This window comes from Natator depressus, chromosome 7 (genome assembly GCF_965152275.1).
Source record: "Natator depressus isolate rNatDep1 chromosome 7, rNatDep2.hap1, whole genome shotgun sequence".
NCBI classification, from domain to species: Eukaryota; Metazoa; Chordata; order Testudines; family Cheloniidae; genus Natator; species Natator depressus.
In genome coordinates, this window is record NC_134240.1 from 56,423,459 (window position 1) to 56,484,436 (window position 60,978).

At 45.8% G+C, this 60,978-nt stretch overlaps 3 protein-coding genes across 6 annotated transcripts; all 3 read right to left on the reverse strand.

The window, feature by feature from the left end:
- Positions 1 to 5,324: 5,324 nt before the first annotated feature.
- On the reverse strand, positions 5,325 to 13,883 carry LOC141991324 (cytochrome P450 2H2-like). Its single transcript, XM_074959628.1, has 7 exons — positions 13,866 to 13,883; positions 12,226 to 12,388; positions 10,737 to 10,886; positions 9,255 to 9,415; positions 8,505 to 8,624; positions 7,609 to 7,750; positions 5,325 to 5,503 (listed from the first exon to the last, which is right to left on the reverse strand). Exons 1-7 carry the CDS (start codon positions 13,881 to 13,883, stop codon positions 5,325 to 5,327), a joined length of 933 nt encoding a protein of 310 aa, XP_074815729.1.
- A 14,030-nt stretch (positions 13,884 to 27,913) lies between these two features.
- Positions 27,914 to 38,781, reverse strand: LOC141990835 (cytochrome P450 2H1-like). 4 transcript variants are annotated; one of them, XM_074958547.1, is made up of 9 exons: positions 38,602 to 38,781; positions 37,071 to 37,233; positions 36,452 to 36,601; positions 33,975 to 34,135; positions 32,939 to 33,115; positions 31,078 to 31,219; positions 29,911 to 30,098; positions 28,924 to 29,065; positions 27,914 to 28,095 (listed from the first exon to the last, which is right to left on the reverse strand). In XM_074958547.1, the coding sequence occupies exons 1-9, from the start codon at positions 38,779 to 38,781 to the stop codon at positions 27,914 to 27,916; spliced, it is 1,485 nt and encodes a 494-aa protein (XP_074814648.1). The 4 variants fall into 4 exon arrangements, with proteins under 4 accessions (XP_074814648.1, XP_074814647.1, XP_074814646.1 ...); XM_074958546.1 differs by having other exon boundaries at positions 33,966 to 34,135; XM_074958545.1 differs by having other exon boundaries at positions 33,963 to 34,135.
- Positions 38,782 to 50,485: 11,704 nt separating this feature from the next.
- On the reverse strand, positions 50,486 to 60,607 carry LOC141990837 (cytochrome P450 2H2-like). The gene is made up of 8 exons (XM_074958549.1): positions 60,495 to 60,607; positions 59,876 to 60,025; positions 57,387 to 57,547; positions 56,359 to 56,535; positions 54,965 to 55,106; positions 52,674 to 52,861; positions 51,888 to 52,029; positions 50,486 to 51,066 (listed from the first exon to the last, which is right to left on the reverse strand). Exons 2-8 carry the CDS (start codon positions 59,949 to 59,951, stop codon positions 50,885 to 50,887), a joined length of 1,068 nt encoding a protein of 355 aa, XP_074814650.1. The 5' UTR covers positions 59,952 to 60,025; positions 60,495 to 60,607; the 3' UTR covers positions 50,486 to 50,884.
- Positions 60,608 to 60,978: the final 371 nt, after the last annotated feature.

Here is a 60,978-nt window from a genome sequence, read left to right on the forward strand (position 1 = left end):
ATGAAAGCAGATGGAATGGTCCAGAGACAGAAGAACACGATTAGAGTATGCATTAAAGCATTTTTATAAATAATGGATATCATATTCTGATATTGCTATGATGATGATATTTGTAGTAGAGAGAGAGAGAGCCTGGAGCACTGGGCCTGGTGCAAGACCTAAGGCTTTAACCAAAGGCTGTGAACCAGAGCAGGCCTGGCCTTGGCAAAATAACACCATACTTGATATTTACGTAAATACTTTTCAAAAGGCTAGTACAGATACACCTCAATCTAGCAGAAGATCAGATGGTCTGACAGAACAATGAAGATGGATGTTTTGTCCAAAATATCAGGAACAAACAGATGTCATGAAATACGTAAGGTGGTACATAAGTTGTGTATCCCAGTTGTTTGTCTCAGTCTATAAATGTTGGGGTACCTCACCTTGACCCTGTATGCGGCCTGGGGGACAGCAGAAAGTCCCACTGCTGACTGAGCCACTCCTTGCCTCTGGACACTCATGTGTTTGTGAACCTGTAACCAGGGTGCTAGGACTGTGCTTTCAGGGCAATAAACCTGGCCCAGGGCCTTTCTCACCAAACAGTGCCCGAGGTCTTTCTTTATGAGTAACGTTGAGGTCGGCTAAATTAACATGCTGCACTATCTGCTAATACTAGTAACATTGATGCCTCCTGAACAGAAGCATGGAGCAGCCTGAACAGCGATACCAAGGCAATGACATTCCGGCCTTCAGGACTTAACAACAACAGGATATAGTTAAACAGATACTGGGGCCATGCAGCACCTACAACAATTCACATGGAAACAGTATATTTTATGGCTGAAAAGCCATATAAAGGAGTCCACTCACTGAAGTGCACCTCCTTGTGGCTGTCTAAGAATTAGTCAGTACTTACTTTGTGCCAGGGCCAGTCTACACTTGGCAGTTCATAGCCCCGATACCCTTGGCCTTGGTGTGTCAGTTATGAAAGTAAAAAAATTGCTTGAGCCTCAGCACCCAATTGCTTGAGCCCTGGCACCTCTTTCATTACATATTAAGCACTGGAATTAGTTCTCACCCTATCTGGCACTGCCTTTTCTCAGTTGCTTATGCTCTGGACCTCTCCCCCTTTTCTCTGACTCAGGATGCTCCCTCTTCATGACTCAGCCCTCCAGATAGGTCGCTACATTGTCCTCCTCTTCCAGTGTGACAAAGTCCCCCCAGACAAGCTGTCCCTATGCCATCTCAGGCAGTCCTCTGTTCCAACTCCAGGTCCTGCACCACTTTGCCAGTGGCTGGTAGGGGAAACTGGGCCTGCCTGCTACGCCAAGTTCCAGCCCCCGGACCCTACGACTAGCAAGCTTGGTCTGCTCAGCATCACCTCCAGTTATTGTTTTCTTGAGCTCCTTCTTACCCCGTTGCTTATTTCTGAGTTTACTACCAGAGCTTCCTCCATGTCCTGAGGCTACTTCACCTCTCTAGGCCTCTTGCCAGACTCCCCAGTCCAGGGCAAGATTACTGTCCCCCTGGATTTCCTCCTTGATCCTGGCCAAGGCCCTTTCCCTCTAGGGAGTGACTGCAGCCCTCCTCGCTGCAGCCCCTTCGTGCTCTCACTGCCTTCACCTGCTATTAGGCCTTATGACTTCCTGGTTCCCCTCCAGGTGCAGCATTTAATGTTAATATGCCCTTCCTAGTCCACAGATCCCCACTCAGAATTTTTATGGGGTGCCCACCCCATGACACCACAGTTAGAGCTGGTTGCAAATTTTCTAACAGAAGGTTATTCTATCAGAAAATGCCAATTAATCAACAGTGAAACATTTCAGAAACGTGTCAATTGTGGCATCTCTGCCAAGTTCCCTGCCAACTCACCCGCCCACCTGGCTCCTAAACAACCTGTCTGGCAAGCTGCCAGAGCTCCTGAGCTCCCAGACCCCTTAGTAGCCTAGGCTCCCAGTATCCCTGGCTCCTCAGCAGCCCCCCTGGCAAGGCGCTTGGCAGCCAGGGTTTCCAGCTCCTTGTCAGTCCACTTGGAGGATTGCTGCAGCAGCAGGGCTCCTATGGTCATGGCTCCATGGAAAGCAGGCTCCCAAATTCCCTTGCTCTCCAGCTTCTCCTGAGACAGGGACATGCGTCCTGGAGATGAATGCATGGCTGAGCAGATGATGTTGACAGGAGAGCTTTGACTTCCTCCACTATAGGATTCTGGCTGGGAAGAAGGTCTGCTGAAAAGATATGGGCTCCAGCTAACCAAGAAGGGGAAAGGCATCTCTGCCCACTAACTCACTAACCTAGTGAGGAGGGCTTTAAATTATGTTCAAAGGGGGCAGGTGACAAAGCGTACAGGTAGGTATAAAAAAGGCGACGTTAACGGAGAGCTAGATGCTGGGGGAAGGGGATTACAATAGGGTGACAGGAGCAACAAGTGGGGAAATAGTGGGGGGAATCTGCTCAATACTTAGGTGTCTACACATAAATGTCTGGAGAACTGGGAATGAAAGGAAGAACTGGAAGTGTTAATACAAAAACTAAGTAGTGACTTAACTGGCATCACTGAGACTTGGTGGGACAAATCTCATGACAGGAACACCGGTGTAGAGGGGTGTGGTTTGTCCAGGAAGGACAGGCAGGGAACAAAGGAGGAGAGGTTGCATTACACACCCAGAATATATACACTTGTTCTGAGGTCCTGCAGGAGGTGAGAGGCAGCAGAAAATGCCAATTCATGGAAGGTGAAGTGCTTCACAGGAACATGTTGATTTCCACATATCTGCCTGGTGAGCTGCCAGGAAACAGGCTTCCTGGAATTCAAGTGCAAGGGTCCCTGGGTCTGTAACCCAGATCTGCTGACTGCTGGGCGGCTTCTGTGTCCACACCGCCATGCACAGCAGCCTGTGAGTCCTACGGGCTCAATCAACACTAGGTGTCCCGCTCACAGATTCTCTTACTGGTGATGCCTACCACAATCCCTGACTGGCCCAGCCATGTTATTTAAGGCCTACTCAACATGCATAAGCCTATAAGAACTTGGCCCTGAGTAAGCTGCATCATTTACCCCTTTTTGTATTGGGTGCTCCCCCCTCCAACCACCACCCAATATCTCATCCATGCATATTCACAAAAAGTGAAGCACTTCATAGGAACATGTGGATTTCAGCATATCTGCCTGGTGATCTTCTGGGGATATGGGGCTTCCTGGGCTCCAAGACTCATCTGTAGCCTGGGCCCCCTGTATCGCTGGGTGCTCAGCAGCCCACCTGGCAGAGAGCACCACTGATGCAGCTCTGCCGCTGTAGCTCTTCTGGTGAAGACACTCTAAGCTGATGGGAGAGAGCTCTTGCATTGGCTTAATAACTCCACCTCTGTGGGAGGCAGAAGCTATGTAGCGCTGCCTACACAAGGGGTTAAGGTCGGTATAACTACGTTGCACCGGAATGTGGATTTTTCACACCCCTGAGCGACATAGATATACCAAAGTAAATGTGTAGTGTAGACCTGCATTTTATTAAAGGAAGAAAGATCCATAAAGTCCTGCCTCCTAACTGTTTCTCCCACTGTCTGGGGGACCTTGTGTCACCAGTGTGACATGTCACACTGCACAAACCTGGGAACTAGGAGGAGGTGGGGGATCACTGATGACCCAAAGCAGAGAGAAGGGTTGGGTTTCAAGGCAGAATTTGCTGGAGCAGAGAGAGCACTTGATGAATGAAGACAGTCCCTTCAGGTACAGGGGCAGCAGAGTGGCTGGCATGATGCCAAGAGATGGGAAGAGGAGAAGAAACGAGGAGGAAGACAGAGAACAAAGAAGCACATGGGGATGTTCTAACCTATCTTCTCAGGGTGATGTATATACCATGCTCCTTGGTGTAAAGGCAATTTAACAGTTTGATGATACATGATGCGATAGGGTCGGGCCAGATGGCTACAGGAGAGTAATAGAAGGCAGATATATTAGCCCCAGGTTAAGTAGGTTCCTTTTCCCTGGGTAAGGTAACAGGGAAGGTTCCAGAACAATCAGGAACTTTCTGGAAACAATTAAGGCAGACAGGCTGATGAGAATACCTGCAGCCAATCAAGAAGCTGCTAGAATCAATTAAGGCAGGCTAATCAGGGCACCTGGGTTTAAAAGGAGCTCACTTCAGTTTGTGGTGCGTGTGCAAGGAGCTGGGAGCAAGAGGTGCAAGAAGCTGAGAGTGAGAAGGCATACTACTGGAAGACTGAGAAGTATAAGCATCATAAGACATCAGGAGGAAAGGCCTGTGGTGAGAATAAAGAAGGTGTTGGGAGGAGGCCATGGGGAAGTAGCCCAGGGAGTGGTAGCTGTCACACAGCTGTTACAGGAGCCACTGTAGACAGCTGCAATCCACAGGGCCCTGGGCTGGAACTTGGAGTAGAGGGCGGGCCCGCGTTCCCCCCATCCCCCCAACTCCCTACTTGATACCGGAGGAGTTGAACTGGACTGTGGGTTCCACCAGAGGGGAAGGTCTCTGGCCTGTTCCCCGATCCACTAGGTGGATCAGCAGAGACTGCGGGGATTGTTCTTCTTCCTTTCCCCATGCTGGCCAGTGATGAGGCTAACTGAGTGAATGGCAGATTTGAGCTACGAAAGTGGCCAGACTGAGGGCTGCCATGAACCTCTGAGGTGAGAAAATCTGCCAATAAGGACAGGACCCACCAAGGCAGAGGAGGAACTTTGTCACAATGATCATACATCTTCTCTTGCTTTCTGTACCTCCCAGCTTGGTCCTTAGCCTGGAATATGTATCATAATGCTACATAAATATGTCAATATATAGAAGTCTTGAGGTGAGTTAGAAAATTGATGAGAAGCAACTTTATTAACACTGTGCTTAGTTTAACTTGCATGAACGAGTAGGGGAGGGGGAACTCTAGTTCAGTCTGAAGCTACAGACACTCTGCCTATCAATGCAAGATGCCAAGCCAAAAGCATTACATCATCACAATTTATTCTCATTGGCTGGTCAGAGCTCAAGGGCTGGACACAGTTACTAACTCCTTGTCAATAAAGAAGCCTTACGGCTGCCTAAAGAAGTTTCCATAGTTGTCAGCTACATCACAAATGAAGTGAAAACATATCCAACTTCTCTTCACACCTGAGCCTGTCTGAGAACACTACACGATTATTGTACATGGCTTTTTGAGTCAATTGTAGGGTTAATTTTTGATATTATACTTAATTTTGTTAAATCCAAGTTACATAAAAAACTAGTAACTTATCTGTTTCAAGACAATAAGTTAATTTCTCTCACTGTGTATGTGAGTCCAAAATAAAAAAAAAAATCAAATTCATGAACAGGTTTGGGGTATTGAGGTAACCTTTATCAAGGAAGAACACAGAGCTGGTATGATTTTGGTGCAATTGGCGCAAAACTCATCACTGGCATTATATCAATGTCTTTGGGGTCAACGAGAGGTTTCAAGGTAAAGTTCTGCAAAATCATTGTCAGTACCAAAAATAGCTCCATCTGAGCCAGACCCACGCCCATGCAAATTCCTTTCCCTACAATGAAAAAGTAATTTTGAGTTGATCCTGGAGATCTCTCTCTGTAGCACATTTTAAATACTTATTATGGAAGCAAAATCTCAGGATTAAAATTAGATGCACAGAGTAATTCAGGGCAAGTACATGGAGGATAATGGCTATCTCTGAGTTCAGGAAGGTATGAAAGCAATCTCAGAACTGTTAGCAATTATCTTCAAGAGCTCACGAAGGATGGGTGAGGTCCCAGAAGACTGCAGATGGAAAAACATGGTACCCAGCTTTAACAAGGGGAACAAAGAGGACCAGGGGAATTGTAGACCAGTCAGCCTGGAAAGATACTGGAACAAATTAGGAAACAATCAATTTGTAAGCACCTTGAAGATAATAGGGTTATGAGGAAGAGCCAGCATGGATTTGTCAAGAGCAAATCAAGCCAAACCATCCCGATTTCCTTCTTTAACAAGGTTACTGGCCTAGAGAAGAGAGGCCATTAGCAAACAAGGGAAATGTGGTCTAGATCAGTGGTTCTCAAAGCCGGACCTTCGCTTGTTCAGGGAAAGCCCCTGGCGGGCCGGACCGGTTTGTTTACCTGCCACGTCCGCAGGTTCAGCTGATCGCGGCTCCCACTGGCCACAGATCACCGCTCCAGGCCAATGGGGGCTCTGGGAAGGGTGGCCAGCAAGTCCCTTGGCCCGTGCCGCTTCCCACAGCCCACATTGGCCTGGAGCGGCAAACCGCGGCCAGTGGGAGCCGCGATCAGCCGAACCTGCGGATACGGCAGGTAAACAAACTGGTCCGGCCTGCCAGGGGCTTTCCTTGAACAAGCGGAGGACTGGATTTGAGAACCACTGGTCTAGATGAAATTACTATAAGGTGGGTGCACAACTGGTTGAAAAAACTTACTCAAAGAGTAGCAATCAATAGTTTTTTTTCAGACTGGGAAGATGTATCTAATGGGGTCCTACAAGGTCTTTCCTGAGACCAGTACTAGTCAATATTTTCATTAATGACTTGGATAATGGAGTGGAGAGTGTGCTTATAATATTTGCACAACTATAATGCAAAACTATAAAATGGCTAAGCAGTAGTTCTACTGAAAAGGATTGGGGGGTTATAGTGGATATAACCGTTAAATATACATCAACCATGTGATGCAGTTGCAAAAAAAGCTAACAGTGTGGAGTGTATTAATTGGAGTGTTGTATGTAAGACACAGGAGGTAATCATCTTGCTCTGCTCAGCACTGGTAAGGTCTCAGCTGGAGTACCCTGTCCAGTTCTGGGCATTACACTTTAGGAAAGTTGTAGAAAACATCTTTAGGAAAGATAAATTTGAGAGAGTCCTGAGGAGAGCAACAAAAATGATCAAAGATGTAGAAAACCTGACCTATGGACATGTCTAGTCTTGAGAAAAGATGACTGAGGGGGGACCTAATAACAGTCTTCAAATATGTGAAGGGCTGTTATAAAGAGGACAGGAATCAATTGTTCTCCTTGTCCCCTGAAGGTAGGACAAGTAGTGATGGGCTTAATCTACAGCAAGGGAGATGTAGGTTATATATTAGGAAAAGATTTTAAAAGTAATTAAGATCTGGAACAGGCTTCCAAGGGAGGTTGTGGAATCTCCATCACTGGAGGATTTTTAGAACAGGCTGGATAAACATCTGCCAGGGATGGTCTAGATTTACGTGGTCCCACATCGTGCAGGGGGCTGGACTTGATGAACTCTCAAGGTCCCTTCCAGCCCTACATTTCTAGGATCTCTCTCCTGATGACTACGCAGTTGGCTTTGTCCTACTGTATGTTTTGTACTCCCTTCAATTTTAGTGTTGTCTGCATGTTTGATCATGGATTAATTTATACCTGACAGACACCACACAAAGCAAGACAAGAAGTTGCCAGGCAGAGCGAAGAGAAGGGAATGTGTAGTTAGTCAAAAAACTCACTTCAGACGAGCAGAAAGTGACACTCTTTAAAGACTGATAGATGCTTTGCTAGTGTGAGAGACTCTTCTTCATGGGCCACCTGAAAACACTATACACTAAACAGTCTGAGAGCCATGAGGAAGTTCAAGGCAAAGCTAGAAGACAGTCTGGGATCTGAAATAAAAACGGCTTCTTTTACCTACAGAAAAAGGCATGAAGAAGTCACTCTTCTTAAAGGCACCATTTTCGTCCAAGAAATGTCCCAGGTTAAATTGCTCTGGGTTTACAAATTTTTTGCTGTCATATAGAACTGACTTCAGTGCAGGGAATATCGTGGTGCCCTGAATTCACAAATGCAGGAAAAAAGAGTTAAAGTGGATACTATCCAGAAGAGAGAAGCCTCCAAAATTCACTTGAGTTGGACAGTGAGACCCATCTTTGTTTTTCTTCATTTCCTTGAATCCCCTGAACGTCATGTTTTCAACCAGAAGCAGAAATATTAAAATGTCTTGAGCACAGCTAATCCCACTGAACTACAATCCACCCTTTGTACCTCCGTGCCAGTGATACACTGAGTGCCTTTGGGCAAGGCACTTTGGGCAAGGCACTTTTCTTCTCAGAGCCCTTGTTAGAGTAGCAAGTTTATTTTACCTCTGTATTTGGTACTGGTGAGACCGCTGCTGGAATACTGTGTCCAGTTCTGGTGCCACAACTCAAATGAATAGAAGATTAGAAAACATATTTTATAGTGTGTGATGGGTTCGGTCACAGAGACCCCCCCCTTGATGCTGTCACCTGACATGCTGGAATTACCTCTGAGCCCGTTTTCCACTGCCAGCTTGGGACTCCAGAACCCTGCCTTGTTGAGTCAGACATGCTAGCCTGCTACAACAAAGGCCCAGGTCTGGTCCACACCCCCAAAGCTGCAGACTTTAACCAAAAATGGCTCAGCAAGTCACCTGTCTCCAGCACCGAGACAGGCAGCTCCCAATGGGATCCAAACCCCAAATAAATCCGTTTTACTCTGCATAAAGCTTATACCGGGTAAATTCATAAATTGTCCACCCACTGTAACACTGATAGATAGATATGCACAGCTGTTTTGTGCATCTTCAGTCTTTCCAGAAAATATCTTCTAAATGCCCCAATATTTTTAAATATCCCCCAGGGAGGCCCAGGCATGTAATCCATGAGAGTTGGGAAAAAATTGTACAACTATAAAGGTTGAAAGAAAAACACAGGTTGATTTATCTGGACACAACAGATAATCATAGTGTGCACTCAAATGACTCAACTACAGCAGTACAATACAATACTTCTGAGGCACCTTCTATCAAAATGGATTCAACAGAACGTTGCAAACTCCACTAAGTCAGACTATCGAACATATACAAATTCATCACAAAAATCCCAGTGACATTCAATTATATCAACTAAGATACACGCCATTTTTTCCAACATAACACACATCCTTTTCTTGAAAAAACAAACAACTCCCCAAACTTAGCTCTAACCACAGATTTTCTTAGGCAGTTATAAACCATTATAGATTTTAAAAGGACACTACACCTTAGACTTCCTGAGGTAGCAGTTAAAGGGCCAAATTACCTGCTGGTGTAACTCTATTTCTTTTGACTGAACTATGCCAGCAGAGAGTTTGGCCCTTCATTGTGCATTTCGTGAGGTTTTCAGGGTTTGGTAGCAGCAGCAGCTTAACAAGGAGAAGGAGACCATTATGGGAATCTGAAATAACACTTGTTTAGTGAAAATTAATAGTTAAAGAAAGAAATCTCTGTCCCCTCTCCCAGTACAAAGGAGAAGAATAGAATAAACACTTGAACATACCGCTGTCCAGGGAGAGCACTGGAGCTTGCCATTTTCCTCTATAAGATTTATTAAAGTCACAAACTTCTTATCTTCATAGTCAAACCGGTCCCCAAAGATGATGGAGCAGATGACGTTGGAGACAGCGTGGGTGAGGAAGAGGGTGGGGTCAAAGGGCCGCCCTGGAGCAAAACAAAACTCAAAAAGAGTCAGTTAATTCTGTGTTTTCACCCTCAGCATCAGAGTCACTGACAGCACAGGGATGTTGTGGATTTTCTACCCCAGGACAAGGTGGGGCTCATTGTAATATTCCCTGAGGAGGGTGGGTTAGGGCTGCCCCAATCCCCCCTCTTACCTCTAACATGCTAAATTAAACACGTGCCACTTTTTTTTCTTGGCAATCAGTTTTCACTGTCTGCTCTGCTGCTCTCTGCCTGGCACACTCTGGTCTGACCAGGGGCCATCAGTGCCTCTCTTAGTGACACCTGCCTGTCTGACTTGGGGCCCATTTAACAGAAAGAATCCCAACCCTTTCACAAGAGGATCCTGCTCAGAGGGCTCTGCCTGAGTCATCACTTGTGTTTTTTACCATCATTACTATTTAGCACCATTGTAAAGTCAGTCTTACTATATCGTGCTGAAACTTAGAGACATACTGAAACCTCATTATCTATACTCCAAGTTCTCATAAACAGCTGCCTTTAGACAAATTCTCAATATCAGATGGGTTAAAAAAATCACAAATGAAGAACTCTGGAGGAAGATGAAACAAAAACTGATGGGACAGGGATGAAACTGGAGATGACAACAACATATATGGACAAAAGACCTGAATATCATCATAAGACAGGCATTGGACTGGAACCCCCATGGCAAGAGGCAATAGGTAGACCATGAGTAAGTTGAAAATGCACAATTGTTAGTGAGCAAATTGACATTGGAAGATGCTAAGACTGCAGTAGGAGAGTGGCAAAGATGGAAGGCGCTGGGGAAGGCCCTATGTTCCGCAAGGAATGGAGAGGAATACGATAAGAGAGAATGAGCGTCAGTTATGAAGCACTGTAAATGTACACAGTGATTTCAAACATTCCGATGGAGCCCATCGCTATCAAAGGTAGGTGCCAAATATGTATCAGACATCTAGCCGAGAGAAAATGAGAAGCAGCAAACTGTAGGCCTGGGTGTCTTCTTAACCCAGCACACTGGAACTAACCCGCTCTAATATGGCTCACTGTGTTAGGGTCTACAAACTCTAGATAAACATTTTCAATTTGCTCATTGGTCACAGATCAGAGGGGAGAAAATGTGAGAAACAAACAGCCAGAAATGGTCATCTCTGGAACTTTTCACACATCCTTTCCCATTACATTAACACAGGCTGTTATATATGCAGTTAATGGCTTGAGTTATTAGACGTTTGAACCAAATAATTAATATAATGAAAAACAGAAAGACAAGAGTCTTTGACTCCTCAATTTCCAACGGACATGAAACAATCCCCACCGTGTGTGTTTCTGAGCCTTTCCACTAGAAAACGGGTTTCTTCCTGGATACGCTCCTCAATGCTTTTCTTCCCCATCCCAAAATTTCTCAGGTTAGTGAGGGCAAATCGGCAGAGCTTCTTCCATCGCTCCCCATTGCTGAAAACAATACCTGGAAATGGGAAGAGAACAGGAATGAAAGGAGGGAGGGCCAGACTCAGTTTGCCTCTTTGAAAAACACCCGAACATCGGTGAGTCAAAGGTTCCATTTCAACTGAACTGATATTGTGTCTGTGTTCTACTAGGGAGACGACATTACAGCTACATTGCAAATACTGACTGCAGTATTGCTATTGCCGTGTGGGACCCCGGGTATCGGAGAGACAAGGTAGGTGAGGTCATATCTTCTATTGGAGCAACCTGGGTTGGTGGAAAGACAAGCTTTTGAGCTGCACCAAGCTCTTCCTCAGGTCTGCAGCAGGTAATTAGAGTGTCCAAGCTAAAAACAAGGTGGGACAGACTGCAAAAGAGTTTCACATTTAACAGAGACACTGGTTTTTTGGCCCATTGCAACTATTTATAAGACACCCTGCTGACTAACCCTCCATCATCCCACCACTGCAGAGGTGTTAATTGTCCATTTCATGTTTATAGGACACTTCATTTTCAGTGGTTTCCCAGAATGTGCCCAAGTTACAAGCCTTTGAAAAAAATCACATTTCACACATGCTCAATAGAGACTTCTTCAAGTTTAGCAGCTAAAATCGCCAAAGGTTCTATCCTCCCAAGGCGTGAACCAGCACCTCACAGATCCTGGTGCCTGTCCATATGTGAGATGAAAACCCACTACTGCTATCAGTTACTCCATTAACTCATTGCCTATGCACCTACACAGACATATCTTAATTCTAGCATTCCCTAACTTCTGAGTGCTTGACTTTACAACCTTAATAATGTTGCTTTCAAGTAACTACACTGAAGGTTGTTTTCACAGTCACTGTGATTCTAATATAACTATAGTTCACTTAATGCATAAATCAGATAAAAGACTTCCTGAAAAGGACATCTTGGTTCCATATTTATTACTCCCTCACTACTAAAGAACCTTAAAAACCGAGGGTCCCAAATAAAACAATAATAAAAATAATCCTTCTCCAGCCAAGGGATCTGCCTAGTTAGTGAGGACAGGTGAGGAAGGGGATAGGAATTTGTGGCTTGTTCTGACTCTCTTTGCCTCTCCAGCCCTGCTCTTCTGGCTGTATTCTGTGCCTTGTAGGGTAGGTTGGCCTGACCGTTTTCTCTCATAAACCTTTAGTGAGATGCTAGGAACCATTCATGTCAGTGAACCAGTGATGAAATGGGGATTGAGCTCTTTCCTGGAACCAACAGTATTTATCCAATTTTTACTACCATATTAATGAAACTCCAGCTGTTTCCCTTTTCTCTTCTCAGTTGCATTCTCCCTATACAGAAAACTTCAGCTCTATATGCTGACGTTACTTCAAATGTACCTGTTTCTTTGGCATGTTTGTCAAATAATGGCATACTTCCTCTTCCACTGAACTCTTCCCCGAGACTGATCAGAGCTTCCTTCAGAATCTCATGTCCATACAGCACCACAACCTGTTCTGAACCTAAGTATATTGTGAAAATCGAGCCGTACTTTTCACTGAGCTGTAAACATTTAGCACAAAGACCAATAAGTTTTAACTTAGATCCACTTATATAAGGATAAGAATGTGAGTTTGGTTAACCTTTAAAAAAATGTTGTGACCCTCCCCTCCGCCTTATATTGAATCTGTACAACTCTTGATTTCAGACTGAAACATTAAGACCCTGAGATGCATGACATGATGTGACCGGGAAGTCAGTGGAAATATTCCCATTTATTTCAGTGGGATTTGGATCAGGTTCTGTGAGAAATTATTGAAACAGGATGTGAAGGGACAGTGCAGCTTAAAAGAAAACCAGTGATTTCAAAGTTTGGAAATGCAGAGCTAACATCGAGTCATAGGTTGTAAGGCAGAAGATTCTAGATCTTCTCATCTGACGTCCTGTCTAGAACAGGCCATTCACCCAGTTAACCATGTATTGAGACCAATAACTTGTTTGACAACCAAATCTTCCAGAAAGGCACCAAATCTTGATGTGAAGACCTCAAGAGATGGACAATTCACCACTTGGTAGTCTGGTCCAGTGGTTAATCACCCTCACTGTTAAAAACATACCTCATTCTGATTTGGGTTTGTCTGGCTTCAACTCCCAGCCATTGGTTCTTGTTCTGCTCTTCTCCTCTACATTAAACAGCCTTTTAATAGCCGCTATTTTCTCCCCTTGAAGGTACAGCAGAACCCTGTTTATCTGATCTAACAGGGACCGGGGCCCGATCAGATAATCAAAAATTCGGATAATCCGGAGAATGGGACAGTGCACGGCTGCAGTTCCATCTAGTAGCCACAGGATAGAGCACCCACCTGTGTGTGCTGGTTGTTCAGTTAATATGGAGAGCCGGATAATGGAGGGTTGGATAAACAGGGTTCTACTGTACTTATTGCTTGTAATCTAGTCTACTCTCAGCCTTCATTTTGAGACGTTAAACAGAATAAGCTGTTTAAAGCTCTCACTGTAAGGCATTTTGTTCAGCCATTGAATCATTTTTGTGACTCTTCTCCAATTGTTCAAAAGGTGGTGACCAGATCTGTAAACAGTATTCCAGTGCCAATCTCACCAATGCCTTACATAGAGGCAAAATCATACCCCTACTCCTATTCACTGCTTCCCTGTTTATACACTAAACAGGACCACACAAGACCTTTACGTCAGTGTCATATTGGGAGCTTGTTTGTGGTTTGTTCATTGTGACTCCTAAATGCTTTTCACAAGAACTGCTTTCCAGGATATTGTCTCCCACTCTGAAGCTAACATCACCCAAACAATCTTAACTGTCCCTCCATTTCTTTCAGGGCTGACCTTTTGTTATCTCAAGACCAGACTAATATAATGTGCCAAGAGAAGCAAGGGCTAACGCTCATCTTAATTATCAGAGGGGTAGCTGTGTTAATCTGGATTCGTAAAAGCGGCAAAGAGTTCTGTGGTACCTTATAGACTAACAGACGTATTGGAGCATGAGCTTTCGTGGGTGAATACCCACTTTGTCGGATACATGCATGCGACGAAGTGGGTATTCACCCATGAAAGCTCATGCTCCAATACGTCTGTTAGTCTATAAGGTGCCACAAGACTCCTTGCCGCTCATCTTAATGGCATTTCTGTATGTGTGTCTGTCTGTAACATGCTAGTTCTTGAACACTGCATCCCGTAGATTCCAATGGTTCAGGGAATGTTCTAGGCCTCAGTGACCAGAAGTCTATTGATTTTGGTGAAAACTGGAAAAAACAAAAGGGCTAAACTGTGGACACACAAACCGTTGGGCATTTGGTTGGCAAAGCCAACAGCTTCAGCCACCTCTATGACTGTCCACAGAGGAAAGTACCAGTGGACGGCAGCTATTAAAACCTTCCAGCATAACACCCCTCATCTCAGTTCTGCCGATCTTTCCAATGCAGATTTCAGATGCTGGCACCCTGAAAGACAGAGAAATGAACAAAGAGAAAAAGAAAGAAAAAACAAAAATGGTGGAGGGAAGGGGAATGGGAAGGCTTTGGTGGAAGGGGGCAGTAGGGGTCCACACAGAGACCCTGGCATGGGAGCCAGGATGGGGGACAATGGTTTGGGTAAATGGGGGCACAGAGAGCCCCAGCCATGGTTGGAGGGAAGAATTGGGGACCCTGGATGGGGGGGGGGAGAGTGCTACAGAGAAAATTGTGGAGGGAGGAGACTGAAGGGGGCACATAAAGTCCCTGGCTTGGGGAGAAACTGAAAGACCATGGTGGGGGGATTGGGCAATGGGGGATACAAAGAGCCACTTGCACAAGGGAGAGGCGGGAGTATTTAGGGAGTCCCTGAAATAGAGGGGGAAGGAAAAATGGCACACAGGGAGTTGGGAGTATCGAAGAATTCAAGGAGCCCTTGATGAGTGCCATACACTCAGCCTATAGAAGGCGACCCTGTAGTGTAGTAGGGTTATACCTTGAAATTATCCAGAGTCTGAAGCTGGTGTCAAATGCAGTAGCCTGATAAGTGAGAGGACCTTGATGCTGAGACCATATTGCACCAGTGCTCCAGGACCAGACCAGTTGTAGAATCTTACTGATGAGCAGACTGGTGTCAGGATAAACCCTTTATTATGGGCAGAACTAGGTACAGAAATGAGGTAGTGGGATTTCCCACTGTTCTGAGTAGCTGCATCCTGCCCTGCCCTGGGCTGCTCTGTTTCTGGCCCAGCAGGAGATGTCACAGGGAAGCAGAAACGACAGCTAGAGGGTAAAAGAAGTATGGCACCTGTACACTTCCTGGAGGAATTACTCTACAGCACAGCAGCTACCTGTGCGTGAGCTTCCAGGTGGAATTCAAGGGGCTGGTTTTGGCCTTTAAAGGCCTACATGGTCTGAGCCCTGGTGACCAAGAGTCCTGCCTCCCTCCTTGACCATTCACCTGCGGCTTAGATCAATGGAGGCGCTCAGCCTGAAGTGCCCTTGCTATGAACAGGATGGCAGTGCTGACAAGGGCTTTCTCTGTGCAGTTTTTACTGTCCCAAATAAAGGGGCTTCCATCACTTCCCTCGGGAGATGATTCCGCCATCTGTAGAACTCGCTTTTCAGAATTGTTGTAGGAGATTCAGCCAAAATGTCTATGTTTTACTGTGCTGTATGTCTTCTCAAGGCTCCTAGTTACACCCTGACCACTCAGGAGCCACTCTCCCTCCTTGCTGTGCAAACCCTTCAGTTACTTGTCATGGCTTTCACAGCTGAGCTGTACTTATTTTAATCTATCCTCTTCTGTCAAACCTTCCAGGCCTCTTCACTGTTTAGTCTTCTCCCCTCCGAATTTCTGTTGGTTTGGTGATATCTTTCTGGCACCTAAATGCCTCTGCTGGTGGGCAATGACCTAATTGTGGTCTCACAGAGCCTTCTAGAATTCCTCCTAGTGCTTTGCTAACTCATAAGATCTCTGTGCACACAGCCCAAAATTACACTGGCTTTATCACCTCCACAACCAATTTGTTTCACATGGAAGGTGCTCTGACACTACAGCGATACATGGCAGTGCAAAATCCTGAAATAAAGATTGCCATATAGCCAGTTACCAAACCTGTTATTGATGACTAGAGCCCAAAGTACCATCGTTAATTTCTGCAGGTGGAGAGCTGCCTGTTCACACCAGGCTCACAAAGAGTGGGGGCTATAACCTGACTCTCCCTGAGCTGCTCTGGTCTGCAGGGATGGGTGTTTCCTTCTTGAGCTTCATCAGTGCTCATTCTCCCTTTGAAAACAGGATGACAGGAACAGACCCTGTATCTCTACATCTCTGAAACTGCTGTGCTGGGAACTGCAAGGACACCTCAGCTACAGCACAGATTACATCCTTCCTGGATGGGTTTCAGAGTAACAGCCATGTTAGTCTGTATTCGCAAAAAGAAAAGGAGTACTTGTGGCACCTTAGAGACTAACCAATTTATTTGAGCATAAGCTTTCGTGAGCTAAAGGAGCACTCAAGGAAGACAAGGCTGTCGTGGAGAAGCTAAAGGAATTCTTTGTATCAGTCGTCACTGCAGAGGACCTGAGAGAGATTCCCGCACCCCAGCCTTTCTTTGTAGGTGACAAATCTGAGGAACTATCCCCAATTGAGGTGGCAATAAAGGAACTTTAGGAACAAATTGATAGATTACACAGTAAGAAGTCACCCATACCAGATGGTATTCACCCAAGAGTTTTGAAGGAACCCAAATATGAAATTGCAGAACTGCTAACTGTGGTATGTAACTGATCGCTTAAATCAGTCTCTGTAGCACAGAGGTGGCCCACGGGCCACATCCACCCCATGGGATCGTCTTGCCTGGCCCTTGAGCTCCCAGCCAGGGAGGCTAGCCCCCGGCCCCTCCCCTCTGTCCCCCCTCCCCCGCAGCCTCAGCTTGCTGTGCCGCCAGGGCTCTGGGCAGCATGGCTGCGAGCTCCTGCCGGGCAGTGCGGGTGGCATGGCTGGCTCCAGCCAGGCAGCGTGGCTGCCAGACATGCTGCTCTGAGCAGCATGGTAAGGGGGGTGGGGAGGTTGGATAAGAGGCAGGAGGTCCTGTGGGGCAGTCAGAAGACAGGGAGCAGGGGGCGGTTGTATGGGGCAGAGGGGCAGTCAGGGGATGGGGAACAGTGGAGGTTGGATAGGCATGGGAGTCCTGGGGGGCCTGTCAAGGGGCGGGGGTGTGGATAGGGGTTGGGGCAGTCAGGGGACAGGAAGCAGGGGGGGTTGGATGTGGGTGGGGTCCCAGGAGGGGGCGGTCAGGGGACAAGGAGCAGGGGGGATTGGATGGGTCGGGGGTTCTGAGGGGGGCAGGCAGGGGGTGGAAAGTGGGAGGGGGCAGATAGGGGGCAGGGGCCAGGCTGTTTGGGGTGGCACAGCCTTCCCTACCCAGCCCTCCATACAGTTTTGGAACCCCAGTGTGGCCCTCAGGCTAAAAAGTTTGCCCACCCCTGCTGTAGCAGATGATTGGCAGACAGCTAATGTCACACCAATTCTTTTAAAAGGCTCTAGATGTGAATCTGGAAATTACAGGCCAGTAAGCCTAACTTCAGCACCAGGCAAATTGGCTGAAACTATAGCAAAGAACAGAACTGTCAAGCGCATAGATGAACATGATATATTAGGGCTTTTGTAAAGGGAAATCAATGCCTTACCAATCTATTAGAATGTGGACAAGGGTGATCCAGTGGATATAGTACAATTGGACTTTCAGAAACACTTTAACGGGGTCCCTCACCTAAGGTTCTTAAGCAAAGTAGGCAGTCCTGGGATAAGAGGGAAAGTCCTCTCCTAGATCAGTAACTGGTTATACGATAGGGTAGGAATAAATGGTCAGTTTTCATGGTGCAGAGAAGTAAATGGCAGGCTCCCTCAAGAATCTGTACTGCAACCAGTGCTATTCAACATATTCATAAATGATCTGGAAAAGGGGGTAAACAGCGAGGTGGCAAAATTTCCAGACAATACAAAGATACTGAAGATAGTTAAGTCCACAGCAGACTTTGAAAAGTTCCAAAAGGATCTCACAAAACGGGGTAACTGGGCAACAAAATGCCAGATGAAATTCAATGTTGATAACTGCAAAGTAATGCAAACCGGAAAACTTAATCCCAATTATACATACCATTAGCTGTTACCACTCAAGAAAGAAATCTTGGAGTCACTGTGGATAGGTCTCTGAAAACATATGCTCAATGTTCTGTGGTAGTCAAAAAAGGTAACAATGTTAGGAACCATTAGGAAAAGGGCTAGATAATAAGACAGAAAATATCATAATAGCACTATATACATCCATGGTATGCCCACACCTTGAATACTGTCTGCAGTTCTGGTCACCGTGTCTGAAAAAATACATTAGATTTGGAAAAAGTACAGAGAAAGGGCAACAAAAAATGATTAGGTATGAGGAAAGACTAGGACTGTTCAGCTTAGAAAAGAGATGACTGAGGACAGATATGACAGAGATCTATGAAATCATGAATAGGTGTGGAGAAAGTGAATAAAGAAGATTTATTTACCCCTTCCCATAACACAAGTGTGACGGGTTGGGTCACAGAGACCCCCTTGGGACTGTCACCTGATGTGCTGAAACTACGTCCGAGCCCGTTTTCTTTGTCAGCTTGGGACTCCAGAACCCTGCCTTGTTGAGGCAGACACGCTAGCCTGCTGCAACACAGACCCAGAGTCTGAACCATACCCCCAAAGCTGCAAACTTAACTGAAAACAGCTCAGCAAGTATTCCTGTCTTCAGCACCCAGACACTCAGTTCCCAGTGGGATCTAAACCCCAAATAAATCTGTTTTATTCTGTATAAAGCGTATACAGGGTAAACTCAGAAATTGTCCCCCCTCTATAACATTGATAGAGAGATATGCACAGCTGTTTGCTCCCCCAGATATTAATCACTTACTCTGGGTTTGTTAATAAACAAAAGTGATTTTATTAAGTATAAAAAGTAGGATTTGAGTGGTTTCAAGTAATAACAGACAGAACAAAGTAAATTACCAAGCAAAATAAAACAAAACACGTAAGTCTAAGCCTAATACATTAAGAAACTGAATACAGTTAAATCTCACCCTCAGAGATGTTCCAATTAGCTTCTTTCACAGAATAGACTCCTTCTTAGTCTGGGCCCAATCCTTTCCCTGGTACAGTCCTTGTTAGTTCCAGCTCAGGTGGTAACTATGGATTTCTCATGACTGGCAGCCCCCTTTGTTTTGTTCCACCCCCTTGTATATCTTTGGCACAAGGTGGAAATCTTTTGTCTCTCTGGGTTCCCACCCCTCCTCCTAAATGGAAAAGCACCAGATTTAAGATGGATTCCAGTACCAGGTGACATGTTCACATGTCCTGTGAGACCCCAAACCTCCATTCTTCCTGGGCTGACTCACAGGAACACAGAAAGACTTGCAAGTAAATAGAGCCATGTTACAATCAATTGTCCTAGTCAATGGGAGCCATCAAGATTCCAAGCCACCATTAATGGCCCACACTTTGCACAAATATCATAGAACATCAGAGTAATACTTCATATTTCTAGCTTCAGATACAAGAATGATACATTCATACAAATAGGATGAACACACTCAGTAAATTATAAGCTTTGTAATGATACCTTACAAGAGACCTTTTGCATAAAGCATATTCTAGTTACATTATATTCACACTCATAAGCATATTGCCATAAACATATGGAGTGCAACATCACAACAAGGCCAAAAGTGTAACTGGGTTCAAAAAAGAATTAGATATGTTCATGGAGGATAGGTCCATCAATGGCTATTAGCCAAGATGATCAGGGATGCAACCCCATCCTCTTGATGTCCTTAAACCCATGACTGCTAGAACTTGGGAGTGGATGGATCACTAGATAAATTGCCCTGTTCTGTTCATTCCCTCTGAAGCACTTGGCACTGACCACTGTTGGCAGGGCACTGGGCTAGATGGACCTTTGGTGTGACCCGGCATGGCCATTCTTATGTTCCTTTGTTTGCCCTGGTTTCAGAAACCTGCACCAGCCTGCTGGGGGCGGGGGCTGTTGGGAGAAGCTCCCCTGTTGCAGCAGTTGCACAAGCCTGATGAGGCAGAGAAACCTGCTGAGATACTTAACCCCTACCAAGGACTCACTCAAGGGACGGGTGAACTAGGGAGGAGCACTGCATTTAGGGTGTTTTTTAAATCACCTCTACTCTCTGTCTACTCCTCACATGAATAAGCAAAAACAGTCATGTGAGACTTCTTAGTAAAGTCTCCATGCGTGACACGCTTCACTGCTACCCCGTGCCTCTGAAGACAGTTAAACTGTCACCCAGAAGGCTCGTATCTTCAGTGCAATTCTGGGAGAGGGTATATTTATGCTGCGCAGTATCGCACTGGACCTAGGGGCCTAGGCAGGTGGGCTGAGGGGCTCCACTTCCGTGAAGGGGAAGTAAAATGAGAAGTTGGAGCACAAGAAATGTGCCAGAGAGGCCAAGGGTGGTGTGGCTGAGAGGACTACTCCGCAGTGCCCCCTTCAGGCCATGCACAGTACTGCAGCCATTCCCCTCCTTAGTCTATCCACCTGTTTGGGGCAGGGTAGCTCGTGCTGTAAGCTTGGCGTCTGTCACTAACCAGTCAAGTAGCAAAAACAGCAACTCAGGCCTCAGATGTCTGCAGCTTTCCAAAAAAAGGGGTGGGGAAAGCCTTCAAAATATATAAACACTTAGTTGCAGTGCTTAGGGCAAGGCCTTAACCTGGCTCCGGGTTCTGGGTTAGTCCTGTAGAGTTCCTCTGTCCTAGTCTCACCCAGCTCTGCCTCTGAGCAAAAGCAGGTAAGCTTTCTTAACTGGCCTGCTGGTTTCCAATTTGTCAGTATTTCCTCCTTGCCCTTCTAGGCCTCTGGAGGACTGTCTTGCTGGTTGCCCAGTCTGAGTGGATTTTCCTGCAAGAGTCTGTTCTAGCTCCAGCTCTTTTTTAACCTCAGAGAGCAGGTTTCCTGCATCCCAATTTTTTTTGACTTAGCAGTAAGCCTTGCCTTTTTCAGTGATTGCAGTGCAGAACCCATGTGACTGCCCAGTTGTACTAAAAATAACCACATCATGCAAATAGGCTACTGCAAACTCACTGTGGTGGTGTAGGACCTGGTCCCTAAGCCTCTAGAATATGGCCAGGGACCAGTGCAGTCCAAAGGGCATCGTCATAAATTGAAAAAGTCCAAGATGTGCACAGGGCTGTCCTCAGGCATCTGCAAAATACGCAGCTGCGTAGGGCACCTGAAAATTTGGGGCACCACTGGGTCTTAGTGTCCACCCTCCCGGCCTTTCTATCCCTGTTCTGACCCTTCCTGCAGGCTCCCACAGCTAGCTGCTGCAGCCTGGTGACTCTTACTCTGGAGGGGATCTAGTAAGTTAGAAATGAAAAAGCCTCTAGCCTGCCAGACCTATTAGCACAACACTGAAATTGTTAAAGACCCATTCAAGGGGTAATGAAGCCATTTAACAGGCATTTGCCAACCCATAGGTATATACTATCAGTTTCTGAATTTACTGACAAAAACAGTTGTGCATTACTGTTTTTAACTGAATACTGTCATTGCCCGCATTCTCCAGGCTTCTGCTCCTTCTTTACTCACAACATGTTAGTCTACAGGACCTTAGTTTAAAATTTGCTTTAAAAATATGTCATTAGTAAACTGGTGAAGATTATAAAATCACGTCTCTAAAAAAATCCTTCCATAAATTTTTAGATGCACAATCATCTTTAGCCTTAAATGCTTGGATCTTCAGACATATGGTTTTTTAAATAAATCCTTCAAAATATCAGCTTTATCTAAAATACACATTTTAATTGTAATTACTATAGTAAAAAAAACTTGCTTCAAAAATCTTCCTGTCCTTTCTGTCCATCCCTTTCTCCCTTCACACACACTCCACCCCACCCCGTTGAAGAGAGCCCCTTTCCTTCCAGATAGCTGAACAAAGAGTTTCCCTTTCTTTACTTCTGACTAGCTGATGAACTACTTTTAAGAGAACCCTCCAGCAAAATCAATACCTTAGTAAGATATAAAATCCTTTGTTATGCCTAAAATCTTTGGAAACATATTTTTTAAAGTTGGTGAAATTTCATAAACATGTCTATTGTTATGGAGATCACACAAAGTAAATTAGTGTTCCCTGTTTCTAAAAGCAATGAACATTGTTATGAACACACTAAACCTCTGTGACTGATTAATTTAAAATAATGTCTTTGTTTCAGTGAGTTAAATATGTAGTAATCTGGAATGATTACTTTATGAAGGCTTAAGAGTACATTTAAAATATAAAATCAGTTTAGAAATACTGATTAAGAAAATGTAAAACAGAAGAGCTGCATCATGTATTCCATAATATTTAATGATGTGTTCAGCAAGACAGCTGACTCGCCCTTACTACAAAGTTTTTGCAAATAAATGTCTGACAAACTTCAGGGCATATCAAAAAAAACTATGACTGACGTTTTTTATTCCCAAGTTCAGTGTTTTTAATTAGGTACCTTCTGCATGTCCATTCTGCATGAAGGAGAGGGTATGGGGATCTCACTATCCTTTGCTCCCTCGTCTTCTCCCCCCCCACCCCGCCCCGCCCCAACTGCGAGTCTGGGCTGCTGTCGGGCATAGGGGCACCAGTTTAATAATCCTGAGTAGGGTCCCATAAATCCTAAGGACGGCCCTGGATGTGCAGCAAATGCTGTCTTTTCTTTGGAATCAGAAGCCAGGAGTATCTGCCAGTAACCTTTCATTAAGTCAAGCGTGGTTATGTATTTAGCCTTTTCAAGGTGTGCAAGGAATTTGTTGACACATGGCATGAGGTAGCCATCAAATTGTGATACTGAGTTAAACTTCGTGAAGTCCATGCGAACCTGAGTGATCCCACTGGATTTGGGAACCTGAACTCCTGGGCTACACCACGGGGTTGTGGACTCCCCTATGATGCAAAGGACTAACAAGACGTGCATCTCCCGCTTCATGGGTTTCGTGGAGCTGCTCAGGAATGCAAGAAGTCACATGTTTCAGTTTTACCTTGAGCTGGTTTGGATTGGATATATGTAAGCTAAAGACTTTATAATAATTTAATTTTAAAAGACCATTTTGAGAATTCTAAATTTTAACTGTAAAGAACAGGATGGACTTTTTGAAAATAGAATTTCATTTCTGGTAGAATTCTAATAAAATTGAAGGAATAGCACAGAAAACAGGCTGAATAAAAACAAAAGTTAAAACTCTAAACTTAAACATGTTCTGAGCATCTCCCACCACAATGACAAAGGAAATATAATTGTAGAGAAAGAATTACAACTCTAATGCACATATGCCTTCAAACTACATAGTCATAAGTTGAAGAGACTTCTGAGGGAAACCCAGGAAGGTACTGAGCCAATGAAAGGGTGACAGCAATCAACTTTGAATCCAAACGAACTTGAAAGAGGTGCGTTTTCCTGTAATTGAATGGAAATAGGAAGAAGAGTCTAACTCCAAAGTAAGGATCTCCCAAACCCCCCACACACATCCTTTCTGCTCCCTGGTTTACACAGCAAGCACTTCACAACTCATTTGAAAGTCTTACCTCTAATTCCATGCCAGGGATTCGGGTCTCTATGAAAGGAGTGTCCATGCGGCCTGCTCAATCGTCTCAGCATGGACCTTGCCTAACTGCTGACCAGAATTTGGGTCCGCATCAGCCTGCTTAACTGTCTTGGTGTGGACCTTGCCCACAAGCTGGCTGGAAGCTGAGTTTCTGAAGCCTGCTGCCTGCGTCTGCCATTTCTGAGGGAAGTGGGGAGCAGAGGTGCTGTCCTTCAGACTTTCCTCAGAAAGCCAAAATAGGTGGGTTTCGGTTTTTTAGTTGAGCAGTTCTGAGGAGAAAAACTTCCAAGCCAAGGAGATAACTGAAGGAAATTTAGTTAAAAATCTGTTAAAAATCCTGTGAAAGCTCTGGAGTCTACTGCATGTGCCTCTTGGAGGCAGAGAATTCTGTGGAACTCTTCCTAGGCAACGGCCCTAAGCTGCTGCTCACAGCAAAGATCTGGTGTGCCTCCTGTTCACGAGGAAACGGGGAACACTATGGTGAAGACTATGACCTGGGGAATCTCAAGTAGGAGTAGAGAGTGTATGTTACCTGTGTATTTGGCACTGGTGTAACTGGTGCTGGAATACTGTGTCCAGTTCCGGTGCTCTAAACAATCTGCTCTAGGAATTACTTCAGGGAGAGTTGTCTGACTTGTGTTATACAGGAGGTCAGACCAGAATCACGAAGGCCCCTTCTGGCCATGGAATCTATGAATCTGTAATATTGGGGGGTGAGAAAAGGTGAATCATTCAGGAATAACAGACTGAATGGGAATAAAGGCACTGCAGCTACAGGACACCAGGCACACCAAGGAGTACAAGGATGATCAGAAAAGAGGCAGAACAAAGATGGCAGGACAGACATGAAAGCAAATGGAATGGTCCAGAGACAGAAGAACATGATTAGAGTATGAGTGAAAGCATTTTCCTAAATAATGGATATCATATTCGGATGTTATGATGATGATGACAGATGTAGTGGAGAGAAAGAGAGCCTGGAGCACTGGGCCTGGTGTAAAACCTAAGGACTGAACCAAAGGCTGTGAACCAGAGCTGGCCTGGTCTTGCCACAAATACACCACACTAGATATTTTGGTAAACCCAGGACAAACAGCTACAAAGGGGGGGGGGGGGGGGAGGGTAATTAGTCCTAGGGAGTTAAAAGGCCTTCCCTATCCACTGTGGAGAGATAACCACAGGGCAATAAGGTTCAGTTGGAAAAGGAGTTGCTAGGGAACCAATTAGGTTCAGCTGACTCCAACTACTTGAGACCTTTTTAAACCCTCCCCTAGGTAGAGGGAGATGGGGTCTGAGGGAGTGAGAGGAGCAGGGAAGCTGCTAGTAGGCTGTTTGCAGCAAGACACCAAACCTTCCCAGTAGGGAGGCTGCACTCCCTCCCCAGAAGGGAAAAGAAAACAAGCACAAGGGACTGACTGAGGAGAGGAGTAGCAGGACCCTGTGCCACCTATAAGGATTTGCCTTGCCCCAAACCTGAGTCTCCAAGGCTAAGAAAGGACTTAGCCTGCTGAGGTGAACAAGGTATTTTGCCACAATATTTACATAAATACTTTTCAGAAGGCTAGTACAGATACACCCCAATCTAGTAGATCAGATGGTCAGACAGAACAATGAAGAGGGATGTTTTGTCCAAAATATCAGGAACAAACAGATGCCATAAAATACGCAAGGTGGTATGTAAGTTGTGTATCCCAGCTTTTTCGTCTCAGTCTATAAATGTTGGGTACCTCACCTTGATCCTGTGTGCAGCATAGGGGACAGCAGAAAGTCCCACTGCTGACTGAGCCACTCCTTGCCTCTGGACATGCATGTGTTTGTGAACCTGTAAACACAGAGCCAGGGCTCTAGGACTGTGCTTTCAGGGCAATAAACCTGGCCAATGGCCTTTGTCACCAAACAGTGCCTGAGGTCTTTCTTCATGAGTAAATTGAGGTCGGCTAAATTAACATACTGCACTACTTGCTAATACTAGTAATGTTGACACTTCATGAACAGAAGTGTGGAGCAGCCTGAACAGCATTACCAAGGCAATGACATTCCAGCCTTCAGCACTTAACAACAACATGGTACAGTTAAACAGAGATGGGGGTTGTGCAGCATCCACAACAATTCACATGGAAACAGTATACTTTTAGGTCTATAAAGATAGATAGATAGATATAAAGGGGTCTACACACTGAAGTGTGACTCCTTTTGGCTCTGTGTGGGAATTAGCCAGTCCTTACTTTGTGCCAGGGCTTGCCAGGGCTGAGCCCCAATAGGTCTAGGCTTGGCAGTTCATAGCCCTGGCACCTTTGGGCTTGCTGAGTCGGTTATGGAAGTAAAAAAATTGCTTGAACCCTGGCACCTCTTTCATTACAAATTAAGCCCTGGAATTAGCTCTCACCCTGTCTGGCACTGCCTTCTGTCAGTTGCCCACTCTCTGGATTCCACCCCCCACGCCTCCCATCTCTCTGACTCAGAGTGCTCCCTCTTCGTGACTTGGCCCTCCAAATAAGTCTCTATATCGTCCTCCTCTTCCAGCGTGACAAAATCCCCCCAGACAAGCTGTCCCTACGCCATCTCAGGCAGTCTTCTGTTCCAACTCCAGGTTCTGTGCCTGACAACCTGCCTGGCAACCTGCCAGGGCTCCTGGGCTCCCAGACCCCTTAGTAGCCTGGGCTCCCAGTACCCCCGGCTCCTCAGCAGCCCACCTGGCAAGGAGCTTGGCAGCCAGGGTTTCCAGCTCCTTTCAGTCCACTTGGAGGGCTCCTAGGGTCACGGCTCCATGGAAACCAGGCTCCCAAAGTCCCTGACTCTCCAGCTTCTCCTGAGCAGCCCGCAAGCCAGGGGAGCATATTTCACATCAGAAATACTAAAATGTTTCCATTGCAGGAATATTTTGGTGTTTGCAAAACGAAAGATTGTGTAATTTAATTTCTATGGATTTTCCCCAAACCTTGAAATTTTTCATAAAAGTGAAATTCACTTTCCTGTCCATCTTTAGTTACAGTTAATTTAATGTTATAGTTCATGGTATATAATAAACAAAGTTGCAAATGCTAGAGCAGGGGACCCAGCTCACCTCTCGTGAAGTCTGCTTGATTACAGAGTTAAAGATATTAGAATGTTTATAACATTCAAATGAGAATGGTCTGTAAAAAGATTAAATTAAGATTATACAACAATGGTATAATACTGTATGTTATAATATGGATATTCTACTGGGCTTGGGTTGAATTCACTTTTTTTTTTTAACTTGCTAATTATATACAATTGCACACCTTTCCTTCTGAGAACTGGCAAACCCCTGGAGAGTAAGAAGACCCCAAGATCTCACCAATAGTAGAAATCAGACAAAGTATGGGGAATGGACAGAACCGTAGATTTTAAGGAAAGAAGGATCCATGCCTGCCTCCCAACAACTGCTGCAACTATTTGGGGGATTTCACATCACCAGTGTGAAATGTCACACAAGGAGCTACACAAACCTGGCAGCTACTAGGAGTTGGAGGATGACTGATGAGGCAAAGGAGAGGAAAGAGGGGTTGGTTTTTGAGGAGGGATTTGCTGGAGCAGAGAAGGCCCTTGGTGAATGAAGACGGGGAGAGGGTCCCTGGAGTACAGAGGCAGCAGAGTACATGATTTGATACTGAGAGCTGGAAGGAGAAAGGAAGGGAGAGGAGAAGGAAACACACAGATCATGAGGTTCTAACTTTGTATCCTAAGGGTGATGTATATGTGACGCCCATAGGTGTAAGGGTCCCTAAGCATAGGGTGTCTGATCAACCGGCTAAAGATAGACAGTTGCACAACTTCTCTTGCCCTAGGCACCATCAACCCAGCTAAGTCCCTGACCTGCAATGTGTTGGATAGCTGCAATAAATATGTTAATTAAATAAATATATAGGAGCATGGAGGTGAGCTGGAGAAATAAGAAGAATCTTTATTAAGTGAAAGTTTAATTCCACTGAGCTAAATTGAAATTACATGAATGAGCAGGGGAGGGGGAACTCTAGTTCAGTCCAGTGCCACAGAAACTCCCCGCATCAAAGCAGGCTGTCCAATCATAAGCATTACATCACCACAATTTACTCTGATTGGCTGATCAGACCTCAAGAGCTGGAAACATACTAGCCCCTTGTAAATAAAGCAGCATTTATGGCTGTCAAAAGTAGTTTCAATTGTTGTCAACTCCACCACAAATGAACTGAAAACATACCCAGCTTATGTGAGGAACAGATTCGCACCTGAGCCAGGCTAAGAACACTGTTGGGTTATTGTACATGCCTTTGGAGTCAATAATTTAATTTTTTTTTTGGTATTGCATTTAATTTTGTTAAATCATAGTTACTTAAAAAGCCAGGTTATTTATCTGTCTGTTTCAAGACAATGAGTTCATTTCTGTCACTGTACTAATGAGTCCGGGATCATAGACAATCAAATTCACTACTGGTGTAGGACATGGAGGTGACTTTTCATGATCTTTATCGAGGCAAAACACAGAGCTGGTATGGTCTTGGTGCATTTAACACTAAACTTGGTAGTGAAGCTATATCAATGTCCTTGGGGTCAACGAGAGATTTCAAGGTAAAATTCTGCAAAATCATTGTCAGTATCAAAAATATCTCCATCCGAGCCAGACCCTCTCCCACACAAATCCGTTTCCCTGCAATGAAAAAGGAATATTGAGGAGATGCAGGAGATCTTTCTTTGCAACATATGTTAAATACTGTTACAATGGAAGTAAACCTCCAGATTAAAATTAGATGCACAGAGTGATTCCGGGTAATGACATGGAGGATAATGACCGTCTTTCAGAGTTCAGGAAGGTATGAAAGCATTTGCGGTCTTAAGAAGCCACTCACAGATCATTTCAAAGGCTGAGTTCCACAGAGTAAGTAGCTCTTTAAATACAAATATGTGGAGACAGGTGGGCAGATAATGGGGTTTGAGGAAGAGTTAATGCAGGTCCCAAGTCAGTTAATATGTTTAAGGGGGGAATGACACAGTGGTTCTTGAGTGGAAGGTGGAATTAACAGGTAGCGAGGTGCAGGCATACTGAGTAGTAGGATGGAGAACAGCAAACAGGGTTTTTTTTAACAGAGTGACGGGATCTTCATTGATTGGAGTAAAGTTGAGAAGTTAAGCAGCCCCTACTGATCTCTCTCCCAGTGACTATGCAGACGGCTTCTGCCCTGTTGCACGTTACTCCCTTCAATTTTTTGCATGCACATTCAATCATAATACGTCCACCGCGAGCTGACACAGACAGACAAAGGAAGATGTGAAGTTGCCAGGCAGAGTGGAGAGTAGTGCATGTTCAATTAGTTAAAAAACAGAATGGAGACCAACACATACTTCGCTGTTGTGAGAGGCTCTGCTTCATGGCTGGCCCAAAAATGCTCTGCAGACTACGTCTGAGAACTCTTTATATACTCAAGACAAAGCTAAGAGAGAATGGTCTGGGATCTGAAATAAACATGGCTTTTTTTACCTGCAGAAAAAGGCATGAAGAAGTCACTCTTCCTAAAGGCACCATTTTCATCCAAGAAATGTCCCGGGTTAAATTGCTCTGGCTTTGGAAATTCCCTGCTGTCACCTAGGACTGATTGCAGAGCAGGGAATATAGTAGTGCCCTGATTTAGTAAACACAGATAAAGAAAGTTTAAGTGGATACTGTTCAAAGTGAAAAGCCCACAGAATTCACTGAGCTGGGTAGTGGGACACATTTTTCTTTCCTTCATTTCCTTGCATTCCCGGGAAATTCATGCCTTCAACCAGAACTAGAAATACTCAGATTCCATGACAAAAGGTAACCCCACCAAACTGCAGCCCACCTGGAACAACTAGATCCTGGAATTTCATGAGAAAAGCTGCTCCCATTAGGTTACCACCCTGGTTTCTACATCAAACAGGTTTGGGAAAGTCTGGCTAAGATCCAGAAGTGTTAGGTGCATCTCTCAGCTGCTATTTGAAAGCATTTGAGTTTCCCTGGTCTTTATAGTTTAGCCATCACGCCAATAATTTCCCCATAACTAACTAACACCAAGATAACAATGCTAAAAAGCCCTATACAACTCAAAGTGAAACTCAGTTAGCAACCTAAGACATGGTCACTGCGAGTTGTGGTGCATATTAACACCTCAGAATGTCTAAAGCTTGGTGGAGATGGAATCAGCTCAGAAATTGAACTCCCCAAAGAGACTCCCAAAAAGAGGGAAACTATTGCACACTTGTTTGATATCTATTCCATATCTAAAAGCTTGAATGAGGCTCTAAGCCTGTCTTCTGGAAGGAGAGCTGAGTCTGCAGAATGCAGGGTTCTGTTCTTCTTCATGCAATAACAACTGGAACGTTGCTGGTAACTGTGAAAAACACCTGTCATGCTCAAACCAGGGCAAACATTTCTATTGTGAATAATTCAAAACTGAAAAAAGGAAAACGTAGAACTGGATTTTTCAGAGAAATGTTGAGAACTAACCTTGGGGATAACATATTGTCTGAAATGAGTGTCTCTGGTCACTGCATGTGGGACACCCATCGGGACAAGGTTAATGAATCTCTGCATCTCATGTATCACAGCATCTGTGTAGGGCATCTGGCTTCGGTCCGCCATGCAGGGGCTTCGGCTTCGGCCAATCACACGGTCAATCTCTTCATGAACTTTCGCTGTCATCAAATGAACAAGGTTAACAATAAAGCTAAAGAACAGGATTCCCATAATTTTGCCCCCATTCTGTCACACAGTCAGAAATATACACGTCTCAGCAGATACATGTTGGGAATATAACAAGTTATAACAATATAACAGTTAGTTTTGGGTTACTGAAACTATTGTACGTGGTATCTAGGACAAAATGTCTATAATGTAATTATTAGGGCAGTGATATGGCTCATGCCTGGTTATGTTATAAAGGAGAGCACAGTATGATGTTATCACCAGAGCACATAACTAACTGCTACACAAGAGATTGAGGCCTAAAATTTTCCCACACCAAAGTCAATCATCCACATGAGCATGGAGGAAGCTGCTGAGGTGGGAATTAGCGCTGTATATTAACTGGGTTTTGATAAATCTCTTGCACTGACAGAGTTTTGATTTAAGCCCTTACTGAATCCTGACACCTACAAGATGATTAAATCCTAAAACGAAATGGCTTTGCCTTTATTTGAGGGGAGGGTGCCAGTCTGACAGCCCTAGAATGCAAAGGTACCTGTTACCCACAGATCAGGCACCCTCTGGCCAATGGCAGCGCAGGCTTCCCCCACACAAACACATACACTTTCCCCTGGCTTGTGAGCCTTAATGTGAACCGCGAGGTGAGAAAGGAATCCAGTCACAAGGGCCTACTCAGTCTGAAGGCCCTCTGCTGAGACTGCCCATAAGGAGGCCGAGTAATGGCAGTTGTGATGGTACTTTTCGAATGCAGACACCTGTCCACACAAACTGAACTAAAACACCCATCCCCAAACACCTCTCTCACAAATCAGCCTGCACACAGTGGTGACATGGCTCACTTCCAGCCCAAGCCAGATTTGATCTAGTGACTTAAGGGACAGGGGTCTGTACCCCATTACAGATTCCTTGAGCCATGCAATCCCGTCATCTCTCCAAAACTTAAAATTTGTGTATGTGTCTGTGGGGTACCTTCTATATCTGGGTATTTCAGAAGAATCAGGAGTCCATGTCGCAGGGTGGTGCTGGATGTCCCTGTTCCAGCAAGGAATAAATCCAATGTGCTTCTCAACAAGTTTTCAGTGGTAAATTCTGACTGGCCGTTCTGTTGCTCCTGTAGAGAGACTCATTATAGTTGTTGGATCATTGACTGCGAAGGGCAACAAAAATGATTAGGGGTCTAGAGCACATGACTTATGAGGACAGGCTGAGGGAGCTGGGATTGTTTAGTCTGCGGAAGAGAAGAATGAGGGGGGATTTGATAGCTGCTTTCAACTACCTGAAAGGGGGTTCCAAAGAGGATGGCTCTAGACTGTTCTCAATGGTAGCAGATGACAGAACGAGGAGTAATGGTCTCAAGCTGCAGTGGGGGAGGTTAAGGTTGGATATTAGGAAAAACTTTTTCACTAGGAGGGTGGTGAAACACTGGAATGCGTTACCTAGGGAGGTGGTAGAATCTCCTTCCTTAGAGGTTTTTAAGGTCAGGCTTGACAAAGCCCTGGCTGGGATGATTTAACTGGGAATTGGTCCTGCTTCGAGCAGGGGGTTGGACTAGATGACCTTCTGGGGTCCCTTCCAACCCTGACATTCTATGATTCTATGACTGTAAGCGTGGGATCTATTCATACAGGCCCAAACCCTCTCATCTTCTACCTGCTCTGTGACCCACTCGGCATCTTTATAAAAATCCTTACAGAAAATGGGCCACAGCCCTGGAGATTGCAGTAGCACTTCGCGGGTGATTTAGGCCATTGCTGTGGAAATAGGTGGTCTTTTGTAAAAGAGGAGAACTGGAGCATTACAGTAACTAGGTTAGTTTTCATCTGTATTTCTAACGGTTAAAATTGAACTTGTTGTTGTTGATTCCATTGCTTTCCTATTTTGTTTGCCTGAGCAGCATGAATTGCCTTGATAACCTTGAATTAGAAAGGAAACCAAATGTTTCTAACCAGTTTTTAATCTTGGAGCCAGATGGATTGAGTCTGATGCTCCAAAGGAAGCAAAAACCCATGAAAACACAAATGCTTGGCTACCTGTTGAACGAGGAGTGCACTGATAGAACTTGTAATAGGCTGTCATTGCAAAATATTACATGAGATTAGCAGGAGGGGTTTCCAAAGAAGCAGATGGTAGGTTAGGTCTGTAGGTGTGGGCATAGGCAGCCTTTTGAAACTGGTTTCTCCTGCTAATCCCACTGAGGCTAACACAGAGCAGTAAAAGTGCCTCTGTCCACCCACTTAATAAAACCTCTTTCAATGGCTAAATTACAAACAGAACCAATCTATCTGTTTCCAAGTGCTTTTGATACCGACTTTGGGTGCTCTGTCCTTTTAAGATGTCTATACTGCAATAAAAGACCCACGGCTGGCCTGGGTCAGCTGACTCGGGCCCGTGGGGATCGGGTTGAGGGGCTATAATATTGCAGCATAGACATACGGGCTTGGGCTGTAGCCCCGGGTCTGAGGCCCAGGAAGAAGGAAGAGTCTCAGAACCTGGGCTGCAGCCCAAACACCAACATCTACACTGCAATATTATAACCCTGCAGACCGAGCCCTTCAAGCCCAAGTCTGCTGACCTGGGCCAGCCGTGGCTGTGCTGTGGGTCTTTCATTGCAATGTGCACATACCCTTAGATTTGTCTTCCTCATTGGTGTAGTCCCACTGGCATCACCGGCACTACTCACACAAATGAGGTGAGCAGGGCTTGCCTTTTAGAATGTAAATCCCAGGGGCAGACACCAGGTCTGTCTTTGGGTCTTGTACAGAGTGATAAATACCCACGATATGTATAACCCACTCCACAGCAAAGGGGAAGGGCGGCTGCCCTCACATACCTGTTCCATTTTGATGAGGAAAGCATCGATGAAGTCTCGAGGGCAGCTGAGATCCAGAGATTCTTTGTGCATCTTCACTCTCTCCAGAACAAAGCTTTTAAATTCCTCCGAATTTCTAATTAACTTGTGGTGAGGCCCAGGTATATAATCCATGAGAGTTGGGAAAAAATTGTACAGCTAGAAGGATGGAAGGAAAAGCACATCTTGGTTTATCTGGACACACCAAATAATCAATTGACCCAATTGACTCAGTTACAGCAGCACAACACAATACTTTTGTGGCACATTCCTGTGCAAATGCATTCAAAAGAACGTCTCATGCTTCACTAACTCATTCTACTCAATACACACATATTCCTCACAGAAACTGCAGTGACACTCAGTTCTATTCGCTACAATAATCTCCATTATTTCCAACACAAAAGCATCACCAATACAAACGTGCTGTTCTTGAAAATCACACTCAAGTTCGCAAACCTAGCTCAGATTTTCATAGGCAGAAATAAAACGTAAAAGATATCTTAGTCTTCCTCAGGTTGGAATCAAGGGGCCAAATTCTCTGCTGCTGGAACTCCATTGATTTTGACTGAGTTCGACTGTTGTGCATTTGGTGAGATTTTCAGCAATGGGATGTGTGGGTGGCTGTGTACTAGAAACGAAAAGAAGTTTGCTTTGCAGGTGAGGAATGTGACCGCATTCAGGTATCCCATTGTGAATATACTAAGGCATGTGAATTGCAATGATTTGGATGCTAATGTTTTAATTGGCAGTTTCCTTGATTTTTACCAATAGTGTTGAAAGGGAATGTCCTTGAGCAAACGTAATTCTGAGCAAATGAAGTGGTTTGTGTGGGAATTTAAATAATCCTTAGAAACAAGTTTGAGGCTGGGATTGGTAATAGCTGCAGCCTTATGAGGAGAACAGGAACATTATGGGAACGAAATAATTATTTAAGGAAAAGTAACAGTGAAAGAAAGAAAGATCTATCCCTTCCCCCATTACAAAGGAGAAGAGTGGAAAAAACCACTGAACACACCTGTCCCAGGAAAGAGCGGAAGAGTTCATTGTTTTCCTCTGTGAGATTAATGAATGCCAGAAACTTCTGATCTTCATAGTCAAACCGGTTCCCAAAGACAACGGAGCAGATGATGTTGGAGACAGCATGGGTGAGAGGGATGGTGGGGTCAAAGGGTCGCTCTGCAACAAAACGAAACGAGAGTCCAATTTTTAATTCAGTATTTTCACCTACAGCATCACATCCATTGATGTTATTGGGAAGTTCTGGATGTCCTGGCCCCAGGCCGAGAGTGCAGTCCCGAATATTCATTGGGGAGGGTGAGTTCTGGTGTCACAGTTCCAGGGTGAGCTGGGCTTTAGACCCCTCTCAGTCCCTCTCCAGACCCCACCTCAGGTGACAGCCTGAGTTCCTGCCCCGCTCTGAATGGGAGGAACCCCGCAGTCCAACCACCCTTGGACTGAATAGCTGAGCAGCAGACTCACTACTTCCCAACTATATTAGCATGACAGGCTGCTCTGTGCTGGGCACCTGTGAGCCCTTTCCCTCCAGGGACCTGTGACCAGCGGGTGATCAAAGCGACTCAAAAAACCAACAAAGTGTTATTTATCCACTCAAAAGTATGCAGCACACAGAGCAAAAACAAGAAACAATAAAGGCTTCTACACACATTCCTTTTATCGAAACAATCTCTCCTTGCAAGCTTCGGTAAGTTCCATTCAGCCCAGTTACCTCCATCTCACTCAACTCCCTTCCTGCTTCGGTGAGACTCTCTAAGATATTAGTATCCCAGTTGGATACTAGTTTCTGTCCGGGAAGACAATACTTTGCCAATTAACTGATGCTAAGCTGGGGCTGTTCTCAAACTAACAGCTTCTCCATTATTACCAGTGGCATTCTCTCTGATCGTACTTATCTTTGCCATTATTTCATTTCCTCTTGCTGTCCCCCTTTCAGCCTCCTTTTACTTAATTCTGTACAGTCAGGCAGGATAATATCACACAGGTAAACTGAGGAGCACAAGGTATTTATGAAAAATAACACAGATATTTCCCTCATTCTCCACCTAGGGCTTCCCCAATGCTATCTCTGTAAATTTATATTAAATGATTGTCCCCATTTTGCTGGGAATCAGTTTTCACACTGTCTCCTTTGCTGCTCTCTGCCTGACACACTCTGGTCTGACCAGGGACCATCAGTCTCTCTCCGAGTGAGGCCTGCCTGTCTGCCGTGAGCTCTTTACACAGGCCTGACAGACAGTATCCCATTCAGAACAGGATCCTGCATTCAGAGGATTCTGCCTGAGCCATTGCTTGTAGCACTGTCACAAACTCCTGTAATGCAGTGGGGCCTATGCAGTGTTCAAGGGAATTGTCTACAAGACTTCACCCCTCTGACCTGAGAACACACTGCACAGCGAGAACATCCAGAAGCAGCATTTTCTCCATGCAGTGTGTTCTCGCCTCACAGCAGGCTCCTGCTCCTGGCCCTCACCCAGGCAGATTTCTTTTGGGTCATTATCTACAGGAGCAGCTGCCCTTGGCTCAGGATACACACGAGGCAACAGCAGTAAAAGTGGCTCTCCCTTGTTTCTGAATCACAGGTGGGGAAGGTTCTCCGTGCATTCTCCTCTCATCCACACAATTCACCGAGATGGACAGTCAACTTCATTTTAGCCCTTAATGGTGTACTGTATATTGCAAGAGGTGGGATGGTCTTGTGGTTAAGGCAGTGGCCTGGGTCTCAGGAAATCTGGATACAATTCCCAGCTCTGCCACAAACTTCCAGGTGTGACCTCGAGCAAGTCACTTAATCTCTCTGTGTTTCAGTTCCCCATCTCCGAAAGAGAGAAAATAATTCTTCCTTTCTCCACTTTTTCTTCGACATGTGTATTTAATATGTACGTTGCTTGGGGCAGGGACTGTCTCAAAGTGTTTGTTAGCACAACCCATAGGCGAAGGAGCCCCAGTCTTGGCTGGGACCTCTAGAAACTAATAGAACATAAATAAATAAATAATAAAAGCATCATCATCTCTTAGGAAGCACTGTAAATTTACACAGTGATTTCAAACTTTCCTCGGGAGACCATCCCCATGCAATGTAGGAGTCAGACCCGTATCAGACATCTAGCAGAGAAGAAAATCAGAATAAGCAAGCTGTAGGCCTGAGTGTCTTATTAGCCCAACACACGGAAGATAAACTAATCCACTCTAACATGGTTCACTGTGTTAGCTTCTGCCTGCTCTGGACAAACATTTTCCATTTGCCCGTTGGCCACAGATCAGAGGGTCGAAAACATGGGAAATAACAGCCAGGAAAGGTCATCTCGGGAACTTTTCTCACATATTTTTCCTTTATATTAAACACAGGTTGTTATCTGTGCAGCTAATGGCTTGAGTTATAAGGTGTTTGAACCAAAGTTAAGATCACAAAATAAAGGAAAACAAGAGTCTTTAGCCGACTCCTCAGTTTCCGAATTACAAGCAGCAATTCCCCACCGTGTGTTTTTTTGAGCCTTTCCACCAGAAAACAGGCTTCCTCCTGGATCCGTTCCTCAATGCTTTTCTTCCCCATCCCAAAGTTTCTGAGCGTGGTGAGGGCAAATCGGCGAAGCTGCTTCCACCGCTCCCCATTGCTGAATATAATGCCTGGAAAAGGGAGGAGAATAGGAAAGAAGGGTGGGGGCAGACTCAATTTGCTAAATTTCTAACCTAGGGAAACATGGGTCATTGAAAGGTTCAACGTCAAGGCAAACATTATTGTATTTGTGTTCTACTGGAGACCCTGGATTACATTTTTTCTGTATGTAACTCAAAATCCCACACGTTAATCTCATTGCTGTTTATAGCAATTATGAACAAGAAAAATAATTCCATTGATTGCCACGCGCAATGGCTGTATTTTGTTCTCTTACACAGTGTAAACTGTCACAGTAATTAGAGCAAAGTACATATACTGGTACCATGTAAAAATAAGAAATACACTGGACATGAATAAGTGGCTATAGTGAGTATCCCTCAAAGAGCAGGACAAAATGAAACACCAATGGTCTTCTCAGTCGTGTTCTCCACATACAGAGAACATCAGCGCTACATGCTGAAGTTGTTAGCAATGTACCTGCTCCTTTGGCAAGCTTGTCAGCCAGTGCTAGTTTTCCTCTTCCACTGAACTCATCCCCTTGATCAATCAGAGCTTCCTTCACAGCCTCCTGTCCATACAGCACCACAACCCTCTGTGAGCCTAAGCATATTGTGAAAACCGGGCCATACTTTGCACTGAGCTGTAAAAGATTAACACAAAGGACAAATACGTTTTTACTAAATCCACTTAAGAATAAGAAGGAGAGTGGATCAAATTACAAACTGGTGAAAGAGCTCTCCTGCCACCAAGGATTACACTCAAAAAGGGATAATAGGTACCTAAATGGAAAATGTAGATCCTGAAAACCACCAGCTAACCCTCTAGGCACCTCAACTCCCTCAGTGCCTAAGTTTCCACCCTTGAATTCCCGGAGGCACTTATAAAATCTGTGGCTGGGCATGCACACGGCTACCTCAGTCCTTATGGCCAGCGCCTAACACACGCCCGAGCCCTGTCTGGATCCTCAAATGCAGTGTTGCCCTCCCTCGCTCATCTGCTCTTAAAGCTCACCTAACAGATTAGATCCATACAACATGCACCAGAAGAGGAGGAGGAGGTGCCTCCCTCCCCTCCCGCCCCAATCACTTTTAGTTTAGTGGGAATGCTACTCACCTGGGATGTGGGAGAGCCAGGTTTAATTCCCCCCCATACCTGATGTGAAGAAGGGATCTGAATCCAGGTCTCCCCTCTCTTTGGAGAGTGCCCTAAACCACCACGCTGTGGGTCATTCTGGAGCAGGACTCTCTCCATCTTTCCTGTTGAAGCTGTTCCATTGCATATCAATAAGTGAATAGTCATTGGGAAAGGAACGTGGGTCTCCCACATCCTGGGTGAGCGACCTAGGCCTAACCACTAGGATATAGAGTCAGTCTCACTCTCTCTCTGGAGCAGCTGCCAAGGAAAGGTGAGTCCACCAGAACGCTGGACCTGAGTCCTCCTATAAGGCAATTTACCCCTGGATGTGTGTGGGGAGAGGAGCCCTTCTACAATCACTGTCCTTTCTGGATCTCTACCCAGGAGGGATATGTCAACTTTACAGAGTAGAGCAACAGTCTAGGCCTTACCCTTGTCCTGTGAAGAAGGCAAGTATCATTAGATCAATTTTACAAGAGGGAAACATACAAAGAACTTTGGTGGTTTCCCCAGGCACACACATGTAATCAATTGCGGAGCTGGACCAGAACCCAGGGCTGCTGTCTGCTTCCCTGCTTAACCCACCAGACCACACTCCCCACTGCAGGATAACCTGTACAGGCTGCAGCACAACTGAGAGGGTGTATTCTGGTTTACCTGTGAATAAGACACATTATCATAAAAATAACACATTGCCAGGAACAGGTTGTATCTAGCATTCAAGATTAAATATTTCTGTGGAAAAAATATTCAGCCTTAAACATGAAGAGTTGAGCCACTGTGCAAACCCCAGAAATTTCAGAGTTCTCTTTCCACAGTCTCTGCTTAAAACCCACCTGAGCCAAAGCCCTGGATAAGGAGAAAGCCCCCTTACCTCATGTATAGATTGGGGCAAGTTCCTCATATTCAGCTGCAGCGTGTTCCCTATGAGGGGAAAAGCAACAGGGCCAGGTGGCAGCTTCCCGCTTCCAGACACCTTTCTCCATGCCGAAAGGAAAAGAAGGCAAGAGACACAAATCACCAGGAAAACACTTGTTGCTCCCAGAGGTTCCATTGCAGAGTGCAGCAATTATTCCGGGTTCTGGCAGGGGGTGACTTTGTATTTCAGACTCCATCTTTTATATACTGTATGGTGCAAAGCGCAATGGCAAGTGCAAGCAATTAGCCAATTGCAGTTCTCAATTCTTCTGGGTCAACAAGATTATCTAGGGCTAACAAAGGGTTACTGGATATTGGATAAACTAGGAATGAACTCCTTCGAACCTTTGTTTGCTGATCATCTGTGTTTGCCCCTTGTGTACTCACTGACAGAGCAAACAATTAATCATCATGTGAAACCTTCTAAGGCTCTACAAACTTCCATGAACTCACCATCCTCCATCTGCACATATCTTGAGAGGCTTGGTGCCAGCTGGAACATACAATGGTGAGTGCCTTTCATGCTGCTATGCAGGATTTAGATTAAGGCTGGAGGAATAGTATTAACAGCTGAGAAAACTGCTGTTACACCCTCTCCCCTGCCAGCCCCTCTCTGAGCCGGCCACCATCTTGGCTTTTCCTCTTGTTGCCCTCCCAGGCCCACTGGCCAACTTAAGACACAGGTGTGAGGAGTCTAAAGCACCGCTGCCTGAGACAGGTGCTAAGCGTGCCTGTAACTGGCAGAGGGAAGGGCAGGAGCCGCCATCACCAGGGTCTTTTTCCTGGGGGAGGGCCAGGAGCAGCCCCACAGAGCCCCTTGCAGAGGCATCTAAAAGTTCCTTCTGAGAGTCAGAGAACTGTGGCAGAGACAGTCGACCAAAAAAAGTTATCTAGGGCCTCTTCACTGATTTCTTCTTCAGCTAAATATCATTTAGATGAAACTGTTTATTAATATCTGACTGTGTTGTATATAATTTATTGCTACCATCGTGAACAGGAGCAATCTTATTTCTGAAAGCCTTTTGCTTAAATCTGTGTGCCAACAGCTTGCCAGCTCTCTTGCCAAATTCCCAGTAGTATTGCTTCAAACAGAATAAAGCAAACTCAGCCTTTTGGGACAGAAGTTTGTTGATTTCATAGCTTAGATTGATGAGGGTTCTGAGTTTCTCTGGAGAAAGGATAGAAGCACAGTCTACATCCAAGGCCTTAGGGTATGTCTACACTACGAAATTAGGTCGAATTTATAGAAGTCATTTTTTTTAGAAATTGTTTTTATATTTTCAAGTGTGTGTGTGCCCACAGAAAATGCTCTAAGTGCATTAACTCGGCGGAGTGCTTCCACAGTACCGAGGCAAGCGTCGACTTCCGGAGTGTTGCACTGTGGGTAGCTATCCCACAGTTCTCACAGTCTCCGCTGCCCATTGGAATTCTGGGTTGAGATCCCAATGCCTGATGGGGCTAAAACATTGTCGCGGGTGGTTCTGGGTACATGTCGTCAGGCCCCCGTTCCCACCCTCCCTCCGTGAAAGCAGCAGTAGACAATCGTTTCGCGCCTTTCTTCTTGAGTTACCTGTGCAGACGCCATACCACGGCAAGCATGGAGCCCGCTCAGGTAACCGTCACCATATGTCTCCTGGGTGCTGGCAGACGTGGTACTGCGTTGCTACACAGCAACCCCTTGCCTTGTGGCAGCAGATGGTACGATAGGACTGGTAGCCGTCATCGTCATGTCCGAGGTGCTCCTGGCCACGTCGGCCGGGAGCGCCTGGGCAGACATGGATGCAGGGACTACATTAGAAGTGACTTGACCAGGTCATTCTCTTTAGTCCTGCAGTCAGTCCTATTGAACCATCTTATGGTGAGCAAGCAGGCGATACGGATTACTAGCAGTCCTATCGTACCATCTTCTGCCGGGCAGGCAAGAGATGAGGATGGCTAGCAGTCCTATTGTACCATCTTCTGCCGAGCAGCCATGAGATGTGGATGGCTTGCAGTCCTTCTGCACCGTCTGCTGCCAGCCAAAGATGTAAAAGATAGATGGAGTGGATCAAAACAAGAAATAGACCAGATTTGTTTTGTACTCATTTGCTTCCCCTCTCCGCCCCCCATCCAGGGGACTCATTCCTCTAGGTCACACTGCAGTCACTCACTGAGAAGGTGCAGCGAGGTAAATCTAGCCACGTATCAATCAGAGGCCAGACCAACCTGCTTGTTCCAATAAGAACAATTACTTAGGTGCACCATTTCTTATTGGAACCCTCCGTGAAGTCCTGCATGAAATACTCCTTGATGTAAAGTCACCCCCTTTGTTGATTTTAATTCCCTGTAAGCCAACCCTGTCAGCCGTGTCGTCAGTCGCCCCTCCCTCCGTCAGAGCAATGGCAGACAATCGTTCCGCGCCTTTTTTCTGTGCGGACGCCATACCAAGGCAAGCATGGAGGCCGCTCAGCTCACTTTGGCAATTAGGAGCACATTAAACACCACATGCATTATCGAGCAGTATATGCAGCAGCAGAACCTGGCAGAGCAATACCGGGCGAGGAGGCGACGTCAGCGCGGTCACATGAGTGATCAGGACACGGACACAGATTTCTCTGAAAGCATGGGCCCTGCCAATACAGGCATCATGGTGCTAATGGGGCAGGTTCATGCGGTGGCACGCCGATTCTGGCCTCGGGAAACAAGCACAGACTGGTGGGACTGCATAGTGTTGCAGGTCTGGGACAATTCCCAGTGGCAGCGAAACTTTCGCATGCGTAGGGGCACTTTCATGGAACTTTGTGACTGGCTTTCCCCTGCCCTGAAGCGCATGAATACCCAGATGAGAACAGCCCTCATAGTTGAGAAGCGAGTGGCGATAGCCCTGTGGAAGCTTGCAACACCAGACAGCTACCGGTCAGTTGGGAATCAATTTGGACTGGGCAAATCTATTGTGGGGGCTGCTGTGATGCAAGTAGCCCACACAATCAAAAATCTGCTGCTACCAAGGGTAGTGACTCTGGGAAATGTGCAGGTCATAGTGGATGGTTTTGCTGCAATGCGATTCCCTAACTGTGGTGGGGCCAAAGACGGAACCCATATCCCTGTCTTGGCACCGGAACACCAAGCCGGCGAGTACATAAACCGCAAGGGGTACTTTTCAATAGTGCCGCAAGCTCTGGTGGATCACAAGGGACGTTTCACCAACATCAACGTAGGATGGCCGGGAAAGGTACATGACGCTCGCATCTTCAGGAACTCTGGTCTGTTTCAAAAGCTGCAGGAAGGGACTTTATTCCCAGACCAGAAAATAACTGTTGGGGATGTTGAAATGCCTATAGTTATCCTTGGGGACCCAGCCTACCCCTTAATGCCATGGCTCATGAAGCCGTACACAGGCAGCCTGGACAGTAGTCAGGAGCTGTTCAACTACAGGCTGAGCAAGTGCAGAATGGTGGTAGAATGTGCATTTGGACGTTTAAAGGCGCGCTGGCGCAGTTTACTGACTCGGTTGGATCTCAGCGAAACCAATATTCCCACTGTTATAACTACTTGCTGTGCGCTCCACAATATCTGTGAGAGTAAGGGGGAGATATTTATGGTGGGGTGGGAGGTTGAGGCAAATCGCCTGGCCGCTGGTTACGCGCAGCCAGACACCAGGGCAGTTAGAAGAGCACAGGAGGGCGCGGTACGCATCAGAGAAGCTTTGAAAACCAGTTTCATGACTGAACAGGCTACGGTGCAAAAGTTCTGTTTGTTTCTCCTTGATGAAACCCCCCACCCCTTGGTTCACTCTACTTCCCTGTAAGCTAACCACCCTCCCCTCCTCCCTTCGATCATTGCTTGCAGAGGCAATAAAGTCATTGTTGCTTCACATTCATGCATTCCTTATTCATTCATCACACAAATAGGGGGATGACTAGCTAGGTAGCCCAGGAGGGGTGGTGGAGGAGGGAAGGAAAATGCCACACAGCACTTTAAAAGTTTACAACTTTAAAATTTATTGAATGCCAGCCTTCTGTTTTTTGGGCAATCCTCTGTGGTGGAGTGGCTGGTTGGCCAGAGGCCCCCCCACTGCGTTCTTGGGCATCTGGGTGAGGAGGCTATGGAATCTGGGGAGGAGGGTGGTTGGTTACACAGGGGCTGTAGCAGCGGTCTGTGCTCCAGCTGCCTTTGCTGCAGCTCAACCATACACTGGAGCATATTGGTTTGATCCTCCAGCAGCCTCAGCATTGAATCCTGCCTCCTCTCATCACGCTGCCGCCACATTTGAGCTTCAGCCCTCTCTTCAGCCCACCACCTCTCCTCCCGGTCATTTTGTGCTTTCCTGCACTCTGACATTATTTGCCTCCATGCATTCGTCTGTGCTCTGTCAGTGTGGGAGGACAGCATGAGCTCAGAGAACATTTTATCATGAGTGTGGTTTTTTTTCTTTCTAATCTTCACTCGGCTCTGGGAAGGAGAAGATCCTGTGATGATTGAAACACATGCAGCTGGTGGAGAAGAAAAAAGGGACAGCGGTATTTAAAAAGACAATTTATAAAACAATGGCTACACTCTTTCAGGGTAAACCTTGCTGTTAACATTACATACATAGCACATGTGCTTTCGTTACAAGGTCACATTTTGCCTCCCCCCACCGCGTGGCTACCCCCTCAACCCTCCCCCCTCCCCGTGGCTAAGAGCAGGGAACATTTCTGTCCAGCCACAGGCAAACAGCCCAGCAGGAACGGGCACCTTTGAGTGTCCCCTGAAGAAAAGCACCCTATTTCAACCAGGTGACCATGAATGATATCTCACTCTCCTGGGGATAAACACAGAGAGATAAAGAACGGATGTTGTTTGAATGCCAGCAAACATACACTGCAATGCTTTGTTGTACAATGATTCCCGAGTACGTGCTACTGGCTGGTGTGGTAAAGTATCCTACCATGGAGGACGCAATAAGGCTGCCCTCCCCAGAAACCTTTTGCAAAGGCTTTGGGAGTACATCCAGGAGAGCCGCGAATGCCAGGGCAAATTAATCCTTTCACATGCTTGCTTTTAAACCATGTATAGTATTTTAAAAGGTACACTCACCGGAGGTCCCTTCTCCGCCTGCCGGATCCAGGAGGCAGCCTTGGGTTGGTTCGGGGGGTACTGGCTCCAGGTCCAGGGTGAGAAACAGTTCCTGGCTGTCAGGAAAACCGGTTTCTCCGCTTGCTTGCAGTGAGCTATCTACAACTTCATCATCATCATCATCATCTTCTTCGTCCCCAAAACCTGCTTCCGTGTTGCCTCCATCTCCATTGAAGGAGTCAAACAACACGGCTGGGGTAGTGGTGGCTGAACCCCCTAAAATGGCATGCAGCTCATCATAGAAGCGGCATGTTTGGGGCTCTGACCCGGAGCGGCCATTCACCTCTCTGGTTTTCTGGTAGGCTTGCCTCAGCTCCTTAAGTTTCACGCGGCACTGCTTCAGGTCCCTGTTATGGCCTCTGTCCTTCATGCCCTGGGAGATTTTGACAAAGGTTTTGGCATTTCGAAAACTGGAACGGAGTTCTGATAGCACGGATTCCTCTCCCCATACAGCGATCAGATCCCCTCTGCTGATGAGCTCTGCATGGTCACCTGCAGCTTGCCACGCTGGCCAAACAGGAAATGAGATTCAAAAGTTTGTGGTTCTTTTCCTGTCTACCTGGCCAGTGCATCTGAGTTGAGAGTGCTGTGTTGAGAGTGGTCACAATATAGCACTCTGGGATAGCTCCCGGAGGCCAATACCATCGAATTGTGTCCACAGTACCCCAAATTCGACCCGGCAAGGCCGATTTAAGTGCTAATCCACTTGTCAGGGTTGGAGTACGGAAATCGATTTTAAGAGCCCTTTAAGTCGAAAAAAAGGGCTTCATCGTGTGGACCGGTGCAGGTTTACATCGATTTAACGCTGCTAAATTCGACCTAAAGTCCTAGTGTAGACCAGGGCTTAGTTTCCATCACAAGGCTATCAATTTTATATTCTCTCCATTTCTTTTTAAAGGTGGCATAAGAGATGAGGCAGCCTCTGATGAAGGCTTTAAAGTAGGGGTGAGCAAACTTTTTGGCCCGAGGGCCACATCTGGGTATGGAAATTGTATGGCGGGCCATGAATGCTCACGAAATTGGGGGTTGGGGTGAGGGCTCCGGCTGGCAGTGTGGGCTCTGGGGTGGAGCCAGAAATAAGGAGTTCAGGGTGCAGGAGGGAGCTCCAGGCTGGGGCAGGGGATTGGGTTGTGGGTGGGGAGGTGCGGGCTCCAGCTGCGGACTCTGGGGTGCAGGAGGGTGGGACCAAGAGGTTTGGAGGGCATGAGGGGGATCAGGGCTGGGGTAAGGGGTTGGGGCATGGGAGGGGGTCGGGGTGCAGGCTCTGGGCAGTGCTTACCTCAAGCAGCTCCCGGAAGCAGCGGCATGTCCCCCCTCCGCCTCCTACATGGAGGCATGGCCAGGCGGCTCTGCACACTGCCCTGTCCACAGACACCGCCCCTGCAGCTCCCATTAGCCCCATTTGCTGGCCAATAGGAGCTACGGGGGCAGCACTTGGGGCAGGGGCAGCATGCAGAGCCTCCTGGATGCCCCAACACATAGGAGCTGGAGGGGGGACGTGCCACGGCTTCCGGGAGTGGCATGGAGCAAGCCCCCGATCCCACTCCCTGGCAGCAGCTCAAGGGCCAGATTAAAATGGCTGAAGGGCCAGATGCAGCTCCAGGGCCGTAGTTTGCCAACCCCTGCTTTAAAGGCTTCCCAAAGTGCGGCAGCTGATGAAGCGATTGCGGCATTTGTTGTTTGAAAAAAGATCTAACTCTTCTGTATGGAGTTAACAAATGAGGTACCAAACAGCAGAGAGGTATTTCAACTCCACATTTTAGTTGCAGATGCATATGCTGGGGCCCTAAAAGACATATGTTTAGGACCATGGTCTGATACAATAGTATCAATGTCACAGTTAGTCACTGAATTGATCAAGTCTTGTGACACAAAGAAATAGTCCAATCCTGAATATTTTAAAATGAGCTTCAGGTAGTTGAAGGCTGCTATCAAATCCCCTCTCACTCTTCTCTTCTGCAGACTAAATAACCCCAGTTCCCTCAGCCTCTCCTCCTAAATCATGTGCTCCAGCCCCCTAATCATTTTTGTTGCCCTCCGCTTTGCCCATATCTACAGAGCCAGTTATCTCATCATACCCTCTGGACTATCTTCTTGCCGTTCTTAACATGGAGCATTACTGGGTATTTAATGAAATGTTTCAAGTCCATCTTTCTGGCCAATTGTTTGCTTGGTTAAAAGCAGCCCTCATCGCAACCAGGTCATGGGCATAATTTTGAAAGAGTAGTACTCTCATTGCTGGTTTTCCTGATAGCAGCTCATTTTTTCCCCTCTGGATTTCTGCAATATAAGCTCCTTAGTAGCAAACGTCAGGAACTTCAGAATCAGTGCTCTTGGGCAACTTCCTGGAGCTGGCTTGGGGGCAAGGGCCCGTGTGCCTGTTCTATATCAAAACAAATCTACTGGCAGATCCAGCAACTTAGCTAGCAGTTTAGGGACAAATTCAGAGGGTTTCTCTATTCCCTCAGGGACACCCACAACCCTGATGTTACATCATCGTGAGTGGATTTCTTGATCAATTAGCTTGGTCTTCACGTTCTTGATATCATTACAGTTCTTCATAAACTGTAATATGTTCTCTTTAAAATCATCTTCCACTCCAGAAATTCTGGGTTCTGCTTCACCCATCGGTCTGGACAGAGCTTGTTGTGCACTCTGAATCTCAGTCATGATGGCCTGGTGGGTGGAAACTGTAGATTTAATTTGAAGAGTATTTGTGGCCAATGGCTGTAGTACAGCCATCAGCTGTGCTCCGTCAGTCTCATGCACCATTGTGTTTGTAGAAGGGGAGGAGGCAGATCTCTTCTATTTTTTCGGTTCTTTTGGATTCGGCGAGGAAGATGCAGAGCTAGAGGGCATGGTGGGGTTTCTGTAGTCAGGCACCATATTTCTCAGGGCCGGGTGATGGGGTTTAGGGTACAATGTTTGAGGATTCCCTGTAGGCTGCTTTGGAGCTGAATCAACCTGCATCCACCTTACTCCCAGTGCCCTCTGGTGTCCACTTTTCTCTTCTCTGAATACCCATCAGTTTGCTGATATTCGGGCACCGAAATGTGGCTGATTGTGGGCAGTGATCTAAACATGGTCTCACAGCGCCATCTAGAGTTCCCACTCTTACCACCTCCCTACCTCATGGTGTCTCTGGACACAGAGCCCAAAATTACACCAGCTGATTTGCCTCTGCATTTGTATTGCAGACTCAGATCCATCTATTTTGCTATTCCCATCTTTTTTAGTGTAATAGAATCATAGGACTGGAAGGGACCTTCGGAGGTCATCTAGTCCAGTCTCCAGTACTCGTGGCAGGACTAAGTATTATCTAGACCATCCCTGACAGGTGTTTGTCTAACCTGCTTTTAAAAATCTCCAATGATGGAGATTCCACAACCTCCCTAGGCAATTAATTCCAGTGCTTAAGCACGCTGACAGTTAGGAAGTTTTTTCTAATGTCCAACTGTTGTATCAACCATGCAAGGTACTAACAAGCTTCAACAGGACTTTATTTTCAAAGTGGAAACCTCTTTACCAAGCTGCTGCTGCACCCTCTGTAGCTTTCTCCCAGCCTCTCAACTCTTCCCCCCTCCTTCCTGTTTCCTGTCCTTTCAGATTCCCAACAGCCAGTGCTCCTAATTCTAATCATTACAAGCAACATCTAAACACCACACCAACCTAAATCTCCCTTGGTGCAATTTAAGTCCATTGCATCTTGTCCTATCCTCAGAGGTTAAGAAAAAAAAATTCTCCCTCCTCCTTGTAACAACCTTTCATGTACTTGAAAACTTGTTATCATGTCCCCACTCAGTCTCCTCTTTTCCAGACTAAACAAACACAATTTTTTCAATCTTCCCTCATAGGTCATGTTTTCTACACCTTTAATCATTTTTGTTGCTCTTCTCTGGATTCTCTCCAATTTGTCCACATCCTTCCTGAAATGTGGCACTCAGAACTGGACACAATCCTCCAGTTGAGGCCTAATCAGCGCACAGTAGAGCAGAAGGATTATTACTTGTGTCTTGCTTACAACACTCCTGTTAATACATCCTAGAATGATGTTTGCTTGTTTTGCAACAGCGTTACACTGTTTAGCTTATGGTCCACTATGACATATTTAGCTTGTGGTCCACTATGATCTCCCGATCCCTTTATGCAGTACTCTTTGCCAGGCAGTCATTTCCCATTTTGTATGTGTGCAACTCATTTTTCCTTCCTAAGGGGAGTACTTTGCATTCATCCTTATTGAATTTCATCCTATTTACTTCAGACCATTTCTCCAGTTTGTCCAGATCATTTTGAATTTTAATCCTATCCTCCAAAGCACTTGCAACCCCTCCCAGCTTGGTATTGTCTGCAAACTTTATAAGTATACTCTCTATGCCAGTGGTGGGCAACCTGCGGCCCATCAGGGTAATCCCTGTAGCCTGCCACTTCCTGCAGCTCCCATGGGCTGGGAACAGCGAACCACGGCAACTGGGAGCTATGGGGGGGTCGTGCCTGAGGACCGTCAATGGCAGCAAAATGTCTTGCGGCCCGCAATCAGATTACCCTGATGGGCCGAATGTGGCCCGTGGGCTGCAGGTTGCCCACTGCTGCTCTATGCCATTATCTAAATCATTAATGAAGATATTGAACAGAATTGGACCCAGAACTGATCCCTGCGGGACCTCACTCGTTATGTCCTTCCAGCATGACTGTGAACCACTGATAACTACTCTCTGGGAATGGTTTTCCAACCAGTTTTACAGCCACCTTATAGTAGCTCCATCCAGGTTGCATTTCCCTAGTTTGTTTATGAGACAGTCATGCAGGACAGTATCAGAAGCTTTACTAAAGTCAAGATATACCACATCTACAGCTACCCCCATCTACAAGACTTGTTCCTCACTGAGTATCTCCAACCACTTACCTGTATTTTGGATTCTTTTCCCCTAGGTGTGTTAGTTTGTAACTGTCCTCAAATGAAGAAGGAACTGGCCACTGAGGGGTAGAGCTCAGAACAGAGCCCCCATTTCTGGTGTGGCCCCTCCCCAAGATATGGCTTAACCGTCCTCCCTCCCTTTTCTCTCCCTCCTGCTTGCTATCACCAATATCTGATGTGGCTTCTCCCCTCTCTTGACGTGGGTCAGCTGCTGGGTCCTTTGCTGCTGCCACTGCCCGTTGCCTCCTCTCAAGTGACTTTGCACTGTGCCAGGGTGGCGTCCCTTGCAAGCTCAGCGATCACACTAACCGCTGGCAAGGCGTGTAATGGCCGGTACACGAGGGACAATAAGGTAAATAGCACAAACCCCAGTGATGGGATGACACACCCAGAATAGCAACGAACGGAGTGGGGAATTACTGGGAACAGGAAAATAGGATCTGGGGAAGGCCATGGTTCAGGTTAACTGAAAAGTAATAAACATTTATAAATAAGTCCCACCCCCTAGCACTCACAAACTCCTCCAATCCCACCTCCCTCCCTGGCATTTTCCCCAGGCGGGTGGCATGGCTGGGGTGGCATGTCCCGAGATGGAGTGGTGCAGCGCTGTGGCACTGGCCAGCTTAAACAAAAGTTAGAGCTCCGCAAATCCGCTGATATCCGCGGATATCCATGGACCATTTTTGTGAATAGTGGATTGGATGCAGATACAGCCATGCAGGGCTCTACTTACCAGCAGCACCTGGCCCAGGGTGTCTGGCTCAGGCAGCCCAGGGGGCGGGGGTATGGTTGCCAGGTGTTCAGTTTTCGACTGGAATGCCTGGTCGAAAAGGAACCCCTCTGCCCCGCTGTGAAGCAACACACACTGCTGCTGCCATCACTCGCGAATCCCAGAGAGCAGCATGTGATGTGACGCCCTTTCCCCACAGCCTCTGCTCCCGTGCTGCCCCTTCTCCTCAAGACCCCACCCCCACACCACTCCTTACCCCAAGCCCCACCCTCACATCACCTCTTCCCTGCAAGATCCCACTCCCCCCACTCACATGAAAGATGCGTAGATACACATAAAAGATGCCTAGCAGATTGCAGATCGGATGCACATTGATTCTAATGGTTGCGAGTCCACATTTTTGTATCCGCACTGGGCTCCAACTATAGTTTCAACCAGTTTGCCCAGTACTGAATTCAGGCTTACTTGCCTGTAATTGCCGGGGTCACCTCTGGAGCCCTTTTTAAAAATTGGCATCACATTAGCTATCCTCCAGTCATTTGGTGCAGAAGCTGATTTAAATGATAGGCTACAAACCACACTTAGTAGTTCTGCAATTTCACATTTGAGTTTCTTCAGAACTCTTGGGTGAATGCCGTCTGGGCCTGGTGACATATTGCTGTTTAATTTATCAATTTGTTCCAAAACCTCCTCTAATGACACCTCAATCTGAGACAGTTCCTCAGATCTGTCACCTAAAAAGAATGGCTCAGGTTTGGGAATCTCCCTCACATCTTCGGCCTTGAAGAATTCATTTAATTTCTCCGCAATGGCCTTATCATCCCTGAGTGCTCCTTTAGCATCTCGATCGTCCAGTGGCCCCACTGGTTGTTTAGCAGGCTGCCTGCTTCTGATGGACTTAAAAACATTTTTGCTACTACTTTTTGAGACTTTGGCTAGCTGTTCTTCAAGTTCTTTTTTGGCCTTCCTAATTATAACCCTGGTAAAGGTTGATAAATCAGGCTCAAATTCCGCTCACAAATGAGGTATTGGGGAAAGGCAGTGGATGTCAATGGGATGGATAAAATAGTCTCCAATGCAATTCTTTTTCAGCCTGTTTCAATTACAGCATATTTATTTGTAGGACAAGATTAGGTCTGGGGGATAAAAAAGTCTGCAGCCTCCTCAGTGTATTGTACAGGAGTTGGCACATGCCAAGCTAAGCTTCCAAAATGCTACACCGGAAATGAACTACCACACAAATGAACTGAAAGCTTACCCCACTTTTGTCAAAACCAGTCACATCTGAGAACACTGCAGGGTCACTATACCTGGCTGGGGGCCATTATATATTTATTTCTGGTATTACACTTAATTTTGTTAAGTCCCAGTTACTTACAAAGCTGGGTTATTTATCTGTCTCTGTTACAGCACAATGAGTTCATTTCTGTATTAATGAATCCAGGACCATAGACAACCAAATTAATTCAAGGTCATTGAGGTGGCTTTTCATGGTCTTTATCGAGGCAAAACACAGAGCTGGTATGGTTTTGGTGCATTTGACCCAAAACTCATCACTGGAGTTATATCAACGTCCTTGGGTTCAACGAGAGATTTCAAGGTAAAATTCTGCAAAATCGTTGTCAGTAACAAAAATATCTCCATCCGAGCCAGACCCTCTCCCATGCAAATCCGTTTCCCTGCAATGAAAAAGCAATGTTGAGGAGATGCAGGAGATCTTTCTTTGCAACATATGTTAAATATTGTTACAATGAAACCAAACCTCCGGATTAAAGTTAGATGCACAGAGTGATTCGGCGTAATAACATGGAGGATAATGGCCGTCTGCCAGAGTTTGGGAAGGTATGGAAGTGTTTGGGGGCTTTAGAAGCCTCTCACAGATTGTTTTAAAGGCTGAGTTCCATATAAAAAGTGGCCTCTTAAAAATCAATATGTGGAGACCGGTGGGCAGATGTGGGGTTTGAGGAATAGTTAATGCAGGTCCCAAGCCAGTTAATATGTTTATGGGGGGAATGACAGTGGTTCTCGAGTGGAAGTAACAGGTAGGGAGGTGCAGGCATACGGAGTAGTAGGATGGAGAACAGCAAACAGGGTTTTTTAACAGAGTGACGGGATCTTCCTTGATTGGAGTAAAGTTGAGAAGTTAAGCAGCCCCTACTGATCTCTCTCCAGGTGACTATGCAGACGACTTCTGCCCTGTTGCATGTTACTCCCTTCAACTTTACTTTTGCATGCACATTCAATCACAATTTGTCCACTGCAGGCTGACACAGACAGACAAAGGAAGGTGTGAAGTTGTCAGGCAGAGCGGAGAGTAGTGCGTGTTCAATAAGTTAAAAAAGACACTGGAGACCAACAGATGCTTCACTGTTGCGAGAGGCTCTGCTTCATGAACGGCCTGAAAAGTCTCTGCACACTACAGTTTGAGAACTCTGTGTTTACTCAAGACAAAGCTAAGAGAGAATGGTCTGGGACCTGAAACAAACATGGCTTCTTTTACCTGCAGAAAAAGGCATGAAGAAGTCACTCTTCTTAAAGGCACCATTTTCATCCAAGAAATGTCCCGGGTTAAATTGCTCTGGTTTTGGAAATTCCCTGCTGTCATATAGGACCGATTGCAGGACAGGGAATATAGTGGTGCCCTGAATTAGCAAACACAGATAAAGAGAGTTAAAGTGGACACTGTCCACAGCAGAGAAGCCTCCAGAATTCACTGGGCTGGGTAGTGGGACATGTTTTACTTTCCTTCATTTTCCTGCATCCCCTGGAACCAGAACCAGAAATATTAAAATTCCAGGAGAAAAGGGAACCTCACCAAATGGGAGCCCACCTTCAACAAGGAGATCCTGGAATCTCATGAGAAAGGCTCCTCGCATTAGACTGCCAGCCCGATTTCTACATCTAAGAGATTGGGAAAAGTCTGGTTAAGATCCAGAAGTGTTAGGTGCATCTCTCAGCTGCTGTTTGGAAGCATTTGACATTCCCTGGTCTTCATAATTTAGTCATTGCACCAATGGTTTCCACATCACTATTTATAAGAAATAAAATGCATTATTATTATTATCATCATCATCATTTTATTAAAGCTAAAAAGTCCTATACAACTCCCAGTGTAACTCAATTAGAAACCTAGAACATGGTCACTGTGAGTTGTGGTGCACATTAACACGTCAGCAGGACTAAATCTTGGTGGAGAGATGAAACCAGCTCAGAAACTGACCTCCCAAAAGAGGCTCCAAAAAGAGGGAAAGCTTTGCACAGCCTGCTTGAAACGTTGAGAACTAACCTTGGGGATAACATATTGTCTGAAATGAGTGTCTCTGGTCACTGCATGCGGGACACCCATCGGGACAAGGTTAATGAATCTCTGCATCTCATGTATCACAGCATCTGTGTAGGGCATCTGGCTTCGGTCCGCCATGCAGGGGCTTCGGCTTCGGCCAATCACACGGTCAATCTCTTCATGAACTTTCGCTGTCATCAAATGAACAAGGTTAACAATAAAGCTAAAGAACAGGATTCCCATAATTTTGCCCCCATTCTGTCACACAGCCAGAAATATACACGTCTCAGCAGATACATGGTTGGGAATATAACAAGTTATAACAATATAACAGTTAGTTTTGGGTTACTGAAACTATTGTACGTGGTATCTAGGATAAAGTGCCAAAAATGTAATTATTAGGGCAGTGATATGGCTCATGCCTGGTTGTGTACTAAAAGAGAACACAGTGTGATGTTATCGCCAGAGCATATAACTAACTGCTACGCAAGAGATTGAGGCCTAAAATTTCCCCCCATCAAAGTCAATCATCCACATGACCTTGGAGGAAGCCCATGAGATTGGAATTAGCACTGGATATTAGCTGGGTGTTGATAAATCTCTAACACTTGCCTTTATTTGAGGGGAGGGTGTAGCACTCTGTATCTCAAAGCAGCACCCTGGAACCCCCATATCCACTCCTGTCATATGATTATGATATATTTCATACACAGCATGCCATGTAAGATATTATATGAAAGGTCATGATCTGCTGAAACCCACTGTTCTGTCCAAATATGTATATCATTAGTGAGTATGAAGTTAGGAGATTTTGCTCTATGGTTGTTACTGAAATATGTTGTACACTTGAGAGTTGGCAACTGCCAGTTCTCCAGTGACAACAAAGGAGGGGATCCACTCCCAGGAGGGTGTTAAACTACCATTAATCAGCGAGGGACTTTTAAACAAGGGATTTACAGTGCTGTAAGAGAGCTGCACAAGCATCACACAATGGGAGATTGCTCCACTCTGTGACTCAGCAAAGCCCACCAGGACATACCTAAGCTAGTGTTTTCCAGGTACATGGACTGCGGATATAAAATAGGGAACAGTGGCTTCATGCTTTTGCCTTTCTCCTCCCCCACCTACACTGGAAGCAAAAACAATGCTGGGAAGACCAAGCCTTGAACTGAGGAGACTGGTCCCAGGCTTAAAGGGGAAGCCTATGTGTTAAGGATTGTAACCTACCTGCAGCATCCAGTGGGGTGAGAACAGCTTGATCCAAACACTGGACAGTCTAATGAGGTTCAGGATTTAGACTGCGTGCTTACCTTTTATTTTCTTTGGTAACTCTCTCTGACCTTTTGTGCCTACCACTTATAATGACTTAAAATCTATCTTTCTGTAGTTAATAAACCTCTTTTATACTTTACCTAAAACAGTGTGTTTTGGTTAAAGTGCTTGGGAAATCTCAGTTCAGTTTACAAAGGCTAGTGCATGTCCTCTCCACATCGAGGGAGGGCTGGACTGGGTAATGAACTTACACTGGTCGGGCTTCTGACCACAGCAAGACGGTACAGCTCTGAGGTGCAAGGCTGGGGGCTTGGGAGATTTGCTGGTGCTTTTCTCTGTGTGATTCATGAAAGGCTCAGGGAGCATTCATGCAATGTATCTGCGTGTGGGGCTCCACATGCTGTTGTACTCAGTGATAACAGCTCACAAAGGGGGTTGCTGCTTGTCACTAGCAAAGCATTATGAAAGACAGCCCAGGCTGGAACGCTAAGGGGGGAACAATGGTACCCCAGTTCCAGGTTGTACGGCGGGAATCCCATCACAGAGGGGGCCATCTGACAGCCCTGGAATGCGAAGGCTCCTGTTACCCATAGACCAGGCACCTTCTTGTCAGTGGCAGCACAGGTTTCTCCCGCACAAACACATACACTTTCCCCCAGCCCAGTAGCCTTAACTTGGACTGGAGGTGAGAAAGGAATCCAGTCACAATGTCTTACTCAGGCTGAGGACCCTGTGCTGAGACCGCCCCTGAGGAGGCGGAGTAATGCCGGTTGTGATGGTGCTTTTCAAATGTGGACACCTGTCTATGCAAATTGAAGTAACACACCCATCCCCAAACACCTCTCAGTTTCACATAAACCAGTGAACAGCTTGCACACAGCGCTAATGTGGCTTACGTCCAGCCCCAGCCAAATTTGGTCTGGTGACTTAAGGGACAGGGGTCTGTATCCATTAGAGATCCCTTGAGCCATGTCATCCCCTCATCTCTCCAAAACTTAAAATTGTGTGTGTCCGTGGGGTACCTTCTATTTCTGGGTATTTCAGAAGAATCAGGAGTCCATGTCTCAGGGTGAGGCTGGATGTCCCTGTTCCAGCAAAGAATAAATCCAATGTGCTTCTTAACAAGTTATCAGTGTTAAATTCTGACTGGCCGTTCTGTCGTTCCTGCAGAGAGAGACTTGTTATTGTTGTTTGATCATTGGCTGTAAGCGGGGATCTATCCATACAGGCCCAAACCCTCTCATCTTCTACCTGCTCTGTGACCCACTCGGCATCTTTATAAAAATCCTTACAGAAAATGGGCCACGGCCCTGGAGATTGCAGTAGCACTGCTGGGGTGTTTTGGGTCATTGCTGTGGAAATATATGGCCTTTTCTATTAGAGGAGAATTGGAGCATTACTTTTACCTGGTTAGTTTTCATCTGTATTTTTAACTGTTGTTGATTCCCTTTGCTTTCATATTTTGTTTGCATGGGCAGCAATAATGCCCTTGAAAACTTTGAACCAGAAAGGAAACCAGATGTTTCTAACCAATTTTTAGCCTTCAAGCCAGAAGGATTGAATCTGATGCTCCAAAGAAAGTGAGATCCCCTTTGAAAAGGCAGATGCCTGGCTACCTGCTGACCGAGAGGTGCAGTGGTAGAACATCGAAGAGGCTGTTGCTGTAAAATATTGCAGGAGATTAGCAGGTGGGGTTTCCAAAGAAGCTGGTAATAGCTTAGGTCTGTGGGTGTCGACATAGGAAGCCATTAGAAACTGCTTTCTTCTACTAATCCCACTGATGCTAACACATACCAGTAAAAGTGCTTCTGTCCACCTTGTAAATAAAACCCTTTCAATGGCTAACCTCCAACAGAGCCAGCCTATACATTGCCAGATGCTGTTGATACCTGCATTGGGTGCTCTGTCCTTTTAAGACATGTATACGCTGCAATAAAAGACCCACGGCTGGCCTGGGTCAGCTGACTTGGGCTCGTGGGGATCGGGTTGAGGGGCTATAATATTGCAGTGTAGACATATGGGCTAGGGCTGTCGCCCAGGCTCTGAAGCCCACAAAGAAGGAACAATCCCAGAGCTTGGGCTGCAGTCCAAGCACCAACATCTACACTGCAATTTTATAACCCTGCAGACCGAGCCCTTCAAGCCCAAGTCTGCTGACCTGGGCCAGCCGTGGCTGTGCTGTGGGTCTTTCATTGCAGTGTGCACATACCCTTAGATTTGTCTTCCTCATTGGTGTAGTCCCACTGGCATCACCGGCACTACTCACACAAATGAGGTGAGCAGGGCTTGCCTTTTAGAATGTAAATCCCAGGGGCAGACACCAGGTCTGTCTTTGGGTCTTGTACAGAGTGATAAATACCCACGATATGTATAACCCACTCCACAGCAATGGGGAAGGGCGGCTGCCCTCACATACCTGTTCCATTTTGATGAGGAAAGCATCGATGAAGTCTCGAGGGCAGCTGAGATCCAGAGACTCTTTGTGCATCTTCACTCTCTCCAGAACAAAGCTTTTAAACTCCTCTGAATTTTTAACTAACTTGTGGTGAGGCCCAGGTATATAATCCATGAGAGTTGGGAAAAAATTGTACAGCTAGAAGGATGGAAGGAAAAGCACATCTTGGTTTATCTGGACACACCAAATAATCAATTGACTCAGTTACAGCAGCACAATACAATACTTTTGTGGCACGTTCCTGTGCAAATGCATTCGAAAGAACGTCTCATGCTTCACTAACTCATTCTACTCAATACACACATATTCCTCACAGAAACTGCAGTGACACTCAGTTCTATTCGCTACAATAATCTCCATTATTTCCAACACAAAAGCATCACCAATACAAACGTGCTGTTCTTGAAAATCACACTCAAGTTCGCAAACCTAGCTCACATTTTCATAGGCAGAAATAAAACGTAAAAGATATCTTAGTCTTCCTCAGGTTGGAATCAAGGGGCCAAACTGTCTGCTGCTGGAACTCCGTTGATTTTGACTGAGTTCGACTGTTGTGCATTTGGTGAGATTTTCAGCAATGGGATGTGTGGGTGGCTGGGTACTAGAAACGAAAAGGAGTTTGCTTTGCAGGTGAGGAATGTGACCACATTCAGGTATCCCATTGTGAATATACTAAGGCATGTGAATTGCAATGATTTGGATGCTAATGATTTAATTGGCAGTTTCCTTGACTTTTTCCAATAGTGTTGAAAGGGAATGTCCTTGAGCAAACGTAATTCTGAGCAAATGAAGTGGTTTGTGTGGGAATTTAAATAATCCTTAGAAACAAGTTTGAGGCTGGGATTGGTAATAGCTGCAAGCCTTATGAGGAGAACAGGAACATTATGGGAACGAAATAATTATTTAAGGAAAAGTAACAGTGAAAGAAAGAAAGATCTATCCCTTCCCCCATTACAAAGGAGAAGAGTGGAAAAAACCACTGAACACACCTGTCCCAGGAAAGAGCGGAAGAGTTCATTGTTTTCCTCTGTGAGATTAATGACTGCCAGAAACTTCCGATCTTTATAGTCAAACCGGTTCCCAAAGACAACGGAGCAGATGATGTTGGAGACAGCATGGGTGAGAGGGATGGTGGGGTCAAAGGGTCGCTCTGCAACAAAACGAAACGAGAGTCCAATTTTTAATTCAGTATTTTCACCTACAGCATCACATCCATTGATGTTATTGGGAAGTTCTGGATGTCCTGGCCCCAGGCCGAGAGTGCAGTCCCGAATATTCATTGGGGAGGGTGAGTTCTGGTGTCACAGTTCCAGGGTGAGCTGGGCTTTAGACCCCTCTCAGTCCCTCTCCAGACCCCACCTCAGGTGACAGCCTGAGTTCCTGCCCTGCTCTGAATGGGAGGAACCCCGCAGTCTAACCACCCTTGGACTGAATAGCTGAGCAGCAGACTCACTACTTCCCAACTATATTAGCATGACAGGCTGCTCTGTGCTGGGCACCTGTGAGCCCTTTCCCTCCAGGGACCTGTGACCAGCGGGTGATCAAAGCGACTCAAAAAACCAACAATCTCCAAAACAAAGTGTTATTTATCCACTCAAAAGTATACAGCACACAGAGCAAAAACAAGAAACAATAAAGGCTTCTACACACATTCCTTTTATCGAAACAATCTCTCCTTGCAAGCTTCGGTAAGTTCCATTCAGCCCAGTTACCTCCATCTCACTCAACTCCCTTCCTGCTTCGGTGAGACTCTCTAAGATATTAGTATCCCAGTTGGATACTAGTTTCTGTCCGGGAAGACAATACTTTGCCAATTAACTGAAGCTAAGCTGGGGCTGTTCTCAAACTAACAGCTTCTCCATTATTACCAGTGGCATTCTCTCTGATCGTACTTATCTTTGCCATTATTTCATTTCCTCTTGCTGTCCCCCTTTCAGCCTCCTTTTACTTAATTCTGTACAGTCAGGCAGGATAATATCACACAGGTAAACTGAGGAGCACAAGGTATTTATGAAAAATAGCACAGATATTTCCCTCATCCTCCACCTAGGGCTTCCCCAATGCTATCTCTGTAAATTTATATTAAATGATTGTCCCCATTTTGCTGGGAATCAGTTTTCACACTGTCTCCTTTGCTGCTCTCTGCCTGACACACTCTGGTCTGACCAGGGACCATCAGTCTCTCTCCGAGTGAGGCCTGCCTGTCTGCCGTGAGCTCTTTACACAGGCCTGACAGACAGTATCCCATTCAGAACAGGATCCTGCATTCAGAGGATTCTGCCTGAGCCATTGCTTGTAGCACTGTCACAAACTCCTGTAATGCAGTGGGGCCTATGCAGTGTTCAAGGGAATTGTCTACAAGACTTCACCCCTCTGACCTGAGAACACACTGCACAGCGAGAACATCCAGAAGCAGCATTTTCTCCATGCAGTGTGTTCTCGCCTCACAGCAGGCTCCTGCTCCTGGCCCTCACCCAGGCAGATTTCTTTTGGGTCATTATCTACAGGAGCAGCTGCCCTTGGCTCAGGATACACACGAGGCAACAGCAGTAAAAGTGGCTCTCCCTTGTTTCTGAATCACAGGTGGGGAAGGTTCTCCGTGCATTCTCCTCTCATCCACACAATTCACCGAGATGGACAGTCAACTTCATTTTAGCCCTTAATGGTGTACTGTATATTGCAAGAGGTGGGATGGTCTTGTGGTTAAGGCAGTGGCCTGGGTCTCAGGAAATCTGGATACAATTCCCAGCTCTGCCACAAACTTCCAGGTGTGACCTCGAGCAAGTCACTTAATCTCTCTGTGTTTCAGTTCCCCATCTCCGAAAGAGAGAAAATAATTCTTCCTTTCTCCACTTTTTCTTCGACATGTGTATTTAATATGTACGTTGCTTGGGGCAGGGACTGTCTCAAAGTGTTTGTTAGCACAACCCATAGGCGAAGGAGCCCCAGTCTTGGCTGGGACCTCTAGAAACTAATAGAACATAAATAAATAAATAATAAAAGCATCATCATCTCTTAGGAAGCACTGTAAATTTACACAGTGATTTCAAACTTTCCTCGGGAGACCATCCCCATGCAATGTAGGAGTCAGACCCGTATCAGACATCTAGCAGAGAAGAAAATCAGAATAAGCAAGCTGTAGGCCTGAGTGTCTTATTAGCCCAACACACGGAAGATAAACTAATCCACTCTAACATGGTTCACTGTGTTAGCTTCTGCCTGCTCTGGACAAACATTTTCCATTTGCCCGTTGGCCACAGATCAGAGGGTCGAAAACATGGGAAATAACAGCCAGGAAAGGTCATCTCGGGAACTTTTCTCACATATTTTTCCTTTACATTAAACACAGGTTGTTATCTGTGCAGCTAATGGCTTGAGTTATAAGGTGTTTGAACCAAAGTTAAGATCACAAAATAAAGGAAAACAAGAGTCTTTAGCCGACTCCTCAGTTTCCGAATTACAAGCAGCAATTCCCCACCGTGTGTTTTTTTGAGCCTTTCCACCAGAAAACAGGCTTCCTCCTGGATCCGTTCCTCAATGCTTTTCTTCCCCATCCCAAAGTTTCTGAGCGTGGTGAGGGCAAATCGGCGAAGCTGCTTCCACCGCTCCCCATTGCTGAATATAATGCCTGGAAAAGGGAGGAGAATAGGAAAGAAGGGTGGGGGCAGACTCAATTTGCTAAATTTCTAACCTAGGGAAACATGGGTCATTGAAAGGTTCAACGTCAAGGCAAACATTATTGTATTTGTGTTCTACTGGAGACCCTGGATTACATTTTTTCTGTATGTAACTCAAAATCCCACACGTTAATCTCATTGCTGTTTATAGCAATTATGAACAAGAAAAATAATTCCATTGATTGCCACGCGCAATGGCTGTATTTTGTTCTCTTACACAGTGTAAACTGTCACAGTAATTAGAGCAAAGTACATATACTGGTACCATGTAAAAATAAGAAATACACTGGACATGAATAAGTGGCTACAGTGAGTATCCCTCAAAGAGCAGGACTAAATGAAACACCAATGGTCTTCTCAGTCGTGTTCTCCACATACAGAGAACATCAGCGCTACATGCTGAAGTTGTTAGCAATGTACCTGCTCCTTTGGCAAGCTTGTCAGCCAGTGCTAGTTTTCCTCTTCCACTGAACTCATCCCCTTGATCAATCAGAGCTTCCTTCACAGCCTCCTGTCCATACAGCACCACAACCCTCTGTGAGCCTAAGCATATTGTGAAAACCGGGCCATACTTTGCACTGAGCTGTAAAAGATTAACACAAAGGACAAATACGTTTTTACTAAATCCACTTAAGAATAAGAAGGAGAGTGGATCAAATTACAAACTGGTGAAAGAGCTCTCCTGCCACCAAGGATTACACTCAAAAAGGGATAATAGGTACCTAAATGGAAAATGTAGATCCTGAAAACCACCAGCTAACCCTCTAGGCACCTCAACTCCCTCAGTGCCTAAGTTTCCACCCTTGAATTCCCGGAGGCACTTATAAAATCTGTGGCTAGGCATGCACACGGCTACCTCAGTCCTTATGGCCAGCGCCTAACACACGCCCGAGCCCTGTCTGGA

Coding starts and splice junctions, on each gene's coding strand:
- LOC141990835 (XM_074958545.1), bottom strand. CDS start 38,781: ATGGAACCTCTGGGAGCAACAAGTGTTTTCCTGGTGATTTGTGTCTCT. Junction 33,116..33,962: donor TGGGACAGGTGTGTTCAGTG/GTTTTTTCCACT, acceptor CCATCCTTCTAG/CTGTACAATTTTTTCCCAAC. Junction 30,099..31,077: donor GAAATACCCAGATATAGAAG/GTACCCCACAGA, acceptor ATTTGATGACAG/CGAAAGTTCATGAAGAGATT.
- LOC141990837 (XM_074958549.1), bottom strand. CDS start 59,951: ATGGGGAAGAAAAGCATTGAGGAACGGATCCAGGAGGAAGCCTGTTTT. Junction 57,548..59,875: donor AAGGCTCAAAAAAACACACG/GTGGGGAATTGC, acceptor GTTTTGTTGCAG/AGCGACCCTTTGACCCCACC. Junction 55,107..56,358: donor TCCTCATCAAAATGGAACAG/GTATGTGAGGGC, acceptor CTCTCTCTGCAG/GAACGACAGAACGGCCAGTC.
- LOC141991324 (XM_074959628.1), bottom strand. Junction 10,887..12,225: donor CAAACATGCCAAAGAAACAG/GTACATTTGAAG, acceptor TCCCATTTCCAG/GTATTGTTTTCAGCAATGGG. Junction 8,625..9,254: donor AGTGCTCTCCCTGGACAGCG/GTATGTTCAAGT, acceptor CAACCTTTATAG/TTGTACAATTTTTTCCCAAC.